The sequence below is a fragment of the Lactuca virosa genome, chromosome 5, assembly GCF_052849685.1.
Source record: "Lactuca virosa cultivar CGN04683 chromosome 5, Lactuca_virosa_CGN04683_v6, whole genome shotgun sequence".
Lineage (NCBI taxonomy): Eukaryota > Viridiplantae > Streptophyta > Magnoliopsida > Asterales > Asteraceae > Lactuca > Lactuca virosa.
This window is the reverse complement of record NC_136430.1, coordinates 376,895,386-376,967,474: the sequence shown is the minus strand read 5'-3', so window position 1 is coordinate 376,967,474 and position 72,089 is coordinate 376,895,386. Positions and strand designations below refer to the sequence as shown.

Here is a 72,089-nt window from a genome sequence, read left to right as displayed (position 1 = left end):
AAACTTCAGCAAGGTGATACTACCGACTTCTTACTGGAGAATGGTTTTCTTTTTTGCGGGGTTCAACTGTGCATTCCAGATTGTAGTCTACGTGCGAAAATTATACAGGAGCTACATAATGAAGGTCATGTTGGGCGGGATCATACGTTTCAGTTGATTGCACGATCATATTATTGGCCTTCCATGCGCAAGGAAGTTGGGAAATTTGTTGCTCGATGTCGTATTTGCCAGCTAGCAAAGGGTGTCGCGACCAATGCTGGGTTGTATATGCCTCTTCCTATTCCTACACAACCATGGTCTGATGTTAGTATGGATTTTGTTCTTGGTCTTCCCCGAACCCAGCGTGGGAACGACTCTATTTACGTGGTGGTCGATCGTTTTTCCAAGATGACTCACTTCATTCCATGTAAATGCACGACTGATGCTGTTCTTGTCGCCCAACTTTATTTTCGTGATGTATATCGTCTTCATGGTCTTCCCGCCTCTATAGTTTCCGACCATGATACTCGGTTTGTGAGCCACTTTTGGAGGAGTTTATGGCGCATGGTCAACACCCAATTAAACGTTAGTAGTGCTTATCACCCCCAGACGGACGGCCAGACTGAAGTTGTGAATCGTTCTCTAGGCAATCTGTTACGTAGTCTAGTGGGGGGTCAACCTAAGTCATGGGATTTGAAGTTGCCACATGCTGAGTTTGCCCATAATCATGCTGTTAATCACAGCACAGGTTTTAGCCCTTTTCACGTGGTGTACGGCTTAACACCACGGGGTCCTCTTGACTTGCTCGCTTTTCCGAATAAAGTGCGACCACATACTACTGCCGTGGATTTTGTCGCTCAACTGAACCAAATTCACCAACAAACTCACGCTAACCTTACTGCTAGCACTGTGAAATATAAGGCGCATGCTGACCAGAAACGTCGCGCTGTCGAATTCGAGGTTGGTGATTTTGTTTGGTTGATTCTAACTAAGGATCGTTTTCCTGCTCATGAGTATACTAAGCTTGCTGCTAAGAAGATCGGCCCTGTCGAAATTGTGGAAAAGATCAATCCTAATGCATATCGCCTTCAGCTGTCGAGTCATGTTCATACTTCTGATGTGTTTAATGTGAAGCACCTCGTTCCTTTTGTCGGTGATTCCTCCTCTGACGATGATTTGGCTTCAGATTCGGGGTCGAATCTTCCCTACCCTGGCGGGAATGATGCAGATCAAATAGCCTTCAATTACATGAAGAAAGTTGAACACCCAAAGAATTTTCACATCTTTTAAGCTGTTGCGCTGCTGCCTTTGTTGACATAAAATCTCAATTTATTATTTTGGTATTTTTAATAGTTGTCTCAAACTTCAAGGACCTTGGTTGTTATTTCTTTAATTTGATGTTTGAGTTTTGCTTTTAAAACTCTCGTAGACGTCTTTTGTGAACAGAAGACTTATTTTTCTTTTGGTGAATAAAATTAGGGGTTGGCTTTTTCCCTAATATTTGTGAGTTATCGGCATTCAATTGAATCAACGGTAGTTCTTTTATTTATTATTTCAATTAGCCACGTACGCTGCATCACCACGTCGTGGCGAACATCTTGCCACGTCGTGGTTTCTATACTTTGACAGCTTAATGGATTAAGCACTTTGCTTAAACTTTCTATAAGGCTTATTGTAACATACACGTTCAGTTATTGTGTTATGTAATTCTAAAAGTAAATAATATTATGAAATATTATATGATTATGACCGTTGAGTTCTAACAGATAGTTTTTACGAGAAATGAAGTAAAACTATTTTTAGCATCATTCAGAAAGTATTGGAAGTCTTACGAGACTCCAATCTAATGTCAAATATTGAAATTTAACGAAAATATAAAAGTTGAAAATAAGTAAAATTATATTATTGAAATTTGTAAAGAATCTTGTTAGAAACATTTAGGCGAAAACCTCATCGAAATTCGAGTTATAACGAAGAAGTTATGACTATTTGAAGTTTAGCGACAGAACCGAAACGACGTCGTATAACGTAAAAAGTGAGTTTTTGATAAACTACTTTTTAGCCTTTATGATCTAAATGAAAGTCGTAGTATTCATTAAACCGAGAATTTTCATAAAATGAACGTCCAAATCTGACTTCGTATGTGGAAGTTATGATTTTTCTAAGATTCAATATAGCAGTAGACAGCTAAAAACTTGAAATAAAGATCGAGTGACTTTTAGCCGACACAACCTAAACGAGAATCGAAGATCTCGTTAATAGTAGTACAACGATAAAAAGACAGACGAAAACGGACGACAAATGAAGAAGTTATGAATTTTTAACAGACTTTTCCTGTCCCGGCCCGTTAAAAATATAACTTTAAAATTAAAGTCAAAATTAGCCACGGAGTCTAAACGAAAGTTGTGGAGCATAATCTCACCTACGCGTGGATATAAATAAAAAAACAGAGCTCGTATGCAAAAGTTACGAATTATTGAAGTTTGAAAAGTCGGAGTACGCCCCGCGTACAAAAGTACACCCAGCGTACTACAGACGAAGGACACGTATCACGCAGGATCAACACGTCCGAGGCCCGGGAACCGAACCAGTGACACGTTGCACGTACGCCCAACGTACGAGGAGTACGCCCAGCGTACTGAGACGCAACGCGTACGCCCAGCGTATTGGGATTACGCCCAACGTACGAGGGGTTTTCAGCCACTATAAATAGAAACCGAAGGCTTCCGAATTTGGTTTACAATTTCACTCTCTCTCACCCTTTTACTCTCTCTCTCTCTCTCTCAAACTCTCCTAACACCCTCCGAAGTCCCGGTATCATCCCTAACACCCGAAGCAAGTCCCGACGCTCCGAAAACCCGAGAAAAATCATATTTTCAAGTCGAAACTATGCCCGAGTAAGGCCCGGTTTTCAACTAAAATCCCCGGTTTGGTCACAGAAAGTCATATTTAAAGTCGAAGTGCTGCCCAAATTAATACTTTAATCCCCGGTTAATTCACGGTGAGTTCAATATAAGGACAATTATATGTTATGTGTTATATGTTCAATGAGCTTTCCTGTATTATTCTGGTATCGGATTTATGCCTTTGGCCATGTAGATCATGACTCGTATAACTTATGGTATTGGCTTTGTGCCTTTGACCATGTAGAGCATGACTCATATAACTTCTAGTATTGGCATAGGGCTATGTAGGGCTGAAAGCCTGTATATTCTAGCAAAATGATAATCCGAAATTATGTCTTTTGTGCCATTTGGGATGAAGCTTTATTGATGTATATCAAGTATTGAAATTGTTATGTCTCATTGATTGTAAATCATTGAATCAGATTGTTGGTTGATATGGAAAGCCTGTTGTAACGCCCCGTTCCCGGTACGTATTTAGTTCATTAAGTGCTCATTTTATAAGAGCTACTCGACGATTTGGTAGCCCTAACTCGTCGAGTAGAGGCCAGTTTAATCGCGGGGTTTAAGTGGGCTACTCAACGAGTCAGGAATGGACTCGGCGAGTAGGTCCATCAGGAGGAAACCCTAATCCTTAGGGTTTGCACCCAATTTAAGCAACATTATGGACCTCCACCCCAGCCTCCATCACCTCCACAGTCCATTCTCGAAACCCTAGCAACCATTGAGTGTCCTAAAGCCTTTCTTGCCATTTTTGTGTGATTTGAAGTTAGGAGAAGGAAGGGAACTATTGGTGATTCAAGAAGAGGCAGGAGATCCAGAGTTTTTGTTACATTTCAGAGCCCTTGAAGGTATAAAGCTTGTACCTTGGCTTATTTTCACTTAGATCTTCATGAAAGCTTGTTTGTTGCCACTTTTGGGTCCTTTCCAAGCTAATTTCGGGTAGAGAGATTTTGGGACTGTAAGGACTTTAGATCTAGGCACTCTTGAGCTCCAGAAGCTGAAAGTTGCCACCTTTATTCGGCCAAGATCCCATTCTATGCCCTAGACTCTCATTTCTAGCTTGTTTTGGGTGATTTAGCTTCATAGCATCATGCATGCACGTAAAGTTAGCAACTTTACGTGTTATGCTAGCCTAAGGAGTCCAGATCTATGAATTAGAGGCAGTGGAATCACCTAGGATCAACTGTATAATATGAGCATGCAATGGACTCGCCGAGTTGTTCTTGGGACTCGACGAGTCGGATCGATGTCCCCAAACCCTTCTTTGATTATGAGTGAAACCACTGAGTTAAGGAAATGACTCAACGAGTTGGACATGGGTGAGACTCGGAAACAAAAGAACTCGACGAGTCCAAGGAGAGACTCGACGAGTAGAATCGAGATGTCCCGATGTTATGACCGTTTGAACTCAACGAGTCGGTAGAGGGACTCGGCGAGTTGGGTTGACTGAGAGTTGACTTTGACTTTGGCGTTGACTTTGACCAGGAGGGTAAAATGGTCATTTTACCCTAAGAAGGATTATCAGTTTTTTATTAAGTGTTGTTATGGAATTATAGCCGGAGAGTCACCGGAGCAGCAGATAGGGATCCCTCACCCAGTTTTTCAGCAGTCAGCCATACGAGGTGAGTTTCCTCCTTTAGGAACGGGTCTACGACCACAATGCCGGCCCGTTTAAGATGTTAGTAGTTCCGGACTTCGGTCCGATGTCGGGGTTAGCCCGATGCAGTTTATATGTTTCCGGACTTCAGTCTGATGCCGGGGTGGTCCCGAGAAGTAGTTATGTATGCTTGATGTCTTTGTGATTCATGCATGTTTGTGTTATGTGTTATATGTTCCGGGCTTCGGTCCGATGTCGGGCAAGCCCAATGCAATATATATATGATTATGTTATATGTTTATGTTATGTTATGTTCAGTACATTCTGGACTCCGGTCCGATGCAGTGGGCGGGGCCCAAGTTATTCCGGACTTCGGTTCAATGCAGTGGGCGGGGCCCAAGTTATTCTGGACTTCGGTCTGATGCAATGGGCGGGGCCCAAGTTATTCCAGACTTCGGTCCGATGTCGAGGTTAGCCCGATGCAGTGGGCGGGGTCCAAATTATGCCAGACTTCGGTCTGATGTCGGGCGGGGCCGATGCAGTGGGCAAGGCCCAGTATGTGTTATATGTGTTATTGTATGGTATGTGGTAGTTTGGGGGAGCTCACTAAGCTTCGTGCTTACAGTTTCAGTTTTGGTTTCAGGTACTTCAGCTAGCAAGGGAAAGGGCTCGGGATAATGGCATGGCACACACCACAGTTTTCTTAGTCTGGGAGTTTACTCTGATATTTTATATGAGATTGTGAAATGATGACAGATCTTATGAGATTTTGAGATACACGTTTTTATGATTTTATACTATGGCGAGGATATTTATGTTGTTAAATGATTTGGAAAATGAAATTTTTGGCTAGTATTTTTGGGATGTTTCACCTGTCATATGATACACATATGTCTTTGTTGTTCTTTGTCCCTTTTTGCTTCTGTCATATTGATATGTATATGTCATAGCGTTATATTGTAACTGTTATTGAACTGACTAAGCGTCACCCGCTTATCCCTCTCAGTGTTTAATTATTGCAGGTGATAAGCATCCAGTATAGTTTTGTACTGGTAGAAGATGTAGAATATATAATATTATAGCTTTTGTATTTAGTATATAAATTCCTGGGAAGTTATGTAATATATAAAATCTTGTAAAAATCTTAATAGTCGGTTTGTATCCAGTCTATGTAATTAAATTATCAATGTAAAATATTGCTTTATGAATATGCATGTAGCATGTTTTGGAGTATCATGATGTATTTTTTATCGAAAGGGGTTCTTTCACTTATTGGGACCCTAAAGGTTCATAAAAATCCAAATTTTATGGAAATGCATGACCCATGCATGTTCTTCACTCAAACTAAGTCAAAATATAAGAAAATTACCTAAATCTCATACATAGCTTTCAAAACACTCTCAACTTCTAGATATAGAAGATAAAATACTCTAGGGAACCTTGGTGAGTCATAAAGTTTCTAACTTTATTACATCCATTCATTAAAACTTCAACAATGGACCATAATATGCTAACTTTCTTAGATCCACAATAAATGAACCATAAAGATCAAGCCTTAAAGACTTACAATGGTCCAGAAGATGATCACAAAGGTGGAGATGAGTTGCTTGATGGATCCTTGCACCAGAACACTTCTTCTTCTTCCTTTAAAGGTCACAAAGTCACCAAATGAGCTCCAAAGCATGAAAGGAGGCTAGGGTGTGATCGTATGCACTTAAAGGAGTGATGGAGGCTGGGGGTGGACAAACCCTAGCCATCACATCCCTTAAATAGGGCCTTAGGCCCGATAATTAGGGTTTTGAGCCCCATTCGTCGCCACATCGTGGCCAATACATGACCACGTCGTGGCCGCTTAAAAAAATCGCGACTTAAAAACGTTGTCACGTCGTTGTGATCCTCCTCACCATGTCGTAGCCACCAAAAATCCACAAGATCGAAGTATAAAATTCATACATGAAAAACGGATGTTACAGGCCTCAAGAACCCTATTGTTGTTTCAAGTATTGCAACTAAGACAGAGAGACAAGGGAGATCCCATTGAACTTGCCTTGATTGGATGAAGGCTAGTTGACTTCGATATTGAATATACTCGCATGTTGGAAACGAGTTAATGAGTGGTTTTAAGATATCATAATCGGATTTGCGTAAAGGATGTCTTATGTGTTTTATCTGAGGCGGATTTCAAGGACGGGATCCAATTCAAGTGGGGGAGAATTTTAACACCCGAGTTTCGATTGGATTTTTCATTCTTTAATTATTATTTTTAAGTTTAAGGAAAAGTAAAGCTTTGAGCAAAGCACAATGGATTTAATTGCAAGGATTTATGAAATAGCTTGGGTCACAGTGCAACCTGTAAGTCACGCGATGCGGTCCTATTGTTTGGGCTTGAGGCTTAGGCCTTGATATTTGGGCCTATATAAGAGCATTAAGACCAAGGTTTCGTCATTTGTAGCATCCATATCTCCAAGAACACCCCTTATGGAACCATAACCTCCTTTGATGTGTAGCTCATCCTCTCTCCTATATCCATTTTTAGTGTTGTTTTGTGTTCTTGAGAAAACGAAGCAAGAAAGATTGATCTTTGGATCTTAGTACTTAGTGTATTCAGCCTCATCTACTCTTTATGGACCTTTGTAAGTTCATAGATTCAAGCTTTATGGTTTGTTCTATAAAGTTTGGAGAAATCTTGAGATATTTATTCATGTTTGGTTCCAGATCTGATCACATGATGGAATAAAGAGTGCATGCAAGATCCATCTTTGCTCCATGCATGAAGATAAGTGTATTTTGGGCATTTGTGGATTCATGGTTTAGATTATTGAGTGATTAAACCCTACTTACGAATAAAGTTGGGAACTTTATCCATTAATACCTTTGTGAGAATCAGATCTGAAGTTTTGAGCTTCTGGACTTATAGGATTAATGGAAGGTTGTTAAATCGGATTCGCGGCGCGACGAAGTTTGAGGCTCACGGCGCGAGTTTGAGGTGGATCGCAACTATTTTGTTGCATATTGGTCACGACGCGACTAGGGTTAGTTACGACGCGATGGTTGTTGACTGTTGACGTTGACTTTGATTGTCGACTTTTGATTAGTTTGACTTTTGGTCAAATTTTTCGGGTTTTGAGTTGTAGATTGAGTTTAGGCCTCTATTTGACGTTAGGCGGTTCATGAGACTGTTTCTTGCGGAATTCATATTTGTAGTTTTGTTTCTTCAGTGTTCGATTCAGGTGAGTTTTATCACTATATTACTTATGACATGGTTAATATGCCATGACTATATTCGTGGCTAGAGTAGTAGGGTCTTGCTTGTTGCTTGTATGTTTACATGCTTCGTTGGGTTGAAATAGACCGTTGGGTTGAAACATATTTGTTACCGTTATGTATAGTTATTTTGTGATGTATGTGATAGTTTGGAGAACTCACTAAGCTTTGTTCTTATAGTTGTGGATTAAATATTTTTCAGGTACTTTTTCAGATTGTGGGAAGGCGAATGCGTGATTGTATATGCATCAGCTGTTTTATGATTTGAGATTTCCGCGTTATTTTTTTTTTCTTATTACTCTGATTTTGGATTTTGGTTTATGAACAAATGGTTTATCTTGATTATACCTTTATAAAGATGGGTATTTATCTTAATTTAAATGAAAGAATTATTGTGAAATTTGAGATGTTACAAAAGGGGTTTTAAACACCCAACCTCCTACCAGAAAACGAAAGCTACTAATCTTTATGTTGGATATTTTTATATTGAAAAATGTGATTATAAAAATCATCCAAGTTTAATAAAAAAAAACTATTGAATTTATAATTCAAAATATGTAAATTGTTATTTATAAAAATATCCAAATATCTAATTAGTTTAAGGGGGTGTTTCACAAATGAGCTTATTAGCTTATTATCGGTTCCACACCGCTATAAACTAAAAAAATGTTTGGATAAAAACAATTTATAATAGTGACAAACTGCTAATAAATATTTTTTTATAAGTTAATTCTTTCTAACTTATTTGCTAATTTTTTTTGGTATTTGTTTCCCACCCTAAAATGTTTGATGGCGATAGAATCACAAAATTACTGAAAAGCCCACATTAACCCAAGAGGAGCCAGCTGGCCCACCTCCTCAACATGCAAATATGCAATGAACCAATTGATTTCTTTTGTTATTAAATCAATTTACCCAATCATTTATTGATCAATAAATCATGCCTAAATTCTGGTGTTTGTTTTGTTTGTACTCTGTGCCATTGTCTCACCGACTAAGATCAGCCACCATAAACTCGTATCATCATTGTACACATTAAATAATCAAAACATTTTTCTATCATAATCATACATTTTGATTTAAAAAAAAAACACACATCCGCAAAATAAGTATATCTATAAAAACAAAACAAAGGAGACGATTGGGAACCAGAGAATCAATGTTGAGGAGTCGTCAACCACTGTATTCCTCAACTTAATATCAAGTTGTATAACCTTAGCGTCTTTATTGTCTCGAAAAAAGTTTTTCAGGAATTATCCATATCTAAAAGGTCATAGCATTACTTTTTTACGCTTTGTTCCTGAGTTCTACTTAAGGAGAGATATAGATGGATATGGAGGGAATGTGAAAGATGTCGAAGGAAAATCGTGTTCCCGAGTTTAATTGATGAAAGTAAAGTGAGGGAAATGAAATGATTTTGTAGTCATATTTTCCTTCTAAATTTTCCTCCCAAATTGGACGGATTCTAGAAGAAAACACAGAAACTTGAATTGTTTTTTTTTTTCTTTTTCATTTTCTTTGAATTTGGGAACATGGAATAAGAAAATTTTTCGATTCCCTCTATTTCTTTGTGTCAATATTTTCTTTTCCTTTCCTAAAAACTAACAAGGCGTTAAGGATCATCTAGAGCAACTATGATGTTGGTCATGCCATAGAACTTTTTTTTTGGAACGCCATAGACCTATTTTTGATAGGAGTCAATGAGGCTAGGAAATGTCTAGTGAGATATTAGAATTCAGGGTTTTAGGAGATCTGACATGATACTATATGAGATGATTATTGAATCGTTATCTCTGGTTAATTACATATAAATCCAAGACTAAAAAAAACTAATTGAATATACGAAATGGATTTTGTATCGGGCCTAACTGTACATCATCAATATAAGGTTAACAATTTTTATGATAAATCTAAACTCCAAAATCCAAATACAAAACCAAGAACATTATAAAACCAATAGAAAAGACAAAAGACAAATCCTAGCATAAAATATTATAAATAATAATTAAAATTGTACTTTAAATCATATAGTTAAAATAACTCATACGATCATCATAAACTAGGCCGATTCAACTACCGAAAGGTCAAAAATGGTGCACAAAACTAGATCTCTTCCAAAATCTTCTGACTGAAAACTGAAGAACAAAAGCCAAATAACATGAAAGAAGAAAACCTAACCTCATTACCTCAGGCTCAGAGCAGATCCGCAACATTTGATGGAAGCTCCTCCACAACGACATTGTAAAACTTCTGGATATCAAAAAGCATTCTCTCATCTTCTCTGGTCACAAAATTGATCGCAACACCCTTTCGCCCAAACCGGCCACTACGTCCGATACGGTGGAGATAATTCTCCGGCTGCGTCGGAAGATCGTAGTTAATCACAAGCGAAACTTGCTGCACATCGATTCCACGAGCCAACAGATCGGTGGTGATGAGGACTCGCGACGATCCAGAACGGAATTCCCGCATAATAATGTCTCTCGTGTTCTGATCCATATCGCCGTGCGTGGCGGAGACGGTGTGGTCACGGCTGCGCATTTTGTCCGTCAACCAATCCACCTTCCGTCGAGTGTTCACGAAGATAACACTTTGAGTAATCGCTAAAGTTTCGTACAGATCGCAGAGTGTTTCGAGCTTCCATTCCTCCTTTTCGACGTTCACGTAGAATTGCTTGATTCCTTCTAAAGTAAGCTCATCGCGCTTCACCAGAATCCGAACAGGTTTGTTCATGAACTTCCTTGTGATTTCTAGGGCTTCCGGCGGCATTGTGGCGGAGAACACCCCGACTTGAACCTTTGATGGAAGGAGCTGAAATATATCATAGATCTGAATCCAAAAAAATGTATACTCCGTTTTAGATCTCATACTCATTCCACAACTAATTTCTGTAAATCATCGAATATTACCTGATCTTTGAAGCCTCGTGAAAGCATTTCATCAGCTTCATCAAGCACAAACATGTTAATGTAATCTGGACGAAGAGATTGTCTTCGTAGCATATCAAAAACACGGCCAGGAGTTCCGACGACGACATGAACTCCGGCGGAAAGTATCCGTTGATCTTCACGAACACTGGTCCCACCAACACAAGCATGCACTTTTACACCAAGATAATCTCCTAATGCACGCATAACTTTTTCAATCTGTTGTGCGAGTTCACGAGTAGGTGCTAAAACCAAAGCTTGGCATTCGATTATGTTGTAATCGAGTTGTTGAAGGATTCCCGAGCAAAAAGTTGCAGTTTTTCCAGTTCCAGATTGAGCTTGTTGGATTACATCCAGACCCTTTGTGAAGGGTACGATTCCTCTCTGTTGGATTGCTGATGGTTTTTCGAATCCTACAAGGGTATTTTTGTAAAATCACGTTACATTTGGAAATTATGTATATGTAGTTATGTAAATACCATATGCATAAATGCCCCTCAAGAGGTTTTCTTGCAAACCCATGGCATCAAAACTCTCGTAAACTTCATCATATGAAGTGAAAAAATCTTGTCCATCAGCTGAAAGCCTGCATGCATGAAAGATATAAATGTTAATTTGTATCATTAAATAATGAAAATTAACAAAATGTAAAGAATCACATTCTTTCAAGATAAGTCCATTCTATTCCTTTAAACAAAACAAACAATTTTTGCCAATTCCAAAGGGAATGAAGTATTCCATTCCATTCATTTCCTGATCTTTTTATCGTATAGAATGAGTGTACACAAATGAAGTAGAAAATTAATCTCATTTGCAAAAGATGATGATGATGATGATGATGATGATGATGATGATGATATAAAGCTTACAAATCATTCATCTTTGAATCATATTGACGAGCATCAAAATGAGAGCCATCGGATAAGACACCTGCCATAACTGCAAAACGACAGCTATATAATAAGCTAATGGGGACTATCTTGCTTATTCAAATTAAGTCATAAATCAGGAAGCTTAAATTAATTAAATATAAAACAACAATTCAAAAAATCATAACAAATTTTTAAATTTGCATACTCTTAACAGAAATATAAATAAATTAGAACCACTGAAATGACTCGTAAGACTGTGTACAGAAGTAGATTGTTGCAATTTTCTCAGATCATCACTGAAAAGTGAAATCATGACCTTTTCATATAAGAAATCACAACAAACATTCCATTATTCCAATTGAATCATGATCACTAACAACCTACTAAAACTACAAGACTAATATACATTTTCTACACAGTAGGCATCAATAAGGGCAATTATACAAAATCAGCCTAAAATCAAATCTAATAGCAATAACATATGTACATCGAAATCAAAACCGTAATTCACATCATCAGTCATCAAAAGCAATACGAAATCGACCAATACTGAAAGTATGAAACAAAATTCGATTGATTTTCAGGGAAATGCGATGCGTAAGGAAATTAGCCATGCATAAAAGAAGAAACAGATGGAAATTATAAACGTAATGAAACCTGGAGAAGACGACGATTAACTGGTTATGCAATGAATAGAGAGGAGAGCGATGGTAGTTTTACCAAACTCCTCGGATCTAAGCCGTGGAGTTTAGAAAAATAAAGGTTACGAAGAGGGATGAAGGTTTTATACTGTTTGATAGGATCCAACTTGCAAGCGAGCGAGACTTCACATGTTGCCGAATTACATATTTACCCCTGAACATAAGTTCATAACACTAAAAAATGCTTGGCGTTTTGAAATATTTTATCAAAACATTAAAAAAAATATACATATTTAATGTACCCTTAATTAAGCAAAACATTAGAAAATGCCGAAATTGCATATTTAATTAATCAATCAACTTTTCCCATTTTCTCATAAAGGTAGCTAACTTATTTTCTTATTTACACCCATGATCTTTGATGTACATATGAAATTAAAGTCGTTAAAGAATGTTTGTTAAATGGAATGTGTGAATATCGAATTGAAGTTTGAAACTTTGGGTTTGTACAAGACAAAGTCATTCAAGTAGAATTGGACAGCAATTAAGTCAAAGTAATTTAATTGGAAAAATGAAAATAACTAACCAAAGTTAATATTATGCAAATAACCAAAAACTATATTTTTTGAAAAATGAACAACATTTCTAAAATAGGTCATTTTGAATCACTCAAAAATACTTTTTTCCCGACTAGAAATTGCATTTCAGTCCGGAATTCCGGATTTCGAAAAGAAAAATCAAGAATTTTAAAATTAAGTATGAAATTTGATTAACAATTTCGGAATTTTGATAAAAAAATACTTTCTTTTTTACAAAAATCAAACTAAAGTTTAAAAACATAGCAAATGAGAAGTACACCAGATACAATGACTTAAAATCAAGCATTTGATTGAAAATGATACTGATACTTTGAAATTGACATTTCAAACATTGATGGTGAGAGTTTTAATAAAAAAAAATGTGCAAATGAGAAAAAATTCACTAAATATTTTTTGTCAGTGAAATGTCAAAACAAGTTTGTTTGTAATCAGCGGAGAAAGTGATATTTCTACAAAACAGAAAAACGTGACTATTTTTATTGAAAACCTCATTTTTAATGACTAGATTAATCTATATTCTTTAAATTAGTAATAAGATGAATTCCACATAGTTTACACAATTTTAATTCATCATAAACTACGCAACCGGTTCTTTTCAGATTATTCGGTTGCAAAACACTTAATTTAACCAATTTCAAAAAATTTAACTTTAATAGAGATAAACATAAATCAAGATGATAAAATACATTGGGCGACCTATTCTTTTACGTCTGTGTCAGCACCTTTCATGGGTAAAAACAAACCTTCAAAATCAGAAACTCACCCAATAATACAATTATAGCAACAAATCACATAAACAAACAAATCCATACACATTGACGGGTAAAAAAGAAACTTTTAAAAGTACAAACACAAGTCGCAAAATTTGGCAACACAACAAGAAGAAACACATTGCCAATTCGCATAATATCTTATAACACAAAAAGTCTTCCACCATCATCATAAACATAACTTAAAACAAACAAAACCGATAACGATAACAATAACAATAATAATAATAATAGTATTAGTAAATCCCAAAAACAGCCTCTAAACCTTTTTCTTTCTTACTTCACAATCTTATATGAGATCCGCAACATTCGAAGGCAACTCCTCCACCACAACATTATAAAACTTCTGAATATCCGCAAGCATCCGTTCATCATCCAAAGTCACAAAATTAATGGCCACACCCTTTCTCCCAAACCTCCCACTTCGCCCAATCCTATGAAGATAATTCTCAGGCTGTGTTGGAAGATCATAATTGATAACAAGTGACACCTGTTGCACATCAATCCCACGTGCCAAAAGATCTGTAGTGATCAACACACGTGAAGATCCCGATCGAAACTCCCGCATGATGATGTCACGCGTGTTTTGGTCCATGTCACCGTGGGTGGCCGAGACAGTGTGGTCCCGGGAACGCATTTTGTCGGTCAACCAGTCAACCTTTCGGCGCGTATTTACGAAAATAACACTCTGGGTGATTGCTAGGGTTTCGTAAAGGTCACAGAGTGTTTCGAGTTTCCATTCTTCTTTTTCAACATTCACATAAAACTGTTTGATACCTTCGAGGGTAAGTTCGTCTCTTTTCACCAAAATCCTCACGGGTTTGTTCATGAACTTCCGGGTGATTTCTAAAGCTTCTGGTGGCATTGTAGCGGAGAACACACCCACTTGGACTTTCGATGGTAACAACTGGAAGATATCATAGATCTAAAAAAAAAAAAAAATTAAATCACTCGCTTTTAAGAAGATTAAGGGTTCAAGATTGGAAAAAGTACCTGATCTTTGAAACCTCTTGAGAGCATTTCATCAGCTTCATCCAAGACAAACATCTTGATGTAATCGGCACGTAGTGACTGCCTCCTGAGCATGTCAAAGACACGTCCAGGTGTCCCAACAACCACGTGGACCCCAGCAGAGAGGATCCTCTGATCCTCACGAACACTGGTCCCTCCCACGCACGCGTGGACTTTGACTCCAAGGTAGTCCCCTAGGGCCCGCATGACTTTTTCAATTTGTTGAGCAAGTTCACGAGTGGGTGCAAGTACCAAAGCTTGACACTCGACTACATTGTAGTCAAGTTGTTGAAGGATTCCAGAGCAAAAGGTTGCAGTCTTTCCTGTTCCTGATTGAGCTTGTTGGATCACATCAAGACCCTTGCAGAATGGGACTATTCCCCTTTGTTGAATTGCAGATGGTTTTTCAAAACCTGGTTATTAAATTTTCATGTTGACATGTTAGAAACTTATAATATGTGTTGATATGAAACAAATATGATTAGTTGAGTACTGATTTACCATATGCATAGATGCCTCTCAAGAGGTTTTCTTGCAAACCCATGGCATCAAAACTATCATAAACTTCATCGTATGAGGTGAAAAAGTCTTGGCCATCGGTTGAAAGCCTGTAGTAGTAGTAATAAAAGAAAGTAATTATCACATGAAAGTAAAGGTTAAATGGATAATCTTTTTAGAATAGTGTGAAGAGGTGAAATGAAAAACTTACAATTCATTCATTTTGGAATCAAATTGCTGAGCATTAAACTGGGAACCTTCTGGTGCTGCTCCTGCCATGACTGAAAGACAAACAAAGGGTTAGTAACTTAGTTTTTCCCTTAATCTTCCATAAATGAAGTATAACCTTGAGATATTATGACATATTCAATATTATGAGTATGATTTGATGTTGCTCTTAATGAAGTATTTGACACATAAATCATTCTACATGGACAAAGCCACATTGTATAAGCATATGGCTATGCTTTTCATTGATTATCAAACAAAAAACATGAAATTACTCTAAAAGTTATGCTGGAGGGGTGTCATGAATGCTGACATGCTACAAAAAACCAACAAAGAAGACAAAAATATACATATAATACATGTATATAGGGTGATAGGATAGAAAAATATAATATGCAATTATCTAGAACATAGATGGCGTCAGCTATATTTAGTTCGTCATTGTACAAGCTTTAATTGATCTTTGTAGAACCAAAAAAAATCATCTCTGGAATCTTCTTTTAGGATTTCTTTACAAAATTTCAACTATCATCCAGTCTATAAGCAAACTGTTAGTAATCAGTGTGTTTTGTAGTCCTAACAGTGAATCGCAAAGAGATTTCCTTCATTAACAACATCAACAAGTTATTTCATCGGGTACGCACAAAATCTAATCCTCAGATTACAAATCACATCTTTTAAAGTTCACAAATCTACACTGATCTGGATGGGCTCTTGAATTTGAAGCTACGTTGCGATTCAATCCGAAATAATAATATACGAATCTCCAAAAACTGGAAAGCAGAGTACTTAACTTACAAAGTGAATAAAGAAACAGCCCTTTATCATCTACAAAGATTAGCTATATAAATCGATCTACGAATACATAAAACCTAGATCGTAAAAACATAGACTGATACATATACACACAACAACAGAATATCGAGTAACCATAAAGCTGGATGAAAAAGATTAAATTAGAGTAAAAGTAGGGATCTACAGCACCTGATTTGCAGATTGGTGGAAAGATTTAGAGAAAAAGTTGAGAGATTTTTGAGGAGGCTTTTTAGGGTTTTCTCAAACTCCTCGGGTGGCCGTGGAGTTGAGGGAATTTGAGTGCGAGTGAAAGAAAAGGGTGTGTGTTTTGAGATGAGTATTGAACGGGAAAATCTTACCCTATTTTTACTCCTTTTATTTCTTGACGATTTTGCCCTTTGTTCTATATTGACGATTCTACCCCTGGTTCTTTTTTTCTTGACGATTTTATCCCTGGTTTCTTTTTAGCTGGACGATTTTACCCATGGTTTCTTTGATATGAAAATATCAAAGTTTTCTCTATTATTATTATTATTATTATTTTACTTTTCATAAATTAAAATTTCATGGACGTGGCAACTACGCAGAGGCCACTAATTCTTTTGTTTTTTATGTGTATTATTATTTTCTGGCAAGAAAAGATATCCCTTACTTAGACGTGGCAAATTTGGTTTGTTAAACATGTATTAAAAGAAGCTTTCTTGGTATTGGGTTTACCTTTTTTTCATAGAACGGACGGTCTATATATTCTAATAACTTTTAAATCATTTTTATTTTTATTTATGTCGCTAACAAGATTTAAACCATCTATGTTTGTTAAGGATTTACATGAAAGTATGTTTCTTATCTATATTTTCATGATAAATTTATGTTTCTTATCTATATTTTCATGATAAATTTATTAAAATACTTGTATCATTATAAGGATAAAAATAAATTATTTCTAATTTATTCATCTCAAATTACTATAAAAAGGTTAGCGTTGTGAGAAGATCATTTTTTGGTAGTTAAAAAGAATAACCATCATATCCGCAAATTAAAGGTCGTGATGTTGCGATAAAAATAAATTATTTCTAATTTATTCATCTCAAATTACTATAAAAAGGTTAGCGTTGTGAGAATATCATTTTTTTTAGTTAAAAAGAATAACATTTTTATGCAAGGTCACCAAACATGAGAAACCGTGTATGGAAAATCAACACGCGTTCATACCATTTGCATTTGATACATTTGGCTTCCTTGCGTCGGATGCGGTGGAGCTTCTTAGTAGACTACAACGGATCATGCATAATAATGTTATATCCCCTAGATCTATGGATGTAGTCTTCAAAAGAATTGACTTTACCATACAAAAGGGCTTAGCGGCGCAACTTGTTCCTCGTTTGCATTCTCATTCGTTGTATGATGATAACTAAAATGTCTATTTTTATATATTGTATTTTTCACAAAAAAAAAAAAAAAAAAAAAAAAAAGAATAACCATCATATCCGCAAATTAAAGGTCGTGATGTTGCGATAACACTTTATTCTAGTATAGAATGAACATTGAAAACTCATGATTAAAAATATGTTTCATGATAACATTTTTTTCTCACATTTGTCGTTGATAGTTGGGCTCATCGGAGTGGTGTGGCGAAGGAAGCGTGTTATCGATATGGATGTAACGACCATGTAAAAGATTAGCAATGGAGTATTCTTTTTATGATGAAGTTGACTAGTTGTTGACATGAACATAACAAACTTTTCAATAATCAAATGATTATACAAAGCCATTACATGTATATTCACAAACAAAACAAATATTACAAATTTACAATGAACAATGTGAAAATCAAAACAATTATTAGTAAAACAACCATAAGTATAATAACACTTATAAACTTATGTTCTTCCAACGTTAAACTATCATTTGTGTTTTTCTTCAACGCTAATTGCATTTCCTTCCAACCCGGCTGCATATCCTTCAACTCCTCTTGCAGTTCAAAAAGCAAGTCTTTGTAGCTTTGTAGAGTTAGTTCTTCGTCTATCAATCTAAAATATTTACAATCTTTTCTATTGTGTTATAAAAAATACAACATTAAAGTTATTTGAAATTAAATAAATCTGAGTTCGCTACACTTCCTACTTAGACATTTTGAACAAAAACTTGAAATTATGGCAACCCAAAAACTTTCGAACAGGGTCAGTGGAGTCCAGGACTTAAATATAAAGCTTCCACGTCATAGTGACACATTTTGAAATTGTTGGGTGCTTGTGGCAAGAGACTTCACGATGTCCTCAAGTGACATTCTAAAACTACTAGATTGAGATTGATGAGGTTGTTGTTGTGGGCAATGTTGTTGATGATATGGGTTGGATAGATAATACGACTAGTGTTGGTAGGGATGTTGTTGTGGGTATGGGGTCTTATCAAGACATTCTGTGGAAGTGGTATTGGGCTACAACTTAAATTGGGATTTGGCCTCCAACTCAAATTATAAGCATTTTGATATTTTGTAGCTTGCCATGTTGACCTTGATATCCTCCCATAGCATTCATATTTTCACATCGTCATGTAAAATGGGACACATATTTATATGATAACCCATTATAGCACAAATACCACACACCTTAAATTGTTGACTATCTCTAATTGCCAACTTTTGAACAACGGTGGTCAAATACACTAGCTTAGACTCGATGTTAGATATGCCAACTTCATTCACTTTATGGTGTATATATGTCTTCATATCTTGGCGATGACCAAAGTGTTGAGTGTTGGCGGCCATGGTATTGAGAAGTTGTCTATTTTGTTGTGGCGGTTTGCTAAAGATGTCACCACCACTTAAGCATCAATGAGTCACATCTCCATTTGTAACAAGCCTTCATAAAAAGTGTTATATAAAGAGTTTTTTGGGAATTTAATGTGTGGACAACTTAAACATAAACTTTAAATCCTTCTGAATACCTGTGAAGCGTTTTTTTTACCTTGACGAATTCCACGAATTATTTTTTTTAAGACGAGACACTTTTGAAGTAGGATATAAATTGTCTATGAAAGCTCTTTCCATATTGACCCACATGTTTATCGATTCTCGTGGAAGATAAAACAACCAATATTTTGATCTATCACCCAAAGAAAAAGGGATTGCCCTTAACTTAAATTGCTCATCTGTAACATCCTTATGGGTTCATACTAGTGCAAATAGTGTGAAACATATTCAAATGTTTATGTGGGTCTTCATCTCCAAACCATAATAAGTGGGAAGATGGTGAACCGAACTTGAATTTAATTTTGAACCCCCTTCAAGAATGGGGTAATTGATGCCAGTGGGTGTTTGAGTGACATAGGTTTCCTTCATTTATCTTAAGGTTCTTTCGGTTACTTCTTACCCCTCCAGTAGATTGTGTGGTTGATATGGGTAGGTGTTTCGGGTTGTATCGAATTTCTTCGGTAGTGTTTGGTGTGGTTTCGATAAGAAGTGTTTTAGGAATGACTTGGCAGAGATATGGGCTTGATTTGGGCTCAATGTCAGTAACACATGAATGAATTTTAAGTTCCACATTAATTATGGAAGCTTGACCACAAATGATTTTCAGAGAACAAGCGAGGATGTAAAAAGTTGTAATCATGGTCCAATTTGTTTGTCAATATCTCAAGAAAAAATGGCAGTTCATACAAAACTAAGGGCCTTGTAATGCATTATTTACAGAAATTTGCTAAGACAACTTTGTTACTTCACTAATTGTAGTTACTTGGTGATTATTACATTAATACTGTATTGTCTTTCTAATGCTTAGATCTCTCTGTTCATTTCACCATATCCTTGTTCAGCACGTATACAAGACATAACTTATTTATCAACCATAAGAAGGAACAATATAAACCAGTTATGAATAATTGGTACCAAGTCAATGTCCAACAAACTAAACCACACTCGAGTGTAAGGGATGAGATGATCTTCAGTTTATTGCATCAGATAAAAGATCTTGAGAGATGGATGAAGGAAATGAAGGAAGCTTAGTCATGATCTTACAGAGTTAAAGATGCAGATAAAGGAAAAGGAGGAGACGCAACGTTTAAAACAGGGAAGGCGACTAATGAAGATCTTACTATAAAGAGACTTTCAAATATGTAGAATTCTTTGAGAAAAGAAAGTGGGCAAGTAGACAGGAAAATCACAAGTAGACGTTTTGAAAATTCTTTTCACATGGTATATATTTTGTTACTCATTTATTTGTTTGTCATATATATATATATATATATATATATATATATATATATATATATATATATATATATATATATATATATATACTACCCGTGTACCCACGCAAAGCGACGGTGGCAAATAATTTCATTTCGAGAAATAGTTTCTGAAAGTTCTATTTGGAAAGTCGCATATAGTTTGGTTTTATGAATTTTTCCCCTTTCTTAAACATTTCATATTCTAATGAACATGTAATGCGTGTGCAAATATTATTTAGGATTAGAGTATATATGTATAATGTAATGTTGTGTTTTTTAGTTAAAAATAAAAGTAAATTGATTTTTTTAGATAAAAATACATTACACTTTTGCTTTAAAAATGTATATACAATGTTTTGGGTTAATATAAAAATGTGTGTTTATTGGGTTAATATAAAAATATGTGGTTATTTGTGTTAAAAATACTTTTTTTATGTTGGGTTAAAAATAAAAGTAATTGATGTTGTGGATATAATACATTTTCATTCGACATTATAAACTGGAGTTAATCAGTGGTACCAACCTTGTATATTTATCTACCAACAAATTCAATGATATCCAACTTTTACCGATACAATTGTTAAAATTCAACTTTTATCAATACAATCGATAAAAGCGTAATTAAAAGTACTTAATTTTGTAAGTTGAATTTTGATAATTGTATTGATAGTTGAAAACACACACACACACAAATGAAAAAAATAAGCAAGCACATAAAAATAAGCACGAAAACATAAAAATATAAAAATAAAATAAGTTACGTCGGAACGTAGACAAACACAAATTTATACCGACACATAAGAGTATGTTGCCATTTTAGGTTAAAATAAACATACATTGTTTTAGATGAAAGGTTGTACATTGTTTTTTGGTTTTAAAAGAAAGTAGGTTGTTGTTTTGAGTTAAAAACAAATACCTTGATGAGGCTGCTGACACGTCTAAAGGTAGGGCTTGGTCCAAAATTTCCAGTCAGCATGTTTGATTTTGTTGAGGGTTTGACTCGGTCTTAATTTGTGACTGAGTCCAACCTTTTCTTCCTGATCTGGTCCAGCAAAAAAACCTCCTGACTGTCTGACTCGGTCCAAGCCTCTAATCCAGTCAGTCTATCAAACGACCCCTAAGCTTGATTCTCGGGAAAATTAACTTGCTTTGTCAAAGTAAGCATTAAAAATATATAAAATAAAAAAAAAGTTTGGGGTGTATGAATAAATTTTGTATGATAACTTTTTTAAAAAGAAAGAAATTCACGTAATGATTTCGTTTTTTAATTTGACATAACACAATAATTTTAATACTCAACATCTACAATACAACACTTAGAAACATCAGGAATTTATTTATCTTATCAACAGTGTAATATCAACAATGATTAGTTGGAAGACTAAATACTTACTCTTAATCTGTAACACTAATAAAAATTAGCTAACGACATATTATTTATGTCGTTTTTGTAACTTTTTTTTTTTGAGAAAGGACCCTATGAAAAACCTAAGTTCATGAATAATTAAAACACATTATTTTGAAAACCTCAAGATAAACACTACAGTCGATACTTACCAACAACTATAATGCATGCAATTCAATTTCTAATAAACTCTATTAGGAAAATGTAGTTTTTGAAGTACATTTCCATGATAAGAAAAAAAATGCAACAGTTACACCAAAAAAATAAAAAAGGATGCAACAACAAATAAATAAATTAAAGTACATTGCTATTACTTGCATTATGCATGTTATTCTACATAAATGGGACCATCTTATCATTTTTTTAGTTAACTCTACATGCATAAAATACTATGACGTTGCCCCATTCTTCTCCAAAATCCAAAAGTAAACAAAGTCAGCTTAAACCATAACAAAAAATTAAACCGAGTCAGTGAAAGAGTGATGTTATGTACTTGGAAAGAATAGCAGCCTACTTTCAGTTCTTTACTTGGAAGGTGAGTCATGAGTTTCATTGGGCTTGTTTTAGTCAAGACAATAAACAAATAAACGTCATTCTACATAAATAAGATCATCTTGATGTTTTATTTGCTTGGAAGGTGAATGTCACTGCATAAATCACGGGAGAATCAAGATATGATATCATTATAAATCAGAATTCTCAAAATCTATTACAATTATTAAAAAACAAATCTGAAACAGGTTATAGAAATTACGACTCATGGTAGCAATTGATGCACATTGCATTCCAGTTGCTGGGTAAATCCATCTTAGTACAGATACCACATTAATCTTCTCTTTTTATGATTTGTCCTAAAGGGTCAAGTATCATCTTCATTGGCTTTTAGCTCAAAAAGTTTATTAATAGAAAGAAAACAGAAAACAGAAATAATTACAAATCTATATAAAAATCTAAAGCATCCACTTCATAAATTCTGAAAATTGCATTGTTATTACTTTCGTAGACCAGAAACAACCAAAATTCTGAAACCCATTGCAACCGGTTAATGTTGGTTCAAATGGTTAAAGAAACAAAAAACCAAACCATTTGTTTTAATGTTCGTTTTGTTACTTTTGGTCGGTTAAATCAATTTCGGTTATCATGCTCACACCTACTTTGAAATCATGAATTCAAGATCTTATAAACTGAAGCTTTGTTACGCTAAGACTATACATGCTTCTATTCCAGGGACAATTTTTAATTTTAAACCGTAATTCATATCCATATCCAAAGATGAGGCTGAAATCATTCTCATGGTTGTGTTTATGTCTTAAGTATTCTAGAATGAACTTACATAAACATTAATTTTTTTGTTTGTCAAAAATGTCAACTTTCTTCTAGGAACAAAAATGCCAAAAATGTTAAAACTAATATTGCATGAGAAAAAATGTAAATAACGGTCAGGGACAAAAATGTCAAAACCAAAGTAGATTAGAAATGATCCATGACAATTGAATGACAGTTACTTAGTCAAACTTAAAATGGTTTTTTCTAGTAACCACACACAAAATTGTCAATAAAACTAATCCAACCATCTTTCAATTAAAAGAGATCCAAGAAATCATTTTTCTAGTTAGTTTTGGAAGAAAAAAACACCAACCGTGAGCTCCTCAACACATGCACATATTTGCTGATCTTTTTTTTGCTACTTTTGGGACAAAAAGAAAAGTCTGTAGCTGTGTATTATTTCCCTTTTAAACCGGGGTCTCTATAACTGGTATTTTGACAAAAGTATGGAAGAGAAGTATACCTTTGTTTTTTTATCATCATTCTGCATGTTTAGATACATCTGTTAAGATGTTTTATAACACAAGAAACAAATTTCACATGAAAAGAATGTTTTTCTAATATAATGTGAAAAAAACAAATAAATTATGACAAATAACCTGAAGATGACTTTTTGGGCACTACGTACACAGTAGATCTTACTTACTTCATGAGTACCACCAAGGCATATCTTTCTTCCTTACTAAAAATAAGGTAAAGCTCATCTCGTCAACAAAGTGAAAACAGGGATATGGAGAGAGAAAGAGTGATGGTTAATGTGAGACGATTAGGCTTTATAAATTGCAACCTCAAACCACATAATCACATTAAGGCCCTAAATTTAAGCTACCAAAAGAAAAAGAAATCAGTAAGCATACAAAAAAACCCTTAAATCTCGATAGAACCATATAATGCTTTGGCACCAAATTTAAGTTACTATTGTATCTTGATAAGATAGGATGAAGACCGAGACTTTTTACCGTGGTTCACGCCTTGAGAAAGAGTAGTAAACTGAAATTCATGTGAGAAGAGAGTTAAACTTTAATGAAACTTGCATCAGTTGCTGATGGATGATATACATTAAAAGATTCCAGTTAAATACAATACAGAGAAAGATATATTGGATGGGAACCTGAAACCCCTATTCCGAACCCTGTTTCCTCTACATTCGATAACCCACTTTCATCAAGAAACGAAAACCCATTTCTTGACGGAAGAAAAACATATCGGATAGAGTTGTGATGGTGATGGTGATGGTGATGGTAACCCAGTTCGTCGTGAGAGAGACAAGATAAAGGAGAGATGAGGAGAATGTTCATATTGGAGAAGTGAGGTTGAAGAAGATAAGCGACGACGTTAGTTGTGTGGTGACAGGGGGTGACCGATGAGTACCACCATATATTCAATGCAGCGGTTATGGTGTCGACTGGTTGGTATGGTTCTAGTCTTCTAGAGAAAAGAATAGAGAAACAGAGAGAAAGATGAAAGTGTCTACGGTTTTGCTGCTAGTGGTGAGGTGGGATTAGGTTTGTGGAAAGGGAGAGTGCATCATATTAAAATAGGAGTAAATGGTTTAAAAGAGATAGGGTTCAAGAATAGTGGGAGTTTGGTATTCAACTATAAATTCGATTAAATCACGAGTTAAATCTTTAGTTTTTTAAGTTATAATATTATTTTATTGTTTGTACTTGTACTGTTAGCTTAATCGTTTGGACGTCTTAAAAAAATAATATTATTATATTGAATCTATTTGTTAGAAATAATGAGATTTCCTTTATGATGTATTATAGATAAGGAAATGATCAAATGAGAACACCTAAAAGGTTGAAAACGCGAGAACAATTCTAAACCAATCAATATATAAGGGTATATTTGTATATTTTTGTCTGATCAAGCTATTGTATCTGTATCAACATAAATCCCAATATTTATAAATGAATAAGACCTGAGTGAAAAAATAATGTAATATAGTAAGCCAAACTGTGATATTCAATGTTCATAAATGAATAAGGTGTTAGTTAAAAAAAAAGAGCTTAATGTCTTAAGCCAATTTTATTTATTCATTAATGAATAGATCAACAAAACATAATTAATAGTAGAGATATGCCCACGACTTTTTATCAGAGTTGTTTTTGCAATTTAACAAAGTGTAAAAATAACTACATATACAACAAATTCATATGTCTTGTCTTTTGACCCAATAAACAAACCCGGTGCAGAGTCGAATTCTCCATTTATATACATATCAATGCCATGAATCTAAGTATAAAAACAAGATATATAATATTAATATTGCAGGAAACTATAAAAAACTGAACTTTAAGGGGGACAGTGAATCCAAAATCAAAAGCCTAAAAATTCTAGGGTTACCTTCAAATTGGGAACAAGAAAACAACAGGAATTAATCTGGCTATCCAATCGGATTACAAACACCATTTGCTGCTGTCGGCACATTAGATTGCGTCGCCGACGACTCCATGGCCTCCGCCGCTTTTGATGTAGCAATCGGTCTCTGTATATGTCTCTCTGTCGCAATCGGTCTCGGCACATTAGTGAGGAGGCTCAGTACTGTCAGCGGCATGAGATGATCTTGATGAACAGATGGTGCTCTCGTGGTGTGTAGATGATGAAGCCGTGCCCTAGGTATAGAGAGAAAAAGAGAGAGATCGAGGAAGAGAAAGAGATACGGGAAATTGGAAGGAGAAAGAGAGAGAGTGAAGTATGTGAGAGGTTATATACTTAAATAATTATTTAATTACTATTATACCCTTTTTCCATTTAAAAGTTACATTTTCATACCAATAATTTCAGAATGTACATAAATGGCCCGATGAATAATAGCCTTAGATTTTGATATTTAGATGGTTCAGATCTGTTCTCGCGTTCTCAACCTTTTAGGTGTTCTCATTTGATCCTACTCCTATATATATATATATATGTGTGTGTGTGTGTGTGTGTGTTGCTATCTATCTTCAAATCACTTGTAAATAAAAAAGATTTTTTCTATAATTTTATTTATAGAAGCTGAATCTCCAATATTTTATAGTCACAAGTCGCTAAACAATGATCATCTTACAGATAGAAAATATGCTAAACATTAATCATCTTACAGACAAAAAATAAAAAGTATAGAATGACAAAATTAAAGACAGTCAAATCAATTAGAATAAGAAATTTGGAAGGATAGCCATATGAATGTTATGCTATACACTAAACTAATATAATAGTGCAGGAATCGATGTGATAAAAGTGACAAAAATAAAAATAAGATAGAGAGAATTAGAGAAATACATATGTGATAAAAGTGAAAAAAATAAAAATAGGATGGAGAGAATACAGATAGTAATTCATAAAGATTCAAACGAAACCAAAGATAGAAAACGTAAAATTCCCAAACTGCCCATCTTGAGCAAGGTAAAAGAAAAATCTTCATATTACACATACCAGTTACCATCCTATTACTTTCATTTATTCATTTTTGAATAATATACTTTCGATCCTTGCCCGGTTTTAAATTCCAACAATACACTTTCAATCCTAGCCTTCTTAAAAGCACAATGCTTTAGTAAGAAAAAAATTAAAACTACAATGCCCTAATAGAATGAAAGAAAAAGGGATGTTCTAATAAACAAAGAAAAGTAAGTATGTTGTCATTTTCATATTTAACTTATGTTGGTTCATCATTATGGAGGGCCTGGATTAGTGATAACAAAATACATAGGAGATGCCATCACATTGCTTCAGCCGTAGGTGAATTAATATTTGACAATAACCAACTTGTGCCGACTACTTTCATGTATTATCAAAATGTAAATGAATCAAGACTACAACTTTTAAGAAGTAAACATATAACACATGCACAAGCTGCACTCAAGAAAAATCAAATGGATTTTTAATGTCAAAAGAAAATAAAATGGATTTTTAATGTCAAAAGAAAATAAAATTCACCAAACAGAATAAAAATGTAAAATGGTATATTATCAAGGATTGGTTTCAAGTTTTTTGATGAAGATGAACATTAGATGGTTATACCAGAGGATGACAAGATTAATTCCACTGCAGGTCTATGAAAACAAGCTTTATAGTATTGTGTTCCTATACATAACATATAACAATATGCTTAAATTATATCTTTTTCTCATTACAACATTGTACTTTTAAAGTAAAATGCTTTAATGCATGTATTTCCAGCAAGATAAGTATGTTATCAATTCTCTTAATACCTGTTTTTACCTAAAATCATGTAAAGTTAACTTACTTATCAATTCACTAGGACCGTGATAATCACGGCCCAAATAAGTTTCCTAGTATATATATTCATCAACTTTTTTAACGGTCTTCCTTTTCGTCTTTTATTATTATTTATTCTAAAATGTACTTTTTAATATAAGTTATAAATAACCATATTTATGTTTATTTGTTGTTTAGTAGTTATTATTTATAAAGAGTTAAGATATTTGTTAGAATATATAAAGTAATTGTTGATGTGGTGGTGGACAATTTTGAGAGAATTGACAATTAATGTTGTTGATTAAATGCCCATGTGTACTCCCATTTTGAGTTTAAAACGGAAACATTGAATTGAGAGATGTGACTACGAATACGGTCCAACAATCTGGATTCCAGATACACCCGATCAAAAACTATTTTAAGACTAAAAACCCTTTTTGACTTGCCTTAACCCAATTTGATGGGACATGAAATGATGATTAATTTATACTATACAGTAATAAAATGGGCATTAAAAGTCTCGACCATGGTGGTGCCTTCGTTGCCGTTAAAAATAAATAAATAAAATATCTAATTTACTTACGGTCTTGTTATAGATTTATTAAAATTTTCGTTTATCTATATTTTACTTTTAATTTATACCTTCAACTATTAAATATTGGAATTGTCATATAATATCTCATTTTTACTTTGTATACTTACATAATACAATTTATTTTGTATGAATACATAATCAATTTTATTTTGTATAATATCTCAATTTTATTATAGGGATTTTTCATATAATATTTCACTTTTAAAAATTTCTTTAAGTTTTAATATTAACGATATCAATAAGGCCGCAAGACGAACCTAACGAACATGAATAGAGATTTGTTCATTTAACCTTAAACGATAAATAACGATCACAAACAATTAAACGAACAATAAAAAACATAATATAATATTTTTTCACAACTATAATAAATAAAATTATAATTTTTATTTACCACCGTTTTGTCAAACACTGTCATATTTTAATTTTATTAATTATCAGGGACATCAACTAGATGAATATTAAAATTATTACGTGGTGCATTCGGTGGAATATATGCATTAAGTCGAGCATTATACTATATTTCTCATCCAACAGAACGTTCTGATCTTTTGTGATTCCAAAGTAGCAAAACTTTAGGCATTGAATGTGATTCTTGTAAATCAATTTTCATGTAATGGCCATTATGAACGAAGACGATAACAATATATCTATGATGTGAGATGTCTTGCGAACCCTGCCAAAGCGGAAAACAGGTCGACGAACCTTGTTTATCTAAAAAATAGACGGTTACATCATACTTATTAGCAATGAGGAATCCAGTATCTGACATAATCAACCAATATCCATTTTGTGCAGAACCCAATCTAGTGAAACTCAACGAGTGATGTATGTTGTTTATATAATCCTGAAAAATCATTGCATATCGTCCCTAGTTTTCTAATAACTTGTTGTAAGAGAAATGAGAGAGAAAAACTGATGTGATAGTGGGTTAAGAAGGTTGGGAGGAAAGACTCACTCCTTCCTAATAAGTGTATAATATTATTTGAAGTAGTGATTATATATGTCATCTCTCAAAAAGGTTGAATGTTCAAAGTTCGTTTCGGAGATAGGTGGAATATATGACTAGATTAGGGTGTATCTGTATCTTTGTTGGTCCTAAAAAAACTTAAATAAAATTTTTTTAATAAGTTATTTTTTGTTAATTATTTAAAATCCATCATTATATTCAAAAGTTGAAAAAAAAATACAAAAGGATATAAATTGAATTAAAAATGATAATTAATATATATATATATATATATATATATATATATATATATATATATATATATATTAAATTGAAGTAATAAGGATTGAAAGTAATTTTGAAAAATAGAAAAGGATATCAATTGAAAAATAAGCTTAACCAGAAGGGGTAAAAGGATATAAATTGAAAAATAAGCAGGGGTGGGGGTAAAGATGTAAAGTTTGTTTAATGTTTGATAAATTGATTGTTAGTAGGATGCTGAAAAATCTTCTTGGTTTAAATAACTGTAAATGATAATAGAGAAGTAATATGTAATTATTATCTAAGTCCTATCAATTTCAATCGGGGTTATTTAACCCAAAGTCAAAAATGGTTTTGACTTCTAAATCGGGTGCAACACCCAGCAATTTGTGTTAGCTTTTGAAAATGCCGATAGTGAAATGATTGGGTCACTTTGTAGTTTATTTATTTATTTATTTTGTAATATTTGTGATTATATTCATGGGACAAGATCCTAGTACAGAGTTTTTTGGAATAAATGATAATAAAAAATATGATTTCTGATTAATTAAATATTCGTATTTAAAAAATAAAACATAATCGCAAATTAAGGCTTTCGAAATGGATCTCACTTTTGCATCTTCTAATATAATACGACGTTAATCATGTTTAATCATTTCTTAAATAAATAACTATAAGATGATGATTATCGTGTCTTTTATTTAAAAGATATGTAAGCGAGAAGCGAGGCCTCTCACATGGCTTTCACTATTTTGAATCTTAGCAGACATTTTACTACAATAATAGTTTTATTTATTTGATTCCTTAAACTGATTAGTTTTGGCAAATTTTGTCAATACTTAGGGAGTTGGGGTGTGGTTTAAATGCTAGCTGCCATCGACTTGCATCATTGTATACTCACCTCCTCAATTGCAAAAATGGAACAGCTGTTTAACAACTTCCAGGGGTCATGGTTCGAAGTGGTGAGCAGCAACAAAGATAAGCTTACTCTCGCCATTTCAACAATGATCTTGGCTACTTTCTTCTACAGGTGGACATTTTCGAGGTCCTCCAATGGTGGACCATGTTTGCCACCAGGTCCCCGTTCCTTGCCAATTGTAGGCTACCTTCCATTTCTTTCCCGTGACCTACACAAACAGTTCTTTAACATGGCTCACAGTTATGGCCCCATTTTCAAGCTCCACATGGGAAGCAAACTTCATGTCGTGATAAACACCTCCGACCTAGCTAAGGTTGTGGTTCGTGAGCAAGACGAGATCTTTTCCAACCGTAATGCAACAATCGCTGCATTAGCAATCACTTATGGTGGACGAGATGTAGTGTGGTCTGACAACAACTCAGATTGGCGCAACCTTCGTAAGATATTTGTCCACGAGGTCCTAAGCCACAAGAATCTAGAAGCATCCAGATATTTTCGTAGGGATGAGGTTAGGAAAACTATCAAAAATGTTTATAGTAAAATCGGGAAAACAGTCGACATTAGCGAGGTTGCTTTCTCAACAGAGGCCAATGTCCTCACAAGCATGGTTTGGAAAAATACTTCGGATGAAAAAGCAAATGGAGACCAGATTGCAGCCGAGTTGCAGATTGTTGTTGCAAATATCGTGGAGTTGATGAGCAAGCCGAATATGTCTGATATTTTCCCGAGTCTTGCATGGCTTGATCTACAAGGCATCGAGGGGAACATGAAGAGGCAACTTGATCGGTTGGATCGAATTTTTACAAGAATTATTGACGATCGGATCCAATCTAACTCCAACAAATCCAACGATGCAGTTGGTCATGAAGGAAAGAAAGATCTTTTACAAACCTTTTTAGAGCTCATGGACCAAAAAGATCCAACATCAATTAACATCACGCAAATAAAGGCACTTATCCTGGTAATTGTTGACTTACATTACATACTTTATTATATTTTGTGGTTCACATCAAACATTGTTGTGCGTATCAGGACATTATGGTTGCAGGAACAGAAACAACGACAACGCTAATAGAATGGGCAATGGCTGAGATTATGCAAAATCACGACATAATGAAAAGGATTCAAGAAGAATTGCAACAAATTGTAGGACCCAACAAGATTGTCGAAGAATCTCATCTCCCAAAACTACAATACCTAGATGCGACTATTAAGGAAATATTCCGGTTACACCCTGTACTTCCATTCATACTCCCAAGGTCGCCAAGCCAGGATTGTGTTGTAGGTGGATACACCGTTCCAAAGGGTAGTATGGTCATTATTAATGTTTGGGCAATCCATAGGGATCCTCGGTATTGGGAAAATCCTTTGGAATTTAATCCGGAGAGGTTCCTGACAAACAAATATGATTCCAAAGGAAGCAATCTAAACTTCTTCCCGTTTGGATCTGGGAGAAGATTGTGTCCGGGTGTTCCATTGGCGGAGAAGATGCAAATGTATATATTGGCCTCGCTCTTGCACTCGTTCGACTGGAGCTTGCCCAAGGGTGAAGACCATGACCTGTCAGAAAAATTTGGCATTACTTTAAAGAAAAGAAAACCACTCTTCGCAGTCCCATCACAAAGGTTGTCCAACGTTGAGCTCTATATGTAATATGTGTTTTATTAGTTACTCTTTGATTGTCGTTAATTTGTCGGCTGATCGAGTCTTGTTGTTCATTTAAAAAGAGCATATCTACATGCGACCTCTTTGTTACCAATTTCTAATTCGTAGCTAGGGAATAACTTTCCTTCTAATAATATTTATTTGTTTTAGATATTATTTATATTGTGAAGTATCTGCTATAATAATAAACAAAAATTTTAGCTTTTTATGTGTGTTAAATGTCTGGTGGCATTTGATCATGGTCCTCGTATCACTGCCACAAAACACACTTTTGTTGGAATAATTCAGAAGTTTCAAACTTTGAATTAGCCGTTGTTTTAATTTGAGTCGTTCTCTTTTCTTGCATTTTATTATTAGATAAACATAGCTCGTTAGCTTTTATTCTCTAGTATAAATAGAAGTTGTTTTGATGTTTACTCTTGTGATTTTGAGTAGAACACACAAGGTCCAGACTTTCAGTGGCGGACCTAGAGTGGGATAGATTCACTTTCAGTGGCGGACCTCGAGCTCCCACTCTGTGTTTAGCTAGGCACGCCACAGCTAGCTAATAAGCTAGCTTATTTTTCGAGTTTTTTTAAGTTATCGTGTTTGGTAAGCCAAAAAATAGCTTATAAGCTAACTTTTTGAAAAGTTACTTAGACTAGCTTTTTAAGAGCTTTTTTAAAATTTTCCAAATACACCCCTTAATTAATTATAGATACACATATTCTTACATGTCTTTTTATGTAACTTTATATATTTCAGCTAGTTTTACCAAACATTATTTTTTATCAACTAACTTTTCAGATATCAACTAGTTTTTTATTTAACAGCTAGCTAGTACGCCAAACATAGTCTACGGTCCGTTCCTGTGATTTTAAAAAGTTAAAATAAATAAATAAATAAAAGTCATCTCTAGGCATCCCACCAACCACAACCGGTCCCACAGCCAATACTGAAAGATAAATCATAATCAAACATGGTGGTTTGGTTCTGCGCTCATCAAGTCTTGCAATCACCAAATATTATTATATAAATACATTGTTAAATAAAAATCCACCCAACAATTTAACTTTTATTTATATGCTTGACAGCGAAACGAACACAAATGGCTTCCAAATTGAGAGATGACATCCACCACGCCACCATAACCAGCAACACAAGTAACCTGAAAAAATAAAAAATAAATAGTTAAAAACCGCCTAAAAAACCTTCATGTTTGAATTTGCATTTACTATGTTGAGTATATTCACATGTGTAGTTTCAAAGTTAAAAAATGGGGAGTTAATTAAACTTAAAAAAGGAACATACACCGGATGGATGCAAGTTGACCGAAAATGTTGACCGAGGAACACATTGTATCTGAGAAAGCACCACACCATTCATGTCATATCGACTCACCACTGGTTCAGCTCCCACTGCTAATATCTGGAAATAAATGAAGTAAAGTTAAATAATTATATAAATTTATTAAAATAAATTAATTTTTGCTTACTTGATTATCATCAAAGCATATATCTTGGATGCAAGCACGAGTCGAAACCCCTGAAATTCTTTCAGAAGCCGAAAGATTCCACACTGATAAATTACGCCCACTCCCGCAAGCCTATAAATCATTTTAAAGAAAATAAGCAGGGGCAAATTTGTAAAAAGTTAGGACTTATTGGGGAAAGAAGTCAAGAACCCTTACCAACCACTTTTCAGTAGCATCGAGAGAAATGCAACTGACATATGAAAAGAACTCTTTGGATTTCTTATCTTTCCCTGGCTCAATCACATTACTACACTTTCCACTTCTGCAATCTGCACGAAACCACTAGATGTTAGATGGAGGGGCGTTTACGTCTTTTGCACGCTACATCAAAAGATAAAATACTTTCCCCAAATTCTGGCTGTTCCATCCTCTGAGCCAGTTATAATCTGTAAATTAAGGAGTGTAAAAGAGAATTAATTTAACAAATAAGTTGTTAATGAAACTTGCAAAAAAGTAGCTTTCAAGTTTCAAAAATGATTATCAAAGTATCACAAGGAATAAAAGTATAGTATCTTATCATCAGGGAATAAGACTTTCTTCATTAAGTATTTTACAAATTTGCCCTCACTTAAAATTTTTCCTACCATTTTTCCAAGTGTGCTTCATTTTCTTAAATGTTTTTTAGGCATCTAATGTGAACAAAAAAAAAGTAACAGGACCTAAGTAGGAGTAAATAAAAGAAAATGATCAAACATAATACCTGATGACAAGAATTTCGGGCAATAATCGAATGTAAATAACCAGCATGCCCTTTGAATGTCATTTTAATTTTAGATTCCTCCTGAAATTACATTGGAAAAAATAGAGCTCCCTTAAACCAGAAAGTGGAAAAAAAAAATAAAAAAATCCATCCTTAGTTGATTGCTTAATCACCTTCAGGAGATACATACCACATCCCAACAATAGGCACAGGAATCACCAACCGCTGCATATATGGAGCCTCCCTATGGTAAATAAAAATCAAAAGAAATATAAAAAACATAAAATATTTGGAAGTTTTTCTATTTGAAACAAACTCAATAAGCAAAATGTTACAAACCTGAGTATCAACAGCAATGGCATTAGTTTCAGGTATAGGGGAAAGAGCTCCCCATGGACCTCTGAAGGAGAATGGAATTCACAAGTCAGAACTCAGGAATGGAATCAGAAAAGCAAAAAAACAAAACATAAATATAATGGTGACTAACTTATGTTGAGGATTTGTCAAGTCAAGTAGCGGCTTCAAATCCCCACCTGAAAATATTAAGTTTGGTTGATAAAAATCAATAAAAAGTAGATGATATTTTTTCAGGAGATGAATATATGAATATATTGTATGTCTTAAACTTTTTAACATAAGTTTAAAATATTACTTTGTGGCAAACTATCCTGATCTGCTTCCAAAACATCCATCCATTTCCATCCTCGAATTCGACCATCATCACCACAACTAAATAAGAAGTTAAGTTAACAAATATTTTTGAATCTTCAATGAAAGCTAACATTTGGAAGACAGAATTAGAGTGTCAATGAACATCAATAGTTTACAAAATAGAATGAGGAAACAAGACATGTTTCTTGAGAATGAGCTTCAATTTGCAAGATTGCTGGCACATAAAATATGTATAGTTTTTAAAAAGAGTTTGTTTCTACTAACAAAATACTTGGTGATTGAATAGATAGAGGAATATGAAAGAAGTAATTAGTCGTATAATTAGAAACAATCACTAGATGTTTACCTCAATAACAATGAATCTTCACCATCACCATAGAACTTAACATCATAAGCAGGCCCATCATGTCCATGAAGTAAACAATTTGGTTCAGCTACAAATAAACTAAAACAGCAATGGTAAGAAAATACACATCCAAACAAGCCCTCAATTGCTATTTATGACCATTATTGATGCACAAAAAGCAATCAAACGATCAAATGCCACTTACTTTTGAGCCCTAGAATTTCCAAATCCCAATGGCTGCAGAACCAAACGAAAGTAAAATTATAATTAGATAAACCCTACAATCCACTCATAAACCAACACAGGCATAGACATATTTGGAAGAACAAAGCGATAGTTAATATCCCGAAAAACTAAATAAGAGCAGCAATCCAACATTTGACATTAAGCATTGTAAATTCCTTATTTGTTGAAAACTCGGGATTACCGTATTGAATTACTACTAGCTCTCGAGAGTTGTAATGCACATACAAATTTAAATTTTGAAAATTCAAAGAGAAAGGGGAGTAATAGTTGATGTAACATACAGTGGAGGAGATTAGAGAGGATAACGAGTATGTAGCGATGGAGCCGTCGCTGGAAGCAGCCACGATGAATTTAGGGTTTTGGTTGGTAGGAGACGGGGAGAAGACAGTTCGGAAGATAGTGAGTGAATGCGACTCCCTCTCCTCCAATATGCTGTCTCTGTAAGCGTCTTCATCCCACTGTCTACAGTCTCCCTCCGCCACCGTCGTTTTCATTTTTCTTCAATCTGCCTCGCAAATATTTGGTGGTTGTTTATGGCACCGCCGGGAAGGCAGACCCGTCGTCTGTGGTGACTGGAACAAAAATACGATACTTCACATCACTAGTACTTAAATCGTAGTTAATAGATTTTGATTTTTTAATGATGTAATTAATAAATAATAATTAGAAAGAAGTTTTTTAGTGTCTTCGGGCCACTCATGCTTAGGATTTTCTGCTAACTATTCATATTGATGGCCTCCGCCAGCATATGTCTCATGTGGAGTACCGAACTATCATTCGTTACCGTCTCATTATTCCTCTATTCGCAATTGACGAGATATGTCCGGTTTGCCGCAATGCATGTTTAGACACTTTTGGGGAATATGCGGTTCATTGTAGAGAGCTCACTGGTTTCAAGTACCGACATGATGTGGTTAGAGATGTTCTATTTGATGCTTGTCGGCATGCTGATATTTCTGTGAAAAAAGAAGCGCCAGTGAACTTTTTGACGGACCCGCAAGATGGAAGATACACACTCAGGTCGGCTGACATTTTGGTCTTTGGATGGATAGGAGGAAAGCACGCTTGTGTGGATCTTACTGGGGTCTCTCCTCTCGTCGGTTTGAGGAGCGGGAGTTTCACAGCAGGGCATGCCGCTTTGAAAGCCGTTGCGTACAAAGTGGCAAAACACGAGAATGCATGTATAGAAAATCAACATATGTTTATACATTTTGCATTTGATACATTTGAATTTCTCGCGCCAGAGGCGATGAAGCTCCTCAACAGAGTCCAACAGGTCATGCATTCTAATGTTATATCTCCTAGATCCACAGATGTTGTTTTCAAAAGAATTAGTTTTGCCATCCAAAAAGGGCTAGCGGCGCAGCTTGTTGCCCGTTTGCCTTCCGTCGATATGTATTGAACTATTTTTGGTTTCAATCCAAAAAAAAAAGTTTTCTAGTAAAAAAAATAAAATAAAAAATAATTAGAGTAAATTACAGAAATTGTCCGTTCAGTTTGGTCAGAATGGAATATTTGGGCCAACTTTTGAAATATTGATAGCTCATATTCATGTGGTTTATTATTATTATTATTATTATTTTCTATTTTAGTCCTTGGACAGTTAAATCTAACGGCTTAGCTGTTAGTTTTTAAAATAAACATTTTGTCCTTGGTATAAAATAAATAAAAGGCTAAATTATATGGACCAACTTAGTAACCCTAACTAGAGGGACCAAATCAGTAAAGCTCTAACCTAATATCTCATGCTCTTATATCACCAGCTACACACGACTTACTCTTGTCTCCATTCCCGCAACTTCTTTCTCTCTGCCACTATCACCATCGTCGACCACCTCCACCACCCACAACCACTTCTCGTCTCTTCCACTCAAGTCATGGTCATCATCTAATCGACGTTGCCACCGGCTCATGCGTCACCAAACATGGTGGATTTGGTAATCATGAAGACCAACCACATCAATTTTTAAATACTAGGACCTAAACTATAGATTGGTGTCAACCACAAGGATCAAAACTGTAATTTATTTTTTTGTTATTGATGTTTAACAAGTATCAACATGTTAATAAAAGCTAACATCCACCTTCTATAAGCAAATTATCACATAAAATTTTGTTAAGAACTCATATTTCGTAAGGTAATTTGATATAAAAAGAAGTATTTTATATGTAACAATCGTACAAAGTTATTTATATGTATGTTTATGTAAGTGTGACATTTATATGTCTGTAATTCGAATAAAAGAATGTTCCTAATTTGTGTGCAAGTGAAGAAATTATCTGTTATAAAATATAAATTAAGGTAAGGCTAAATTTTTAGATTTTGTTATTTTTTTTACACGTGTGAGTACCTTATAATGGAAGCCACTATAGAATAAGAGAGTAGACCATTTGGGTGATAAACTCTTGAACAACACCAACAATAACAACGGACCACAAGAATCCCATTAAAATGGGGTAGGGAAGGTAGATGTCGACAGTCTTGCCTCCAAAAAGGGTAGAACGATTGTGTCACTTGGATGACCCACACCATATGCCACATGTACTTGTAACAAAGGTACGCGAAGAAAGTAAATCACAATTAGCAGCAAGACATAAACTTGAGAATGTCAAATATAGAGCCTAAGGATTCAAGAACCTGGAAAAAGAGGCAAACAAAGGGAGTAAGTCAATGTGAACAATGAAAACCATAAAGTAGGATACAAGCATATGTTCAAGAAATATGTATCGACAATACTAAACAACAAAGAAAACAATACTAGGGGCAAAGCTTCTCAGATGTGTTGTCTCCACACTCTCCTATCTAAGGTCGTGTCATTAGAAAGGCCAAGCTCCTCCATGTCTAGCCTCACACTATCCTTCCATTTTCTTTTAGGTTGTTATTTTCTCTTTTTACCCTCAATCAGTATAGAGTCTACCATGCTCATCGTTGCTGATAGAAGCATCCTTAGAACATATACATACCACCCTAAGCATCCTTCCTTTAATTTGTCGATGATCTCCGCCACTCCTAACGAATTTTTTATCCAACAAAGTTATGCCACGAGTCCACCTTAAACATCCTCATTTTTGCAACTTTCATTTTTCTCTCATAGTCTTTCTCGGTTGGCCAACATTCAAATCCATATAACATGACAATTTATTGAACAACATGTCTTAAAAAGCTTCAATATGGAAAGACACAATGTCATAATTAAACTATGGTTTAATTTTAAGTGTGTCCAATTATGGTAACAAAATAAACGGGTTGAAAACAGTCTATAAATGTACTATTGCTAATAGTATTTAACACATATTTCTTAATATATGACACCATACAATCCTTCATAAATTGATCACTTATTCTAATGCATAAATTGTTCTTTATCAACTTTGTTGTTGAAAATACATGCACCATAATAGAAGTTGCAACTGGCAAAATCACTTCTAGTTTCAATAGAAGATATATAAATGGATATACTATATGTAATTATGTATGTATGTTTGTTTGTTTTGACCATCATCTTTGTTGATATGAGAGTGAGATCCTTCATACTTGTGGTGTTTGCATGCATGTGTATTTATAGTTGTTTCGCATCTAGATGTCATAATGGTGTGATAGATCTGCAGTATATTGTATTTTGTTATGTTAAGGTTCATTTGTTTTATCTTCAATCTTCAATTACAAGGTAGTATCTTGATAAGTATTATCGGATAATGGATCAATGATGCCCCTTTTGTAAGAAGATTTGAAGAAATGGATGGTTTTTATGTAGACGGTGACTTATATGGGGTGATATATAGGTAATATTTGAAGGAATGCATGTAAGAAGATGTATGTTAATAACAACGGATGATACCACTAACTTTGGTGCTATATTCTAACAATGGCATTTGACATTAATTTTCTTATTTTGAACTTCTATATGACATTGGATATTGCTTAAACCAAAAAGATTCACGATGTACTTTTGTTATGCTATAATATTACAAACTTCCAAATAACCCTCTAGTAAATTGCTACCAGTCAATATAGCATCAACCATAACCAACTAGTTATACATAGAGCTTTAAACTTGACATTGATTCAAATTGGACATTTGCAATAAACAAATCTTTACGTTTCATTATATACTCATTTTAATTATTCATAAAACATTAAAACTTTCATTATTGATACAATCTTATTATAACTTGTCACATTAAAAAAAGCATATGCAATGAATTCTATCTTTTTTAGGAGTAATAAGACACATAATACAAGACCTGTATCAAAGTTCTTTAACAAATTTTAAATTTTTGCCTTTCTTTCAAAACATGTTCCGAAAAAAGAAAAAAAAGATGAATAATTACTTAAGACATTCACAATTTATACCAAACGGTGTGTTAAAGTTTAAACCACTTCCCCAACACCACTAGACATTATAATAAACGAAATTGAATTTTATATAAAACTACTACCACCTTCATGACACATAAATAAACTAACTAACAATAACCACCTCCACCAAATATTACAATAGCACTATGCCACCATCACCACTTCACCACGCGAACCTGTCAAACAAGTTCAAAAAACCAGTCACTAATACGCACAATCGGATTGCTATAGCACAATATGCTCGAGTTAAGTTATCATCTGATATCAGATGAGTAACAATAATCTAGTATCGGATGACTACCTCTGGTCATCCGATATCAAATCAAATGACTGGAGCATAACATATGCTCCAGTCACCCTATATCTAATATCGGATGACCAAATATGGCCATCCGATATCAGATGACCGGAGCATAGAACATGCTCCGGTTACCTGATATGAGCATAATGAGAATGTAGAGCGTTGAATATTACATCTCTCGTAAATCTCTTTTGCGAGCTGTAAAAACGCTTCTGCTTCTTCGGCCATTTTGGAGACTCTTTCTGCCTCTTTAACAGCTTCTGCTGCTACAAACGATTTGTTTTCCGCTTCTGCGACTTGATATGCAGCAGCAACCGCTGCTTCTTCTAATGTCCCACCAAGATAACTGTTGACTTGAGATATTCTCGGCCGAATCTCTTTCGGTTTTGAAATCGGACCCTTTGTTCCATTCACTGACTCCCTTCGAAGTCGATAGCAGTTCTGGACCTAATCACTCGCATAAACTGTTCCTTGTCAACAACCAAAATAGCAATGTACTTTTATTCATTAACTCTTCATTATATTATTATAGCATCCTACTTTCAATCTTTCCCATAGTATTTCTAAATACCAATGTTGATTTTTTCAAAGTATCATGTATAAAGCACTACTTGTTCTGGGAGTTTGTATAAAAGTTAGAAAACTTATTTCTTTTTATAAAAAAAGATTACAAGGTAGAGTTACCAATTCGAATGAATACAATTACTTAAACTTATTGGTGCAATTGATTGTGAGCATATAATGATATGTTTTGCTAGTAAGAGTTTTACACGAATATAAAGCAAATTCACCTTTTCAAGTTTTTCTTGTGCAACAAGCCTTCTTAGCCTTGAACTTAATAACCTCCTAAAATTTTGTGGCACCTCATGCCTTTTCTGCATATCACAATAAATATGATACAATCAGTTACAATGTTGTAAACAGTAAAAGATACGAGCTATGAAGCAGTAAAATATATGCTTTATGCAGCCTAAAATTACCTCAATGAAACTGACAATTGCACTGGTGTCTGACCCATTTGGATCCTTTAGGGTTGACAGTGCTTCATAGATCATTGTATTGTACCTTAATAATGAAGCAACAATGTCAATTAGCATCCAAGGATTTGAAAGACGCGGTACATTTTGATATCATCATAATAAAGAGAAAAAATTAAATTAATAAATGTATGTGTATACTGTAGACACTAGCATAAAGAATGCTGCATACTTTGAAGCTGTCTTTCCATCTAACAGACATTTTGAAGAATCATCCATTTGCACATCTGTAGATGCTGGATCAACTACAGCTGCAGCTGAAGAACCAGGAGTCCATGTAATGGCTAAGGGAGTAGCAGTAGCAGGTGAATCTGTTGTAGCTTTTGGTTTTGGTGTTCTTGATTTTTCCCTTGGACCTTGCCCATTTGCACTAACACTCATATTCCGCCATTTATCCTGCAAGGAGAAAATGTCATGTAATTGACAGGGATAATCATATCATAGTGAAGAATACACTAATGTCTAAGCTGTAATTGGCTATGAAACAAACTTTTAAGTAGTAATCTATAAATTAACTTGAAAACCAACGTATACCCACTTCAAATATTCATCAAAGCTTTCCTCACAATTTCAAGAATGCATGTCATGTTTAATACCAGCATCCACAAGCATCATGTCTAAAATCAGGTACCAATAGAAGCATTTCAATTGCGGAGATGAAACAGCGGAAGTCCCAAGTTCAAGTTCAAGTAGACTTTTGTTGCAAATTTAACATAATGTTTATGTCTATTTCATATAGCTATGCAAATTGTATCAAAACTTCAAGAACGGATGTCAATTTTGAATCCGAAACTTAGCACGTTTAACACGATGTCCAAAATCGACTGTCAAAAGGGGGGAATTCGTATACTGTCACAACACTACACAAAACCAAACCAATTGCTACAAGATATTGCCATTTCATCGGCAACAAACTCATGTGTGAGAATGGCTGTAAATATATAAAGCGATAGACAGTCTGACCTTGAGATCGATATTGGAGCGAGAATATAGGAAGTGGTTGAACTCGGGATCTTTCTGGATGTTCTTCCATTTACCGGTTCCGTGTTTTGCAACGCCGGCGCGTAGAGCTTCTTCTTCCTCCGCCGTCCACTTCTGCTTTGGATTCCCCATCGCCGACTGTAATTATTTTTAGCGGTCTAAAACCCTAAACGTTGATATGGTAGAGAGAACCCAAAGGAAAAACCGACTTTTGACTCCCAAAATATTTCATTTAAATAAATTGTTTTTTTTTTTCAATCGTCTTTGCTAAGGTCAAATGACATACAGTCATGAATCAATACCCAAATGGCTAATGCTATAAGGCTAGACTTTGTGGACTCGGCTTACCTCGGCATGGAGCTCACCAAGCTCGGCAAACACCGCATCGACCCCTCGGCTTGCCGAGCTCGGCTCGGCAATTCGGCTACTATTCACCGATGAGAGATGGTGCATTGGGAGAAGAAGTATCCGTTGAAGTGGTCAAATTTGACCGTTTTTTTTTTTAAAAAAAAAAAGAAAATTAAAAAAAATCATTTTTTTACTTTAAATACATAGCACTCTTTCACATTTTTTACCTCACTTCACAACTTTCAAATTATCACTCAAACCATTCAAATTTTTTTGAAAAAAATGGCTTCCTCCTCCAACCCAAAAGCTCAAAAAAATACCAAACGAAACACTTAAAACCCAAACGTCTCTCCTTCTTCACCAACATTCATCCAAAACCAACGCTATCGGCCTATTTATTCTCCACTGAATCTTCAGTTTGGTGGTGTTTACTACTCATTTCAAGCCCACAATCAACCTCAATACCAAAATCAAGCGCAATACCAAAATCAACCTCAATTCCAAAACCAACCACAATTTCAAAGATAACTCCAGCTTCAAAATCAACCACAAATGAACTTCTCATCCCAAATGATGCATGAGTTCAATCCATTTGATGATCTTCCCGAGTCCCTAATGAACCACCAAACCGAATTCCAAACTGAAGCGGAACCCGAAGTCGTCCCGGAAACAGAATCTGAGCCGGAAGAGAATCAACCACAACAAAAAAAGTGGAAGGCGCCTCCAAAGCAATGGACATCCGCCGAAGAAAAGACGTTAGCGCGTGCTTGGGTTGATTTTTCTGAAGATCCTATGGTTGGAAACAACAAGGATTGTCCAACTTTCTTCCGAAACCAAAACGTCTGAAACGACACATAGTCAATCGTCCGATGCACATATCAGGATTGATCTCAATGAAGAGGAGCCTTTTGGTCAATAACTAATTTTCACAATATTTAAATTAAACATAAAAGAAATGGCTGGAAAAAAAGAATAACAAATATGTAAATGACTGATATCTTAATACATTAAGCTAGTCAATATATATCTGATTTAAATCACAAGATTGATAGTGTTTTTAATCTATAAAAGATGAGAAACATAATTAATTTAATAGTAATGTAGAAAAGATATTGAATCATAGAAGCGTAATTTATACAGATTCATGATATTTAATGCAGGAATTTGAATAAAATTGTGATATTGAGCCTTTTAAAAAAGTTTGACAAAGAAGGTAATATTGAATTACTGATTATGTAATGTCAACATGCATAAGAAGATGAAGATAAAAGAACAGCTTGAAAGATTCTTATTAGAAATCTTGGTGTATGAATTGTTGTAAACAAACAATTGAAAGAAGTTAATACCAAAAACAACATGATCTACAGACTACAGAAACTGTTATTAGACGATAAAGAGTCAAACGAATGAACCACAAAAAACGAAGAAATTGTTTATTTTTTTGCAATTCTGAGTTTTAGGTTTTCATAATCTTTTTTATTGTTTCTGGATTTATTTGATTTAGGATATTGTATTCATGTATACACAGGATGACTACAGCAAAAAGTTTTGATTATGAGGCAAATACTGAAAAAAGATGTTCAGAAATTACTTTATGGCAGAAATACAGACAAACTTCGCAGAAGAAAATGGAATCAAAGTGAGAACTTCAGTGTCTGCTACTATATCGATCACAGAACAATGGTAAAATACAAGAATTGTTGTCGTATATAAAACAATGAAATTGGGTCTAACGTTATTAATTTTTTTTAAGATAAGATAACATACCTGATTTATTGTCATATATTGCTGAAATGCATTTAACAACATCGATTGGAAAACATAATCTTCAGGAAAACATAAGATAACATACTCGATTTAAATTCCAAATTTTCAGGATTTTAATAACGTAGTCAAAGGAAAACATAATCTTGATTTAATGACCCCGATTTTTTGGTTTTTAAATGCAGAGAAAACAAGACCAGTTTTTAATTAGCTGGCAGTTTAATAGAGCCGAGAGGCATTTTCGGGATTTCACATAGTGAAATGAGCTGGAAAAAACGAATGGGGGATGCTTAGAGAGTGACACGTGGCGATTTAGTACTTATTTATTATAATATGGGATATGACATAATTAGTTAGTCGGTTAAAATTTAAAACAATAATCTATTTATTTTAATTTCAAAAATATGTTTATTTTTTTTTGTCATATATCATTCTATTAAACCTTTTAATTAATGTCACGTTACTTGTCAACCTATTGATTCTTCATTTCAAATTTCAAATTTTCACTCTAATTACATTAAATTAATAACATTAAAATAAAATTAATAGAGATTATAATGTGATATAATTTATTCATTTAAATCAATGATTAGGTAAAAATATATCTCAGGCATGTCATGGATTTAATCCCAGGCAGGGAAGATATTTAATTATTTTCCGTTTAAAAAAAAATAATAATTTATTTAAAATAGTTAATTAATAATTTTAAAATTTTATTATGAAAATTTAATTAATTTATAATCATAATTTTACGAGTTATAAACTAATAGCAAGTTATATATGTTTGAATGAGTTCTGCTATAAGTATCCGCCTTAACAAATTTTACCTCCCTAACATCAATCTAATCAATCTTTTACTTTTGATTTAACATTATTTTTTTTCTTTTTCTTTTTCTTTTTTTGTTTTTTTCCATTTTTGTTTTTTTGTTGTTTTTTCTTTTATTTATTATTATTATTATTATTATTATTATTATTATTATTATTATTATAAATTTCGATAATTATATATAATTCGGACAACATTATAAATTCGGACGACATTATAAAATTCGAACGACTATATAAAATAGAACAAAAGTAAAGTTTGCTTTCAATTCGCATAACGCATCATTCAAATGTAATACTAAATCAATTAATATATCTGTGATAAATAAGAACAAACTTTGTTTTTGTTCCGTTTTATATAGTTGTTCGAATTTTATTATGTCGTCAGAATTTTAAATTTTCATCCGAATTTGAAAATGTTGTCCGGATTTTATATGGTTATTGAAATTTATAATAATAATAATAAGATTAAAATTAAAAATTAAAAAGAATTAAAAACAACAAAAAGAACAAAATAGGGAAAAAACAAAAAAAGAAACAATAAAAGACACAAAAGTCACAACGGTGGAATTGAAAAAGAATGGGATACTTAGGCTAGTGGATGTGGTGTCATATTTGTCATGGTCTACGTAGGCGTCACATCACACTTGTCACATTCTTAGCAATACTTGTCATTTGGTAGGCACGGTGTGCCACACTTTCTATGTTATTTTTTTAATATACAAAATAAATAATTTAAACATAACAATTTTTTTTAAAAACTTAAAATTCATTAAACTTAAAATAAAATACAATACACCAAAAAAACATAGAAATTCAAATTACAAACCTAGAAATTTAAAAAAACATAGAAATGTAAAAAAAAAAAAAAAAACAATAAAATTAAAAAACACAAACTAAATCTTATATTTTTTTGCAAGCTCCTCTTTGGCTTTTAAAGTCATTTCTCGTTCGCGTCCTGATAGCTCGGTTGTGGGTCTCGTAAAAATTGACATAACACGAGTTTTTTCTTTCTCTTGTGAAAAGTTCAAGTAGCGCTCCAAGGAAGACTTCAACCCATCCATTTTCGTTGATAGTTTATCCACGTCTTCAGAAGTAGTTGTCGTTGCTTTTCCCTTTCGCTTGGCCTTGTCTCTTCCCATGGGACGAGTGGCTACGGGAACCTCAAAAGAACCAAAACGTCTGAAACGACACATAGTCAATCGCCTGATGCACATATCGGGATTGATCTCAATGAAGAGGAGCCTTTTGAGGTTCCAGTAGCCACTCGTCCCATGGGAAGAGACAAGGCCAAGCGAAAGGGAAAAGCAACGACAACTACTTCTGAAGACGTGGAGAAACTATCAACGAAAATGGATGGGTTGAAGTCTTCCTTGGAGCGCTACTTGAACTTTGCACAAGAGAAAGAAAAAACTCGTGCTATGTCAACTTTTACGAGACCCACAACCGAGCTATTAGGACGCGAACGAGAAATGACTTTAAAAGCCAAAGAGGAGCTTGCAAAAAAATATAAGATTTAGTTTGTGTTTTTTAATTTTATTGTTTTTTTTTACATTTCTATGTTTTTTTAAATTTCTAGGTTTGTAATTTGAATTTCTATGTTTTTTTGGTGTATTGTATTTTTATTTTAAGTTTAATGAATTTTAAGTTTTTTAAAAAAATTGTTATGTTTAAATTATTTATTTTGTATATTAAAAAAATAACATAGAAAGTGTGGCACACCGTGCCTACCAAATGACAAGTATTGCTAAGAATGTGACAAGTGTGATGTGACGCCTACGTGGACCATGACAAATATGACACCACATCCACTAACCTAAGTATCCCATTCTTTTTCAATTCCACCGTTGTGACTTTTGTGTCTTTTATTGTTTCTTTTTTTGTTTTTTCCCTATTTTGTTCTTTTTGTTGTTTTTAATTCTTTTTAATTTTTAATTTTAATCTTATTATTATTATTATTATTATTATTATTATTATAAATTTCAATAACCGTATAAAATTCGGACAACATTTTCAAATTCAGATGAAAATTTAAAATTCTGACGACATAATAAAATTCGAACAACTATATAAAACGGAACAAAAGCAAAGTTTGTTCTTATTTATCACAGATATATCAATTGATTTAGTATTACATTTGTGTGATGCGTTATGCGATTTGAAAGCAAACTTTACTTTTGTTCTATTTTATATAGTCGTTCGAATTTTATAATGTTGTCCGAATTTATAATGTTGTCTGAATTTTAAAATGTTGTCCGAATTATATATAATTATCGAAATTTATAATAATAATAATAATAATAATAATAATAATAAAATATAAAATAAAAGAAAAAACAACAAAAAAACAAAAAGGGAAAAAAACAAAAAAAGAAAAAGAAAAAAAAATAATGTTAAATCAAAAGTAAAAGATTGATAGATTGATGTTAGGGATGTAAAATTTGTTAAGGCGGATACTTATAGCAGAACTCATTCAAACATATATAACTTGCTATTAGTTTATAACTCGTAAAATTATGATTATAAATTAATTAAATTTTCATAATAAAATTTTAAAATTATTAATTAATTATTTTAAATAAATTATTATTTTTTTTAAACGGAAAATAATTAAATATCTTCCCTGCCTGGGATTAAATCCATGACATGCCTGGGATAAATTTTTACCTAATCATTGATTTAAATGAATAAATTATATCACATTATAATCTCTATTAATTTTGTTTTAATTTTTATTTTAATGTTATTAATTTAATGTAATTAGAGTGAAAATTTGAAATTTGAAATTTGAAATGAAAAATCAATAGGTTGACAAGTAACGTCACATTAATTAAAAGGTTTAATAGAATGATATATGACAAAAAAAGAATAAACATATTTTTTTATTAAAATAAATAGATTACTGTTTTAAATTTTAACCGACTAACTAATTATGTCATATCCCATATCCCATATTATAATAAATAAGTACTAAATCGCCACGTGTCACTCTCTAAGCATCTCCCATTCGTTTTTTCCAGCTCATTTCACTATGTGAAATCCCGAAAATGCCCCTCGGCTCTATTAAACTGCCAGCTAATTAAAAACTGGTCTTGTTTTCTCTGCATTTAAAAACCAAAAACTCGGGGTCATTAAATCAAGATTATGTTTTCCTTTGACTACGTTATTAAAATCCTGAAAATTTGGAATTTAAATCGAGTATGTTATCTTATGTTTTCCTGAAGATTATGTTTTCCAATCGATGTTGTTAAATGAATTTCAACAATATAGACCCAATTTCATTGTTTTATATACGACAACAATTCCTGTATTTTACCATTGTTCTGTGATCGATATAGTAGCAGACACTGAAGTTCTCACTTTGATTCCATTTTCTTCTGCAAAGTTTGTCTGTATTTCTGCCATAAGGTAATTTCTGAACATCTTTTTTCAGTCTTTGCCTCATAATCAAAACTTTTTGCTGTAGTCATCCTGTGTATACATGAATACAATATCATAAATCAAATAAATCCAGAAACAATAAAAAAGATTATGAAAACCTAAAACTCAGAATTGCAAAAAGATAAACAATTTCTTCGTTTTTTGTGGTTCATTCGTTTGACTCTTTATCATCTAATAACAGTTTCTGTAGCCTGTAGATCATGTTGTTTTTGGTATTAACTTCTTTCAATTGTTTGTTTACAACAATTCATACACCAAGATTTCTAATAAGAATCTTTCAAGCTGTTCTTTTATCTTCATCTTCTTATGCATGTTGACATTACATAATCAGTAATTCAGTATTACCTTCTTTGTCAAACTTTTTTAAAAGGCTCAATATCACAATTTTATTCAAATTCCTGCATTAAATATCATGAATCTGTATAAATTATGCTTCTATGATTCAATATCTTTTCTACATTACTATTAAATTAATTATGTTTCTCAACTTTTATAGATTAAAAACACTATCAATCTTGTGATTTAAATCATATATATATATTGACTAGCTTAATGTATTAAGATATCAGTCATTTACATATTTGTTATTCTTTTTTTCCAGCCATTTCTTTTATGTTTAATTTAAATATTGTGAAAATTAGTTATTGACCAATGTATACTTTTTTTTTTATTTCGGAACAAAAAATGATGTTATTTCTTATTCATCCTGTAATGAAAGTATATTGTTATTTATACCATTTGTTGTGTTCAAATCTTGTTGTCAATTGCTGGAAATAGCAATCAAGATTGAATTACTGATAGAAACCCAAAAACAAATAATAAGAATCCGAAAACCTAAAAATGAAAATTGCAAAAAGACCCTAATTTTCTGTGTTTTTTTTTTTTTGATTCGGAACTAAAAAGACAATGAAGTACATTGTTATTGCTTCAAACCAATGAATGTATAACAAAACAGAAATGAAAGTAAATAATAAACATATCAATGGAAGTAAATTGCTATTTTTTTCCATTTATCAGTCAATTATACTTTTATTATTTTTGTGTTGAATAAAAGAATAATGGTATGATCATATATACCACAGATTCTCAGCCATGCTTCTTAATTGCAAGAATGACATTTATACATGGTTAGCGGCCAAACGAGCTTTCACCTGCTCACATACACACATTCTGAATCAGCAAAATGCAACTCTCGAAGAATATCAATGGAGATCACAGATTACGATTGTGTACCTGGTTAGCGGCCAAACGAGTTTCTCTTTCGCGATATCCTCAGGATCGCCTTGCAGTTCCGACACTGTTAATTAGCAAAACGGTCAATCAAACTGCCACAATAATTCAATAGTGTTTCGGAGATTATCAGGGAGGAGTAATTGAATAATATACATACACTCGAGCTTAAGCGACTGAAACGGAATGGATTGCCCTAAAATTACTTTAACTTCCTCAAGCTTCTTCGCGTTTCTTGTCACAAACGTTACTGGAGGTAACTTCAACAAACCAGTATCCGCCGCTAACTGCGCCGCCGCCATTTTCCTGCTCTCTTACTCCTCCGCCACTCTCCTCTCGCCGTTCAGCTGCCGATTTTTCCCTTCGTCTTTACTGCTGCTCTCAGTATCGGCGCCCCTACTACTCTAATTTGCCCAATAGCTTTTTCCAGATTTCCGAATTCCGATTGTGTATTGGATCAAGCCCATATATAATTAATGGGCCATAATGTCCGGTTTTTATGACATGTGATAGGAAGAAAATGTTTGAGATGAAGATACTGGCTTTTAGATTCATATTTTAGTTAATGTGGTTATACATAAATCGAATATGTCTAAACGATTTTCGGATTCCAACTAATTTTCTTATATTTATAGTTATTTGGTTTTATTAATAAAATTGCATGGCAAAACTCATGGTAGAGAACGAATTGTTATATCAAATGCTAACGGTGAATTATGATTTGAAAGCACAAGTCTCTCTAATATATGCATATGGTAGAGAATAAACTGCTACATCTAATAAATAAATTTTAATAAAAAAACACTTACAATTATTTAAAAGCGAAATATATAATATTCGACCAGATACACAATTCCATTAAACTAAGAAAAAACGAGATATATTTTAAAAATGTTTTCTTAATTAACTTTTATGGGAAAAAAGTTTTTCTAGATTTATTGTTTAATGGTTTGTATTATGAGTTTATGATGTAATGACCTCAATTTTAAGTGATATATACATAACTTTTATTTGTCTCATCTACGCTATATATTATACAAGTATAGTTATTATCAAATATCATTAATAAAATTTTTAATATTTTTAGATTATATTTTTATTTATTTTGCGTAGATTTGTATACAAATAACGTGTTAGTTGGGTTGCCACATAAAAGATTCGGGTTTGTTTCACTCCAAGAAGTGGCTCAACCAGTTTGGGGCTTTAAGCGCCAAAAATATGGGGTTCTTTTGGTTTTTATTATACTTAACGTTATAAACCCTCATCTTTTATCTAGGATTGCGACTGACAATAATAAAATAAAAAGTTAAAAAAATACAATATTACAATTCATAAGTTTTCTAAATTAATTATATATTATTTTATTACATAATTAATTTTTTAATTCTATTTAAAATTAACACTCGTGGGTTCCACGGGCTTTAACGTAGTTACTAATATGTATGCGACTCTAACTCCTTACAAGTCAATAATGTTAATTAAAATGTATTATTCTTACTTTTGGGTTTAAAATGGCATCTTTAGTGAGTCTCAACAACATTAGTCAACTCACAAATATGAAATATATCCCATGCACCCATTATCGCAACAATAGTCTCCTTGAAGCTACTTTTGAGCTTACTTGTGTTGCATTCTCCAAATAATTAGGGTTGAACAATAAAACTGGGCAGTCGTTTTTCGGAACCGGAAACGTCTCATAACTGTCGGTTCCAGAACAAGCGGTTTCTGTTCTGGTTCTTAAAGTTTGGAACCGTCTATAGCGGTTCCAATTTTATTTTTTCGAAACCGTTACCCGCTAGATATCCGGCGGAACCAATGTGTGTGTGTGTGTGTGTGTGTATATATATATATATATATATATATATATATATATATGTTCAAATGAGAACAATTATAAAATCGAGAACGCGAGAACAAATCTGGACCACATTTTTTTTTTGCCGCAAAACCCTCCCGTGACCGGCGCGACGGAGGAACTTAATATTTATATGTGAATATAAAGGTAAGTATATTCTCGCATATTACAAATCTGTCACGTAAACGCTCCAGCGTATCGGGACGACGGAACATATAATATTCATATATGAATAATCATTTGAGAATATGTATATACTCGTGCCCGTACGCGGGAGAGTTTTGCGGCAAAAGAAATATGTGGCCCAGTGGTGGCTGCGTTAGTTGCGGTGGTGGTGGTTTATATTCACGTATGAATATTAAGTTCCTCCGTCGAGCCGGTACGCGGACGAATTTTGCGGCAAAAAAAAAATATGTAGTCCAGATTTGTTCTCGCATTCTCAATTATATAATTGTTCTCATTTGAACCTAAGTTTATATATAAAACATTTGTTGTTCTTAGGAGACAACCTAATAAATATAAATGATCGATTTTAAATAACCAACGATCCAACGATCCAAAGTAAATCTTTTGCAAAGATATAAATAGTTTTTAAACAAAACATTTGCATTAATCTTAGGAGACAACCTAATAACTATAAATGATCGATTTTTCAAGTTTTATAATATATTTTGTTTGTTCTTCGAATTCTATATAATAATATTCTAAAACTTTTTTTTTACCAATATAAGAAGTGGTCGGGGCATCATCCACAACATTTTTGTGATATAAGGGAGGTATTATATGAAATAGATGAAGATCATCCGCATCATTGGCGCGGGTTTGAATGGTCAGTATATCAAAGAAAAATGTTTTTTGGATCCATTGAATAGAAAGCTGCTACACTGATGCATAAAAAAATATGCACGTTACAAAAGACACTACTGATTTCTTATTCAATGAACTTGTGTAGTCTTACAGAACACGCTCCATTGAGATTTTCTTAAGTCAATCATCGTGAAGAGAACCAATAAGAGCCAAAGGAGGTGATGCAAGAACATGATATCCAGCTCCACCCAGCCTACAAAGCAAAAGAAGATAATTCAAATGATGATCTGTGAAGAGTGTTGAATCATGAAAAGTGAACCTCTAGCAATCACTCAAGTTCCGAAGTCAGCTGAGTCCTAGATGAGTAGATGTTCCGATATGAAGATCATTCCGATATAAAGGGAAATTCCGAGATTAGCTGTCTGTTCTAGCATTTAATGTATTTTGTCTTATTTGTGATGTAACAGTTCATAGGACATTTCTTTATGTATCTTTTGGATATCAGTTTGTCAAACACTGAGTATTATCCAGTCCTAGGAATGTTTATTGGTTTGTATTATGTTCCTCCTTCACTATTTAAGTAGTGAAAGTTTTCACCATTAATGTAGATGTGAATAATTCAAGTTTTACACTAAGAATAACAAATATTTTCTTCACGTCATTTTCACTTTTCCTTCAAGTCAAAGTTCTTTCACAACATTCTCATTGTTCCTTAAACACCTTTGCATTGATTATACTCTAAGTTTTCTTCAATTAGTATTTTGAATACTTTGTTGAATATCTTCTTCAAGTCGTAACTGGTATTACCATATTCGACTGGAACTTTCATTAAGAATAGGCGTTGATCTTAAAGATTAACTCAATGTTTGAGTTTTCAAACCTTGTCCTTGCTCATTGAGTATTTGTTCTCACAATTGGTATTAGATCTTGAGTGGTTGTCATTTGAATCCATAAGAACAGATTATAGTTGATTTGAAATTACCTTGGTATTTCAGTCATTTCTGTGTTCAGGATAAAAATTCTTTTATATACCACTTCTGCTCTAATATCTTAACTTCAATGGCTGCTCCTAATTCTCAACAAATGTATTCAATGCAAATAGCAAATAGCGTAGATTGCCCTTCTCGTGCCCGACTGCTAGTCGTTGAAGAGTATGATCACTGGAAAGTCAGAATGGAAAGGTTCTTACTTGGTAATGAAAAAGGTAAAGAAATATGGAGATCCGGGAAAGAAGGTCTACATGTTCCGGTCAGACAAACCGTAAGAGATGCTGCTCAACTCTCTTAGACCAAGATGAATAGCGTCAGGCACCTCTCACTGCTGCCGACATAGAGAAACTGCATGCAGATCAAATTGCATTTTCCGAGATGGTGTTCGGTGTCCCTCATTCTCTCTTTGAGCACATTAAGTTGTGGAAATCTGCTAAAGAGATTTGGGACACTCTCCAAGACCTGTTTGAGGGATCAGAAAACATGAAGAATAAGCGGTTGACTTCGGTTGTGAACGAGTTCGATACTTTCACCACAACTCAAGGTGAGTCAGTTGCCTCGGCTTCCAACAGATACCGAATTGTCGTCAACAACATGACAGCTCATGGGATTGTCCAAACTCCGCTAGAATACAATCTCAAGTTTATCAATAGTCTTGGTAAAGGATGAGGAAATGTGAAATATTGTCTTCAAAGTAATGGATCTCTGAAGAAGCTGAAGCTTTACCAACTGTTTGATGAGCTTCAAGGACATGAATAAAATGTTGCTCAAACATTGAGAGAACTTTCAGGAGGTCCTCTAACTCTTGTTAGTTCCTTTGATCCTCAAGTCTCAAACCCCTCCATTTCGGACCCTTTTAAAGTTGTTATCCCTCCTATTCCGTCTGTTCAACCCTCTCCACCAACTTTACCTGTTCTTGCTAATTCCAACTATCAAACTGATGGAGACCTCGATCCTGAAGCAATGGACTCCGAACTTCACTTTCAACAAGAGTTTACCTTATTATCCATGAAATACAAGCGACCATGGAACCCTACTCACAAACCATACCAAAACCGTTTCCAAGCTCCTCATCAAAGTAATCCCCAACCATTTCTCAGACCCTCAGAAAATCCACCTGCCTACAAGCCAAATATCTCGCCACCAAGTCACTCCTCGAAATCCCATGAGATTCCGAAGTCAGACAAGCCAAAGGTTGTTTGTCATAAGTGTGGCCATGGAAATCACTTTGCCAAAGATTGTATGGCTGAAGCCATACGGAAACCAAAGATCAAGGACTATGCTTACTATGCCCGACGAGCCCAAGATATGGCTGCAAGTGAAAAAGCATTTTTCATCACTTTGTCAAGAGATGTGAAAGGATATTGGTCATCTGGAGATGAAGATGATGTGAGTTCTGGTAGAAACATGTGTCTTATGGCTAGACAGACAATCGAATGCGATGAAGTCTACTGGTCATCTGGATCAGAAGGAGATGATGAAGATCCTGAGCCAGATTTCTGCTACATGGAAACAAATGACCCACCATGTCGAAGCATCTTTCAACAGGTAAAATCTATGATTACTGATAATAATTTTGATTTATCTCTTTGTGGACCATATCTAACCCAGATCCAATCAGATATGAACATCATCTATAAAGCCTATGAGTCTGCCATAGAGGTGAGTGAGAAGATGGAAAGTGAATTGAGTCGTCTTAAGTTACGTTTTGAGGATAGGAAGCTTAAAATAGAGTTGTTAGAGCGTAAACTTGTAATGTCACAAGATGAATGTTTCATTCTTAAAGACATATGTGAAATCACTTATTCTGAAAGGAATGTTTTAATTTATGATAACAAACGTCTAAATGCCAAAATCGATGTTTTACATCATGCCATAGATATTCTTGAAGCCACTGAACGGATGAATCATACTTTTCGTCATCCGTGGTCCAAAGCACCTAGTCTCGGAAGCGAGTTTCCGAAACCAATTGCTCGTCCCTTGAAGGAATTACAAGATCTAACTTTTATGGGAGACTTTCTGAACCACACATATTCGGATACCTCTGTCTCACCATTGTCACCCCTTCCTGAGACCTCGGACCGATATTCATCTCTGATTCCTGAGTTTCAACCCATAGTTGTCAAGTGTCCTGATTCCACGCCTCTTACACCTCTGATACTCCTGGACCTGAATTAGACCCCGTAATCCTTCCATAGCATCACCCATACTGTAGTTCAAGTTCCGAACCACATTCCTCCTAAGAATTGTGTTGTTGAGGAAATAATTCTGGAAACAACTGGACCTGAATCGGATTTTGTCTGGGCATCTTTTGATAGTGACGCAGAATAAGAAATCTTAGTAGATTATTCATCTGAATCTTGTATTTCCGATTCTCAAGTGATTTCAAAACCAACCTTAGTACCAATCAAGCCTAAGTTTAACAACTCATTTGCAGGACAATATTCCAAATCATCATATGACTCTAGGAAGAAACCATCTTTGAATAGGAAAGATGTTGTCGATCCCAAGGTAGAAGCCAAAAATGCTCTCAAAAAGGAAATTAGGTCAAGACATGATTCCAGATTCATTGAAAATTCTAAGAAGAAAGTATCTCAGAATGTGAGCCCATCCACTAGGATCCACAACACATTTGTGTCTGTTAAGATCCTTAAGAGGCCTTCTAATCCTCCTAGTTTGGTAGCTCAAAACAAGGTTGTTAGTCCTACTCCCCAAAAGACTATTTTTGATACTCATCCCACCAATACTAACTCTTCACGGACAGTTTCCACTATGTTCATTGCTAAATTTGATGGTACAATTTTCAAACCACAACAGTGTTCAAAATCAAACGTGCCATCGAAAGTAGCAAACAAAAAACGAGTTGCTAAAAACATTGTTACTAAAAAATTTTCAAGAGATTCAAACCAAAATTTTGAATGGAAAGTTAAAAATGTTAAAAAGGAAACTGCAACTCCAAACGACACTGTGATTCCTACAACTTCAAAAACTATTGGTCCAAGAAAAGTTGTTTCCAAACAACCTGTTGTTGAATATTATTTATGGATCAATGAGAAGACTCTGGCTTTCTGCTTCTTTCCAAAAGTATCTCGGAATAAACCTTCCGAAACATCTGTTTCTCCAAAGTCACAACATAAGTCCACAGCCCGTGCCCATGTCCCAAAATCTAACCCAGAACCTAAAAACTCCAAAATTCACTATTTTTGCAGGCACTATGTGCTTCGGAACAAGATACAATATGGTATATTAATAGCGCTTGTTCCATGCACATGACGGGGTAGAAAAGTTTTCTGCGTGATCTTAAACTCTCACCAAATGTTGGCTATGTGACGTATGACAACAACTCCAACTCTCAGATCAGAGGTTATGGCATCCTCACCAATGGCAATTTCTCTATCTCAAATGTGGCATATGTAGCTGACCTGAAGCACAATTTGATAAGTGTGGCTCAACTTACTGACTCCAACCGACGAGTTGAGTTCTGCAAAAAGCACAACTATGTCATGACAGAAGATCGGAAGGAATGTATCATCAAAACGAATCGCAACAAGAATATGTATCCTCTAGACATCAACATGATCATCGACAAACCTCAACTTTGTCTACTCTCAAAAACCGTTCCTGACGTCAGTTGGTTATGACATCGGAGGCTTGCTCACTTAAACTTCCGATATATGAATGATCTTGTTTACGGTGAAATGGTTAGAGGTCTGCCACTCCTCAAGTTTGAAAATGATCATTTGTGTGTTGCGTGTGAATGTGGGAAGCAATCCAAGAAAGGTTATCCTGTTATTATCGAAAAATCGATTTCGGAACCATTAGAACTCCTTCACATTGATCTTTGTGGACCCTCCACTGTAGAAAGTTTGCATCACAAAAAGTACATTCTTGTAATTGTGGATGATTTTACAAGGTTCACTTAGGTCTTCTTCCTCGGGCAGAAATCTAAGACAGACTCGGAACTCATTAACTTTATCAAAGGAATTGAAGTTCTCGTCAAACTGTAACATCCTGACTCCCAGGTATAATATTTAATTAAGTTATATTCATTTTTTCAGGGATCCTCGACGAGTTGGAGACCCCAACTCGCCGAGTAGAGATGGAGATAGCCGCGGGATTTTTAGAGTCTACTCGACGAGTTGGAGGACCCCAACTCAACGAGTAGGTGCTGAGTGTGAAAACCCTAATTTTTAGGGTTTGTACCCTATTTAAAGGACCTTAAGCCTTCATTTCCGCCTCCCTTATCATTTTGACACACTGAGAGAAACCCTAATCGAGTTGTATTCATCTGTGAGATAGAGAAAGGCTAAGATTGTATGTTCTAATGTATTTTTAGAAGGAGATTGAAGAGCAAAAGGTTTGGAACGAGAAGAAGCCCTTGGATACGGTGTTCTCTTAGTACTAGCTGCTATTTGGAGGTAAAAAGCTATCACCTTGATCATTGTTTGGTTAGATCTCTTCACTAGGGAGTTTATGGCCATTTCCATCCTTTCTTTGGGTCCTTAAGTCGTTTGAGCTTGCCATGGAGATGAGACTTCAGATGTGGACAGTATGAGGTCCCTTGGGCCTAAAGATTCAAGCTTTATCAAACTATTGGCCATCTTCCATGCATTAAACCCTCTATAGATCTTGTTTTGTCATTTTGAGCCTTAGATGTCATGTATGGACGTAAAGCTTGTAGCTTTACGTGATAATTTAGCCTTGAAAGGCTAGATCTAGAGTATGGGGCCTTAGTTCTGCTTAAAAACGTCTGAGTGAGAAAATGGACTAAAGGGACTCGACGAGTGGATGAGCCAACTCGACGAGTCGGTTAGGGTTTTCCCCAATAGTCTGGACACGTGCAAACTCGATGAGTTGATGAGACAACTCGGCGATTTGAGTTGGAATTTCCCCGATTTTCTGAGAATAGGAGGAACTCGGCGAGTTGCATAGGTGCACTCGACGAGTTGGGTCAATAGGGACTGTTGACTCGAATATTGACTTCCGTTGACTTTTAGGGTTTGATCAAGTTATGGATATGGAGGCCATGGAGGGGTAAAATGTACTTTTCACCCTTTCCAAGAGTTAGTAAAGGGGTTAGCTTAATATCTTTATAGTTGTTATTATAAAGTGCTAATTAGAGATGATTATGATATGTAGGCGGAGCCTAGACCGATCTTTGAGTACGAGACCTACTTGCTTACGTACAAGGTGAGTCTTCTCACTATACTTACCTAAGTGGTAATACTGTGTGACCACAGGGTCTTATTTGAGTTATTGATCGGAGGGTCTTATGTGCTTATACTGAGTTATATGATATCATGCATTTTGTCTTTGTGATTTTATGTTGTATATTATTCTGTGCTTTATTGAGTTAGGACCGGAGGGTCCAAACCGAGTTGTGAGACCGGAGGGTCTTCACTGAGATACCGGACTGGAGGGTCCGACCTGAGCTGTGAGACCGGAGGGTCCTCACTGAGACACATGACCGGAGGGTCCTTATTGAGATATAGCCATGGGAGGCTAATTATTTGTGCATGGTATTTTTGGGAACTCACTAAGCTTCGTGCTTATAGTGTTGTGTGAAATGTGTTTCAGGTACCTTTCAGGATCGCGGGAAGGCGCCGGCTTGATTGTACACACCAGTTTGAGATTATGTTTTTGAGGATTCTGGGATATTATCAAACATTTTGTGGTCTTGTGTTTTGAACAATTTATACATTTGGGTTTTTGAGAAATGTGATATTGGGTTTTATGTGGTTTTAAAAATGAAAATTTTGTTTGAAAATTTAGAGTGTTACAAGTTGGTATCAGAGCCTTGGTTTGAGGGATTCGGATGTACTCTCGGGTATGTCTGGACTCAAATGAGGAATTGAGAAAATTTTCTAAAAAGAAATGATTTTTCTAAAAACGAGTAAGAGTTTCTAAGAGAAAACGAGATGGAGCATTGTGTACAATCAGCCAGAGCCCGAACGGTGATTTCCCAAAATACCATTACTTGTTTATAATATATGATACTTATGAGATATTAGAGTTTCATGCTAGAGGATAGGCTAGGCATTTCAGGGATTTAGAGCTAGAGTTGCGTGATTCATGATTCCTTAGCCTAGGAAATGCTATTGATTGATATTATCTGCTATTTGCTCTGTGTGTGTGTGCTGAGTAGGGATACATAGCAGGAATTTTTTAGAGAGTTTTGAGTAATCTAGGAGAGATACCTAGATGAGCATTGAGGAATCTACTGAGAGAGTGGTTTGATATCCGTGAGGGATAAAGTACTTGTGAATTAGGATCCTAGGAGGAGGACTTGGGACGACTACAGGTTGGTGTGGAAGGTAGTATTGGGCCCGTACTACTGAAAGCACCGGATTTGTATGCGACCCAAGTAAGAACCTTAGGATACTAAGGAGCATGTAGGGGTGGGTAATGGCGTGAGTGCTTGAGCTAGTCTTTGATGATTTTCATGTTTGTGTTTCAGAGACACTATGGTGATTACCCGCAACAACCCCGGGAGCAGTGGTACTAGTGACGAGGAGATCCGCAGGATCATTCATGAGGAGGTGGCCGAAACTATCAGAGAGGCCATACCAGAAATGTCTGGGTCTATTAAGACCATGCTGATTGAGACATTTGATGAGCGATACGCTGCTGTCACGGAGGCTGCTGCTGCTGCAGCCACCGCAGCCGTAGCTGCTGCTAGGCCACAGGGGGTGACTCGTTGTTGTTTCGGGAGTTCAGCAACACGAAGCCACCAGAGTTTGACGGGACCCAGGACCCGATTTCTGCTATGAGATGGATCTCCGACATTGAGGGGTGTTTCTATACGTGTTCGTGCCCGGGGCACTTGAGAGTTCGGTTTGCACTGAACCAGCTTCGCTTGGGAGCGAAGGATTGGTGGAAGTTCGTGACGGATGATTTTACTCCTGCAGACCATGCTGCAGTTACTTGGGAGAGGTTTACCAAGTTGTTCAGAGATGAGTATGTTCCCCAGATGGAGAGGGAACGTTTGGCCCAAGAGTTTCTGTCTCTCAAGTAGAAGACATAATCAGTGACAGAGATTACGAGGATGTTCCATGAGAGGGCGTTGTTCTGCCCTGAGCACGTGTCTACTGAGCAGGCACGTGTGAGCCGGTATTTGAGCATCTTGAGGAGGGATATACGGGAGTTCATGGCGAACTCGTCATATCGGACATTGACTGAGTTACAGACCAATGCCAGGAGAAGAGAGATTGAGCTGGAGATTCAGACCACAGAGGAGGGAGAGCAGCAGGGGAGAGATAGGAGACCAAAACAGTCGCAACCAGCGACAAAGCGGGCTAAGCCCGCTGATTCGAGAGCAGGAGGCCAGAAGGGCCGCACTTGTGGCAAGTGCGACAAGAGCCATGAGGGATCTTGCCGAGCAGGGATTTGCTACAAATGTGGCAATGAGGGACACATGGCGAGGGACTGCCCCAAGGGATTTTCGGTTTGCTTTCATTGCAACCAGACTGGCCACCAGAAGGTCGAGTGTCCTCAACTCACTCAGGGATCAGCCCAGGCTTCTGCTCCTGCAGCTTTACGTGTTACTGATGGTCGGCCGGAGAAGGCCGAGGTTCCGAGAGCTTGTGGGAAAGCATTCCAGCTGACTGCGGAGGAGGTCCACGCAGCGCCTGATGTTGTGCTGGTACGTATCTCCTTATTTATGTTATTTTGAGATTTTTTATGCTTATACCGTGCTGCATATAGGTACTTTTCTTGTGAGTTTTGTGCCTGCCTTGGTGTTATTTGACTCGGGTGCGAGTCGATCTTTCGTGTCTTTATCCTTTAGTCGTCACATTAGTGTTAGACGCGAGGCGTTGAGTCGACCACTGAGGGTTTCTTCTTCAAAGTAGCCAAGCCTCTCACCGCTCTAACCCAGAAAGAGAAGAAGTTCGATTGAGGAGATAAACAAGACTCTGACTTCCATAAATTGAAAGAAATGTTGTGCAGTGCACCAATTTTGTCTCTTCCAAAGGGAACAAAAGACTTTGTAGTATTCTGTGGTGCCTCTCACCAAGGATTAGGATGTGTGCTAATGAAAAGGGACAAAGCAATTGCATACGCATCTAGACAACTTAATGTTGGGTTTTAGTATACTACAACATCCTATGGTGCACATACAACCCTAAATACCTTGGATCTATGTTTTCTCTATTATACATGCAAATATGAAGTTTCCAAGATATTATCCTATACTAGCATACAAATATCATATACTTGGGTAATAAAATAGATAGAATACATACCTTTTTTTTTTATGTAACTTGTCTTCATGAAGCTTGAGTGCCTAGTGCCTCAAGTGTGACACCTCAAATGGTTCACACAACACCATGAACACTTGGAATGACCTTGAGAATAAGGATACTTTGGTTCTCTCTAGTGAAATCAGCCTTGCCCTTTTGTGTACACACACTAGTCCCAATTTCACCAACCAATGACATCTTTATATAGTGTGGAGATTAGGGTTAAACCCTAATACCCATGACCTTTCATTTCATATGATCCATGGGTTAAACACTCCATGGACTATCCATGAAAGCTTAGCCCAACCTAAATGAACTTGGCCCATCACACACATATATCTTAGAGTCCATATTTAATTAGTTCCTTTTGATCACTTAATTAATTATAAATTAATTCTTGATCAATACTAATTAAATAATATGATTATATATTAATATATTAGAACTTATAATATATTAATATAAATCAATAGTATCCTTTTTCCTCATCTTGTCTATCCAATTGTCCCGATGCCATGCAACCCAAATGGACCATGTCGGGTCGGGTCAAGTCTTACCAATTATAGTTATGGACTTAGACATTAATCCAACAGTCTCCCACTTGGATAAGTCTAAAACTATTATTGAGTATGACTTCAAACCCCGACTAGCAATCTTAGCTCTCAAAAGCTTCTTTCGAACTCTGACCTTGCCGATGAACTCTGACCTTTGTCAATGACTTGTCCATTAGATAAGGGATCATATATTCCTCCATTCTAGATATCATATGGACTGAGGCATGGATTATAAATCATTCTCTCTGTCCATTTGTTGTTTCCCGATTTCCGATTTATGATGACTGACTGATTGAACAAATCAAATCAGTCCTGGCTTGGCCAAGCACTCACATGTGTCATCGCTAAATCATCGAGGGGCCCACATATATCGCTTTTATCCCGAAGGTAAAAGGAATGGATAAACTTCGACTCATATGGCTTGTTCTACTACTTGGAGAACCATACACAAAGGCACGTTTTATAACATCGAGTTACCAATGCGGTTTCGTGCAATCAATGTACAACCAACTCATAGTAACAACTCATATCTCTAGGTTTGAAGAATATAAGATATTATCGTCTCATGATCACTCGTGATAAAATCCATGAAGTGATTCAAATGAGCGCGGGTTGAATCCAATACTCAGAACTTATGAGCACTCATGAGTGTTGTAGCACAACTTTGTCCGCCAACTTGGACCTCAACAAGCCAACCCATGACAATCTTGATTCATATCTACTTCCAACATATGATTGACTGTGGATAGTTTGAATAACTTAGTCATTCAGGAAGAATGACCTAGTTTATTCTGGAAGTCAAAACATGCAAAATGAAACACAAGAATAAATGAATCAAATATGGTATCAAACCCTATGAATATAAATAGACCACTTTTATTTATCACCATACTGATTACTCATTATTTCATTGTTTCGGTTTTATCAACTTTATACCTGAATTAAAAACACTAGTTGTCCCATGCTCCAAGCATGTACACTATGTTTTTCTAAACAATAGCTTTGCCATACACCAAGTATGCACTCTATGTTTGTCTATGATCCTTACTTTGTGAAATAAACCAATTGAACATAATTTCAATGCTTCTAATTTCACACTCCCAAATCCTTATCGAAAAATGTGAGAATTTCAAATTCCTATCATTTATCGAAATCTGTTTAGATTTTAAACTTATATGCACTGACCCTCCTGTAATGAATATGTACAAAGTCACAAAGACTTGTCAACAATTATTATAAGGTATTCCAATGGAGATCAACTCCATGGAAACTAAGTCTCATATTCAAAGTACATTGCTTTGGACATGCTTCTTGCATTAAGTTTTCTAATCTTACACAGATAACTTCCACCTATGGAGACAACTCCATATTATCATTTTGACTATCACTTCTGAACAAGAGATGCCTCTTTTCAGAATATGTCAATATGGTCCTTCCAAAATTAGCACTATACTTCCAACTGTCCCTGAGCAACCAATCTTTGGTAAACCTCAGATTGTCCTCGACAATTGCTTAATCATTTTAGTCATATCCAATTCTAGACCTTTTCCCTTCTTAATGCCTCTGGGCATTTGGAAAAATTTAGAAATGACAAATATTATAGCACATGCAATCGATCCTGTACCCAAAGCAAATGGTACACGATTCATGATGTCTCACATAAAGACATGATTCTAGACCAGTCTTTTGCTACAATATTTTTATTTGCCATGTTTTCAAATTTTGACTATGAAGAGGGATGCCGTAATCATAATCGAATTTTGAGAACGCAATATATTGAATTTCCTTACGTTGAACCAATCCAACATGAAATTCATATATATATTCTTGACTAAAGATGATTAAGGTCTCAATCTAAGCCTTTAGAACTGAAATGAAGTATATCCTCTCCCTTAATTATAGCAAAACAACTTTTTCAATCCCTGCAGCCTCACGAATTGAAACTTTTGTTTTCTATAATTAACATTGCTAACTTTCAACACTAACAATAATTATCATGCTCCCATTAACATGATGATTATTAGCATAACACTTATGCTCCCACTAGCTTTGACATGTACTCAGAAATCAGCTGGACTTCTAGAAATCAATACTTTATTGACTTTCTTACCAAAGTTCAGATTTCTGATACGAGATGCTTTGATAAAACTTTATCAAAATCATACACCTTTCCTTAGATAGCATGCATGTGTGTCTAAACAATTTCAGAACTATGAAAAGGGATGCCGTAATCATAGTCTCAAAGTGTTTAGACCTTTTGCCATCTGCTTCAAATCTACTTGGTGGAAGTGTATCCTCACCATCATTTTCATGAATCGGAGAGAAACCTTATGACCCTTAGATTTTATGGTGTATGTGTTCTTATCCATGTGAATCGTCAAAATCATAGTCACAAGACAAGGATCATGACAAATCCAAACTCATATGGACTGAACTTATGCAATCTTAACTTCTTGCCACCTGGCAGTACAGGGCCTGCCATTGCTTCCAAGTTGTTATGCAACCAATTGAGAACTTTCAGAACTCCTATGCAAAGCCAACTTTAACTGAATGGGCACAGAATATGTCAACACGATAGGTTATAAACCTCAAGTCGTGTGCTAGTGAAGAACTTCAGGTTTTATTCTTGATTAGTTCTTGGAATTCTTTTTAGGATCTTTAAGACTCCCACTGTCCTCTTGACATATAAGACTATCTTGCCAAATATTCAAGAGATAGTGCGGATTCTTTATCAAGAAAAACACTTCACACAATTGGCCTTAGTTGGTATTTGTTTTATCCAAAACATCACAACTTACAAATTTCAAATGTACAAGAGTAGGACACTTTTACTCTTACATTTGACAAGTGTTTTAAACCTTTATTTAAGATATGTCACTCAAGTTACAATCTTGGAGTATGACTCTAAGAATTGTTTTGGAACGAGGTATGACTCATCTTCTTGATTTAACCATTTCAACAATTCATTACTCCTCTTCTTAGCCATAAAAATGCACTAAGATGTCCTTAGAAGACAAATTATGATATGGTTCTTTAATCATTAAGATGATCACAAAACATGATACTAAAGTACTCTCCCATCTTTTCAGATTTGAGAAACTTTTATGTTTCTGCCTAATTTGATTCTTCCCATTCGTTCTGCCATACATTGAGACTTTCCCAATGTTTCAGAATTATACTTAAACTTGTAAGTATAACCATATTTATTAAACTTTAGTAGATCATGACGAATAGTCTTATCGATCTTTTGTGGTGGACTTGACCGGTGCACAAGAATGTGTACTCGATCCCTTTAGTCCTTCACTTGACTCACATATACATGTGAACAAGGAATTAGTCTTAATTTTCCAAAGATGAAAATTCTCATTCATCATACTATACAACTTGCATGATTCCAAGTTTCTATCCAACTGAAACTTGGGTGATGAGAATCTTTCCTTATTTGGTAAATTTAGACACTACCACAAATGAAAGAATCAAATTCATATTTCCACTCTTGCTATTAATGGAATCATATAAACAACAATTTTTCACAAATGCCATTGTAATGATATTTTAAAATAAATAAAATAGAAATTTTTCCTTTTATTTTAAACTTTGCGGAAAAACTTATCCTTACAGTGCAAAAGCATATGAAAAACTTGTTGTTTTCTATTCCTAAGCAATATATCATAACTCCTAAGCAACAACTCAAAATTCTGATCACCGAACCATGCGATCGAAATCCATCTTCGCGATCAGAATCAACATATACTTCTGTGAGATCCCCATTTTCACGGCCAGAAAAGACCGATTTTTGTTTATGCTTTATAAAAATCAGAGTACTTCTTTTAATAAAAATGTTGCGGAATTTGTTCCTAGAAAAACATGATAAATACGTTATCAAAGCATTTCCGAAGAAATGTATTTTTATTCATTTAAAACATTTGGGATGTCATCGTCAATACATAAACATAAGCATAAACAGAACTTACATTCATTTACACTAGTGATCTACATCTCTTTTAAATCTCTCAGTGCAAAGTAGCTTCGTATCGACACCTGTGATGCACATAAGCTGGAGTGGGTCAGGTTGGGAAACCTGGTGAGTACATAGGGTTTTCAACCCACAATAATATAATTATTATATTTAAACATCAAACAATCAACCCGATTACCCATCCCCGTTATCTTCTTTAATATTCCTTAAAGAATTATCTTAAGGGTCATCTCCTATATCATATTTACCTCTCATCTTTCTACCTCACATTTCCTTATATGCTCGTTCCTAAGGCATGAATACGTAGTTACAACGTCGCCTGAACTCGTAATTCATAGTAAGGGTTAGAGTATCATCGCATGAATATACAGTCACCACATCACCTGGACTCGTAATTCATCACCTACAGGTTATAAGTCTGCTGGTGTTTCCACGGGTTGTCTAGAATATTCCGTGGTCGCCATCTATACTCTAGTAGATGACTACATCTCCAAATTGTCGGACAAGGTTATAGTATCTTTCATCCTACATCACCGATTCATCATCACCTATCCATCACCTAATTATCATCACCTTCCTATCATCACCTATCTCTCATCATTTTATTTCATCACACACCAACTATTTCATCTACCCATGTTTTATCCCAACGTATTTGTAGATATAAAATAAATATATATTTAAATCATTTAAAACATGTATAAAATCATTCATCCATCATAGACAGCAAGTATTCAGATAATATGCACACATAGCACGTAATTTATATAAAATACTTCATATCTATGTGTAAGATGAAAGGGACCATGCACTCACCTGTTAAAGTGATGATTCCAAACTCAGACGGTGCTTTGTTACTCTTACAACAATTTCCTTCGACAAAACCTAGTATCAATACCACTAGGGTTTAGTCTAACGTTAACCGTGACTAATTAATAGTCTAGCTATTATTATTATATAAGCGTTAAACAACACTCTTATATAACTCATAATAATATCCCAAATAATTGTTTTAAGGTCCTAATAATGTTACTATAATTAATTAGAAGTTATATTAAAAATAGCGTAGGCGTAGCTCACTTACATCGAGGTTTTATTAAAAACCGGGCTTCGCTGGAGCAGCGTTTCCGAGCCGAAAACTTTTCTTCTCGGAGCCGTCGGGCGCTCCGGGGCTTTTTTCTCGTGCTAGGGAGGTTCCCTAGACTTGGGAGGGGTTTAGGGAGGTTAGAGAGAGAGAGAAAGGTTTGAAGGTGTGAGGAAATTATGAAGAGTTCATCTCTTATTTATAGGAATTGTATAGTAAAGTAGTCTCCAAGCTTTGTCCGTAACTTTCGCATACGAGCTCCGTTTTTGTCTGTCTTTTTACCGTTGAGTTCCTATTAATGAGATCTTCAACTCTCATTTAGACCTCGTTGGCTAATTCTCATTCTATCTCAGATTTACAAAACTGTATCGAATTCGCCACGCTCGAAAAGTAGAGACTAAGCTTCGTCCATAACTTTCGCATACGAGCTCCGTTTTTGTCTGTCTTTTTACTGTTGAGTTCCTATTAATGAGATCTTCAACTCTCATTTAGACCTCGTTGGCTAATTCTCATTCTATCTCGGATTTACAAAACTGTATCGAATTCGCCGCGCTTAAAAAGTAGAGACTAAGCTTTGTCCATAACTTTCGCATACGAGCTCCGTTTTTGTCTGTCTTTTTACCGTTGAGTTCCTATTAATGAGATCTTCAACTCTCATTTAGACCTCGTAAGCCAAAAACCGCTCGAACTAAAATTCGAGTTTCGGGCTGTACATTGCTAAGCCGAAACTTCGAAAAATCATAACTTCCTCATACGAAGTCAGATTTGGGCGTTCTTTTTATGGACGCTCTCGGTTTAACGTTTTCTACGACTTTTGTTTAGATCACTAAGGCTAAAAGTTGCTCCATCGTAAATTCACTATTTACGCTTCCCGGTGCCGTGCCGATTTTGCCGTAAAACTTCGACGGGCCATAACTTCTTCGTTATAACTCGGATTTCGGAGTTCTTTATATGTACGGAAACCTTGAGAAATATTCTACAACTTGGTTAAGATTATTTATTATAAATAATCTTTTGCCGAAAATTCGTTTTCGACACTCATTGCCTCTAAATTGACTAGCCCGGATCTACGGGCGTTACAACTTCCTTTAAGTTTCTTCACTTTTCTTTGATTCCTAAAACATCAACATGTGACCCAGTCACATCATGTAATAATCTCAGAATAGAAACTTAACAGAGTTAGATAGTGGACTTTACCTGAAGCAGAGTCAAACTTCTTGATTTGATCAACCTTATGATCTTTCAGGTAAATAGGCAGCTTCGCAATCAATGCCCCTTCCTATGGCAAGAGAAACATATGGACTCACTGGGAATGGTACATGGGACTATCACAGAATTAGCCTTTCTCTTTACCATTTGGTCAACTGAGTTGACTATGGCCAATCCCTTTCCATTGGGAAGAGAAATCTTTTCTGGATATCTAATGTTACCATTTTCAAAGTCCATGGAAGTTTGGGAAGTTGATCTTCTGATCAAATTTGCTCTACCAGTGCTTCAAATCATAGTTGATTTAGCAGCACAAAGCAAATAGATAAGATCATTAAGGGTCATGTCATAGTCTTTTACATAGTAGTCCCAAGGAACTAAATATGTGACTTAGAAAGTGATTGAACATCTGACTTTCTTAAGACTTTGACACCCAACTCTCCCGGCTTGTCAATATGTGACTTAGTCTCCAAGATGCGATCACACATAGACCTTGCTTACCAATAGGGCTTGAGTGACCTTGAACTTGTGGGTTAGGGAGAATAATTGGAGGAGGTGGAGGAAGTAAAGTTCCAAGAGATTTGGGAAGATCGTAGATGTCTGAACTAGACATCTTTTGGGAGATATTCAAGATAGTTGATTTAAAGTCCTTAATATAACACCCAATATGAAATATTAAGGCTAGGATCCAACAACCTATTTATAACTGGAAGAGGGATGCCGTAATCCGAGTTATAAAATAGTTGAAGGTAGGTAAATGACGATTTACCAATTTCCACCATGAAAAAGGAAATATAATTAAGTTTTAATTGGATTTGAAACTCCTAGATCTTTTGAGATTCATTGAACTTTTCAATGGCATGTTTCAATCTCAAGTGTGCCCTTCAGGTTTTGTGACTGGGATGCCGAGGATCACAAAACAAGGTGTGAAGTAACCATGCAAATATACTTGGTACCTTTAATATTTACCCCTCAATCGATGTACCGGTTAACCACATGAGCTCCACTGATACTATGATAAATATTAAGTTACCCTTTGCCTACTTTGTTAAGTCCAGGTTAGTGTGCCGGTTAACCACACACGCTCCACTAACGGTGTAAACAAAGTGAAAAGTGTAATTTCATGGATTAGCACCAAATTCACATTTTCCTAAATAACTAAGATTGGGAATTAATAAAAGGTTTAGTTACTTAGTATTTATCATTAATACTTTTAATGAAGGGAGAATTATAGTCCTTGTCCTACCTATTCGACTAACGACCCTCCACCAGTCAAGGAAGCGGTGGGTGAGAGTGGACACCCATTAAGCTGCCATTTTATAGGCAACAACCTTATACCCCCCTTATAGACCGGCTTCGTGAATGAGGCCTACTAATGGTAAGACTAACTTGCTCTTATACACATATATATATTATTAACTTATAATATTACAAAGTATAAGGGTTGAATTTTAACTTTTAAAATTCTAAGGGCTTAACTTGGAATTAAAGTATTCATTAGAGAAAACTTTTCAAATTCCAAAACTTGAGGGCAATTATTGAAACTATTCAAAACTCTTGGATTTTCATAACTTATGAGTTTTAAGTAAAGCTTTAAAACTTTTAATGAAGAGACTCTTGGACATCCATAACTTGAGGACAAGTTATGGAGCCATAAAAACTATTTATAAGAAAAGACTCTTCATTTTTTTTGTAACCTAAGGCATATTTATGAGTTTTTAAGATTCATAAATATGACTTTTCATATAACTTGAGGACAAGTTACAAAAAAACACATTTTATGAACAACTTTTAGATTAATTAGGATTGAAAACAACTAAAACACAATTTTTTTTCCATTAATCTAAACTAACTCATAAATCAAGGAAACATAGAACTTTTGGTAATCCATAACTTATGGAGTTAAATGCTTGTTTTATGATGAAACTTTCCATGTTCCATAACTTAAGAATAAGTTATGGAATTCTTTAAAACATTAACACCAAATTTTGTAACTCCATAAAACTTTGAATCAATTTTTTTAAAACCTTTTCATATCCATAACTTATGGAGGTTTCAAAACACATAAGATCACAACTTTAAAAAAAACTTTTGAGCTCCAAAATTTTATGACAAAATTTGTAACTCCTTAAAACATTTAGATCAAACTTTTAAAAGTAATAAAATAATCATATCATTTTATCTTTTACTAAATTTGACCTAATTCAACTCATATAGCAAATGATTCAAATTTTACAAATAATTAGTTTTTCACAAAACAAGTAATTATCTTAAAATTTGACAAACTTCATGTTTTTTTTTTCTTTTTCAACTTTGAAAATCAAACATTTGCATGAATATAACAGAAAACAACCCATGGCTCTGATACCACTGTTGGGTTTTAGTATACTACAACATCCTATGGTGCACATACAACCCTAAATACATTGGATCTATGTTTTCTCTATTATACATGCAAATATGAAGTTTCCAAGATATTACCCTATACTAGCATACAAATATCATATACTTGGGTAATAAAATAGATAGAATACATACCTTTTTTTTATGTAACTTGTCTTCATGAAGCTTGAGTGCCTAGTGCCCCAAGTGTGACACCTCAAATGGTTCACACAACACCATGAACACTTGGAATGACCTTGAGAATAAGGATACTTTGGTTCTCTCTAGTGAAATCAGCCTTGCCCTTTTGTGTACACACACTAGTCCCAATTTCACCAACCAATGACATCTTTATATAGTGTGGAGATTAGGGTTAAACCCTAATACCCATGACCTTTCATTTCATATGCTCCATGGGTTAAACTGTTCGATTAGATGTCTAAGCCCATAACTATTATTGGTATGTACTTGACCCGAGAGTATCATGGTCCATTTGGGTTGCATATCATCAGGACAATTTGTTAGGATGGACTTTTGAGAGAAGGTTATTTATGGTTTATTAATATATTATAAGTTATAATATATTAATATGAAATCATATGTTTTAATTAGTATCGATCAAGAATTAATTTGGAATTAATTTAGTGATCAAAAGAGACTAATTAAATCTATGGGGACTAATTATGATAATTAGTTATATTTATATGTGTTGGGCTTATGATCCATGTTGGACCAAGTTTATGTATGGATACATAAAGAGTTGGGCCACATGAACCATGGATCATAAAACCCATGGGTATGGATTATGGGTTATATCCATGACCCTTGGAATCCTACATATAAATAGGTTACTCCATAGCCAAAATCACCACTTCTTTTCTTAGAGAAATATGGAGGTGTTTTGGTGCATGGAATTCTCTCTCAAGAGCCACCTTTGTCCTAGGTGTGTTGTGATTCCATTTGAGGCATTTCATACTATTGGTGCTAAGCTCTTAAGGCCAAATACATCAAGATTTCAAGCCACATAAAAGGTATGTTTCCCTAACTAGTATATTATATGGTTTATGTCAAATGCATGCTAGTTATAGGTTTAATGCCTTGGAAACCATTTGCATGTATAATAGAGAAAACATAGATCCAAGGTATTTAGGGTTGTATGTGCACCATAGGATGTTGTAGTATACTAAAACCCAACAGTGGTATCAGAGCCATGGGTTGTTTTCTATTATATTTGATGCAAATGTATTTTTTTTTCAAGTTGAAGGAAAAAAAAAAGAAAAAAAACATGAAGTTTGTCAAATTTTATGATAATTACTTGATTTTATGAAAACTAATTATTTATAAAATTTGAGTCACTTTACTACAAGAGTTGAATTAGGTCAATTTACTAAAAGATAGAATGATATGATTATTTTATTTGTTTTAAAAGTTTGATCTAAATGGTTTTAAGGAGTTACAAATTTTGTCATAAAATTTTGGAACTCAAAAGTTTTTTTTAAAGTTATGATCTTAAGAGTTTTGAAACTTCCATAAGTTATGGATGTGAAATGTCTCATTTATTAACTCTTTAGGTTATGAATTCCAAG

General features: G+C 34.7%; 6 protein-coding genes across 7 annotated transcripts; 1 reads left to right on the top strand and 5 right to left on the bottom strand.

The window, feature by feature from the left end:
• Nucleotides 1-9,714: 9,714 nt before the first annotated feature.
• LOC145117438 (eukaryotic initiation factor 4A-8) lies at nt 9,715-12,289 on the bottom strand. The gene is made up of 5 exons (XM_079053728.1): nt 12,203-12,289; nt 11,543-11,612; nt 11,153-11,259; nt 10,656-11,086; nt 9,715-10,575 (listed from the first exon to the last, which is right to left on the bottom strand). Exons 2-5 carry the CDS (start codon nt 11,608-11,610, stop codon nt 9,940-9,942), a joined length of 1,242 nt encoding a protein of 413 aa, XP_078909854.1. The 5' UTR covers nt 11,611-11,612; nt 12,203-12,289; the 3' UTR covers nt 9,715-9,939.
• Nucleotides 12,290-13,578: 1,289 nt separating this feature from the next.
• On the bottom strand, nt 13,579-16,439 carry LOC145117436 (eukaryotic initiation factor 4A-15). The gene is made up of 5 exons (XM_079053726.1): nt 16,277-16,439; nt 15,276-15,345; nt 15,068-15,174; nt 14,549-14,979; nt 13,579-14,480 (listed from the first exon to the last, which is right to left on the bottom strand). Exons 2-5 carry the CDS (start codon nt 15,341-15,343, stop codon nt 13,845-13,847), a joined length of 1,242 nt encoding a protein of 413 aa, XP_078909852.1. The 5' UTR covers nt 15,344-15,345; nt 16,277-16,439; the 3' UTR covers nt 13,579-13,844.
• Nucleotides 16,440-29,908: 13,469 nt separating this feature from the next.
• LOC145117435 (geraniol 8-hydroxylase-like) lies at nt 29,909-31,849 on the top strand. The gene is made up of 2 exons (XM_079053725.1): nt 29,909-30,939; nt 31,011-31,849. Exons 1-2 carry the CDS (start codon nt 29,923-29,925, stop codon nt 31,629-31,631), a joined length of 1,638 nt encoding a protein of 545 aa, XP_078909851.1. The 5' UTR covers nt 29,909-29,922; the 3' UTR covers nt 31,632-31,849.
• Nucleotides 31,850-32,494: 645 nt separating this feature from the next.
• Nucleotides 32,495-35,719, bottom strand: DWA1 (DWD (DDB1-binding WD40 protein) hypersensitive to ABA 1). Its single transcript, XM_079053727.1, has 13 exons — nt 35,402-35,719; nt 35,080-35,111; nt 34,875-34,973; nt 34,509-34,585; nt 34,344-34,389; nt 34,196-34,256; nt 34,047-34,100; nt 33,857-33,937; nt 33,504-33,542; nt 33,313-33,426; nt 33,118-33,228; nt 32,934-33,050; nt 32,495-32,790 (listed from the first exon to the last, which is right to left on the bottom strand). The coding sequence occupies exons 1-13, from the start codon at nt 35,612-35,614 to the stop codon at nt 32,698-32,700; spliced, it is 1,137 nt and encodes a 378-aa protein (XP_078909853.1). The 5' UTR covers nt 35,615-35,719; the 3' UTR covers nt 32,495-32,697.
• Nucleotides 35,720-39,370: 3,651 nt separating this feature from the next.
• On the bottom strand, nt 39,371-42,025 carry LOC145117434 (Homeodomain-like/winged-helix DNA-binding family protein). Its single transcript, XM_079053723.1, has 6 exons — nt 41,782-42,025; nt 40,991-41,214; nt 40,762-40,846; nt 40,573-40,656; nt 39,955-40,228; nt 39,371-39,656 (listed from the first exon to the last, which is right to left on the bottom strand). The coding sequence occupies exons 1-6, from the start codon at nt 41,929-41,931 to the stop codon at nt 39,625-39,627; spliced, it is 849 nt and encodes a 282-aa protein (XP_078909849.1). The 5' UTR covers nt 41,932-42,025; the 3' UTR covers nt 39,371-39,624.
• Nucleotides 42,026-47,591: 5,566 nt separating this feature from the next.
• Nucleotides 47,592-49,831, bottom strand: LOC145116224 (inosine triphosphate pyrophosphatase-like). Of its 2 annotated transcripts, XR_013711931.1 has the most exons (5): nt 49,568-49,831; nt 49,411-49,474; nt 49,255-49,328; nt 48,053-48,207; nt 47,592-47,837 (listed from the first exon to the last, which is right to left on the bottom strand). XR_013711931.1 is itself a non-coding variant. In XM_079052588.1 (4 exons), exons 1-3 carry the CDS (start codon nt 49,707-49,709, stop codon nt 48,093-48,095), a joined length of 321 nt encoding a protein of 106 aa, XP_078908714.1. In that variant the 5' UTR covers nt 49,710-49,831; the 3' UTR covers nt 47,592-47,837; nt 48,053-48,092. The 2 variants fall into 2 exon arrangements, 1 of the variants encoding a protein (XP_078908714.1); XM_079052588.1 differs by lacking the exon at nt 49,255-49,328.
• Between the last annotated feature and the right edge of the window lie 22,258 nt (nt 49,832-72,089).

Bases quoted from the DNA above. Each gene is read 5' to 3' on its own strand.
- LOC145117438 (XM_079053728.1), bottom strand. From the start codon at position 11,610: ATGGCAGGTGTCTTATCCGATGGCTCTCATTTTGATGCTCGTCAATAT. The intron at 11,260-11,542 runs GTAAGCTTTATA...TCATGCATGCAG, and splicing joins GATTCAAAGATGAATGATTT to GCTTTCAGCTGATGGACAAG. The intron at 11,087-11,152 runs GTATTTACATAA...ATACCCTTGTAG, and splicing joins GAGGGGCATTTATGCATATG to GATTCGAAAAACCATCAGCA.
- LOC145117436 (XM_079053726.1), bottom strand. From the start codon at position 15,343: ATGGCAGGAGCAGCACCAGAAGGTTCCCAGTTTAATGCTCAGCAATTT. The intron at 15,175-15,275 runs GTAAGTTTTTCA...CTACTACTACAG, and splicing joins GATTCCAAAATGAATGAATT to GCTTTCAACCGATGGCCAAG. The intron at 14,481-14,548 runs GTACTTTTTCCA...TTTTTTTTTTAG, and splicing joins CAAGAGGTTTCAAAGATCAG to ATCTATGATATCTTCCAGTT.
- LOC145117435 (XM_079053725.1), top strand. From the start codon at position 29,923: ATGCTAGCTGCCATCGACTTGCATCATTGTATACTCACCTCCTCAATT. The intron at 30,940-31,010 runs GTAATTGTTGAC...TGTGCGTATCAG, and splicing joins AAATAAAGGCACTTATCCTG to GACATTATGGTTGCAGGAAC.
- DWA1 (XM_079053727.1), bottom strand. From the start codon at position 35,614: ATGAAAACGACGGTGGCGGAGGGAGACTGTAGACAGTGGGATGAAGAC. The intron at 34,974-35,079 runs GTAAGTGGCATT...TTGCTGTTTTAG, and splicing joins GGAAATTCTAGGGCTCAAAA to TTTATTTGTAGCTGAACCAA. The intron at 32,791-32,933 runs GTATGTTCCTTT...TTATTTTTTCAG, and splicing joins TCAACTTGCATCCATCCGGT to GTTACTTGTGTTGCTGGTTA.
- LOC145117434 (XM_079053723.1), bottom strand. From the start codon at position 41,931: ATGGGGAATCCAAAGCAGAAGTGGACGGCGGAGGAAGAAGAAGCTCTA. The intron at 40,229-40,572 runs GTGAATTTGCTT...GCGAGTGATTAG, and splicing joins CACAAGAAAAACTTGAAAAG to GTCCAGAACTGCTATCGACT. The intron at 39,657-39,954 runs GTAATATTCAAC...CTTGTTTGACAG, and splicing joins AAAAGAGATTTACGAGAGAT to GTTCGCGTGGTGAAGTGGTG.
- LOC145116224 (XM_079052588.1), bottom strand. From the start codon at position 49,709: ATGGCGGCGGCGCAGTTAGCGGCGGATACTGGTTTGTTGAAGTTACCT. The intron at 49,475-49,567 runs GTATGTATATTA...GCTAATTAACAG, and splicing joins TCAGTCGCTTAAGCTCGAGT to TGTCGGAACTGCAAGGCGAT. The intron at 48,208-49,410 runs GTACACAATCGT...ATGTATACACAG, and splicing joins CTCGTTTGGCCGCTAACCAG to GATGACTACAGCAAAAAGTT.